Source organism: Alligator mississippiensis, chromosome 1 (assembly GCF_030867095.1).
Source record: "Alligator mississippiensis isolate rAllMis1 chromosome 1, rAllMis1, whole genome shotgun sequence".
NCBI lineage: Eukaryota > Metazoa > Chordata > Crocodylia > Alligatoridae > Alligator > Alligator mississippiensis.
Window position 1 is genome coordinate 96,364,695 of NC_081824.1, and position 50,531 is coordinate 96,415,225.

Below are 50,531 nucleotides of genomic sequence, written 5' to 3' on the forward strand. Positions count from 1 at the left end.
ACCTCTTCATGAGGAGAGAACAAAAGAATAACCTTTTAAACAGTCATTTTATTTTGCAAACATCTAATAATTATAAAATTATATTAGAGTCACTTGATAGAACTTAGAATACCATGTCAAAAAATTTAGGCAGTATTCCTAGTTTGGAAGGAATGCTTTTCTTTTTTGCAGTATTGAATGGGGGAGACAGTCTTTGTCTCCTGGGAATTTTTTGCCTGAAGACAAATGTCCCTTTTAATACTTAAGGACAGTCTCTGCAAACCTTTCCAGAATATAATCTTTGATCTTTTGCTTGAAATTTCTAGGAATGACAAATCTGTTTCTTCCACCCTGATAAAATACCTTTGCATTCCACTTTGTGAGAATTTCCACTGGGACCAGCCAGGCAGTATAACCACAACTACTTGTAATAAGTTTAATAATTACAGCACTATGTCCATATCTCTTACTCAGGACCTGCAGACCCATCAATTATCATCTCCCTCCTCTTTGTCCTTGGGTTTATAGGAAACCTCATGCAACTTATCATGACTGACTACAGCTGTACACTTTTCTCAAGGCAAGTTGTCTGGAGAGAAGTCTGACCTGGATGCTATCCAAAAGATCTTTATGGGTGCATCCAGACGAGCGTACACGTGCCTTTGGTGGGGCAAGATGCATGTGTGGGAATGAAAAAATGTTCCGTGCCCTGCAAGTTTGCAGCCCGGGGAGAAAATTAGACCCCTGAATATCCAGGGGTCTAACAAAACCACTCCACAGAAGAGTGGGAGCGAGGCACGGTCCCAGACTGTGCCACGGAGTAAGTCCTCCAAAAGAGATGCTCTGGTGTTGGCCAGAGCGTCTCTTTGGTTCTCCTGCTGCCTCCGGCCCCCCGGCACTGTCCAAGGGAAGGTGAGGGGGGTTCATGGGTATGGGTGGGTGAGGGGAGTGGTGGTGGTGGGGGGGATGTCCCCGGGGCTGCAGGAGGTGAGGACCCAACCCAGCCCCATGCAGCTCACTGGTCCAGCTTTGCACTGGAGCAGGTTGCAGGGCTCTGGGAGGCACACACAGGACCCGTGCCACCTAGAGCCACGTGACCCACACTGGCGCAAAGCCGGACTAGCGAGTCACATGGGGCTGGCCCAGGTCCCGCCGCATGGCACCGCCATTCAGGCACAGCGGGGCAGAGGCGGGACCTGGCGCAGCGCATGGGGACCTCATGCCGCACCCAGCCGGGTCCTGCTGGCCCTGGGGCCCCTCTGCCACCTAGCTGGGCCAGGCCCTTGGTGGCAGGACCTGGCACAGCATGTAGGGACCGCATGCCAGTCCCAGCCGGGTCCTGGGGCCTCTCTGCTGCCCAGCTGGGCTGGGCCATGGTGATAGGACCCAGCGCGGCATGTGGGGACAATGTGCTGGGCCCTGCTGGGTCCTGCCACCCTTGGGGCCCCTCAGCCGCCTGGCCGGGCCATTCCCATGGTGGTAGGACCCAGCTGGGCGCGGTGCATGGTCCCCACATGCTGCACTGGGTCCTGCCACCATGGCCCAGCCCAGCTGGGTGGCAGAGAGGCCCCAGGACCCGGCTCCAGGGTGCCTGGGACCCTGGGCAGGGCAGGGCTGTGGCCTACCAGGGTACCTGTGGGGGATAGGGGCTGTGGCCCTCCAGGGGGAGCTGGGGCCCTGTGGGGGGCGGGGGGCATTCTATGTGCTGTAGGGGGGCTGCACCCTGTGGGGGCCAGGGGACCCACCCCTTCTGATCAGCCCCCCCACAAGGTCCCCCACACCCAGTCCCCTAAGTAATTACCCCACACCTACCCACACACCAACCCACATCCTTCTACACACACACACACACACACACACACACACACACACACACCCTGCCTTCCCCCACACCCCTTCCCACCCCCTTCCTGCAAACACCACATCCCCCTATCATGTGCGAAGAAAACCAAAAGCACACATCAACACATATAGGTATTTAGAATTTATTTTATCATGATGATACAGACACTGGTAGGCTTCCATATTGCTTTAACATTGTAAATATACCAATAAAGCATTGCCAAACTGATCGCTGTCTCTCTCTCTCTAGATATATATGTGTGTGTGTGTGTGTGTGTGTGTGTGTGTGTGTGTGTGTGTGTGTGTGTGTGTGTGTGTAGAGTGGTCTTTTGTTTTAATTGTGGAAAAACATGGATTTTGGGGTATTTTTAAAAATGGATTTGGGATGCTGCTGCAGCAGTCCAGCTGGCACAAGGGGTAGTGATCCCAGGTACCAAGTGGCCGGGCCCCAGAAGCTCCTGAGAGTGAGTAGCCCTGAGCTGCTTGCCAGGGCAGCTTTTTGTACGGATGGGGCCAGGACAGGGCAGCGTTTTATACTGCTGGGGATAACACAGGTGCTGGCTCCAGGCTCTAGTTTTCCCTGGCTACAGATCTGGGAGGAGCCAGGCTCCTCCAGGAAGAGCACACACCAACTGCTGAAACTTCCTCAGTCTGATGAAGGGTTTTTGAACCCAAAAGCTTACTTAAAAAATTGTTTTCCAGCTATTTAAGTTGGTCTAATAAAAGATATCAGATTCACCCAAAGAACCCTGTCTGCCTACGTCCTTAGGCCAACACGGCCACAACCTACATCCCTGTAGCATGAACTAAGGAACTCAGAGAGACCATAGCTCATAGGAAGGCACGCTACTTTCTGTCTCTCAAACAAGAAGTCCTAGAATTTCAATAAAGAAATATCATTCCATGTAAATCCTAGATAGTGGCTGTGTCAGAAAAACTCTGGGAAAGCCAGATTTCAATTTTTTTTTAACTTTTAACTTATACTTTAAAAAAAGTTAAAGTTAACCTTTTTTAACTAGTTAAAGTTAAAAGTTAGCCATTTCTTTAACTTTTTAACTAGTTAATTAACTAGTTAATTCCCATGACTGGTTCAGGACAACATGAAGTGGTGCAAAGAGCACAGGGATTCCTACTTACAGTGTGTTGTGGCTGCTGTAAACAGCCTTGTACAGTGAGGACATGTGGCACTAGCTTAATTGGCAAAATATGTGCACTGTGATGATATAGCAACATCAGTCATTGTAAGCTGACAAAACTTGTAAAAGACATTACTTTATAATGAAGACATGGACTTAAATCAGTGATTCTCAACTTTTTTAGACTCCAGGCACAGATCCAGAAATAATCTGAATTTAGCAACATCCCAGTTGAGTATCACTACACTAGGATCCAACTGGTACCAAATGTGGGTGCTGGGGGCAGGACCTCAGCCTGTCATGCCTCACTTTTTCCACACTATCTGCCTGCTCCCCACTCCTGGTCTGTACCTGATGGGGCACCTATAGCCCCCATCATTAAAGGTGCTCCTCCATGGTCTTACATGCCAGTGACTGAAGCCATCTGTCATCGTAGCCCCTCCTGCCATCATGAGGAGCCTGTGGGGAGCAATAAGCCGGTCTGAAAAGCACTGCTTTGCAGTACCATGTCTGCCCATCTGCCTGCCCCCATGCAGGTGAGCGTGTGGGGGTGACCAGCACAGGGGCTGCCAAGGAGCAAAAGGGGCAGCAGAAAGAAGCCTCCAGGAACAGCTGCAAGTCACAGGATTGGAGGGAGGAGAGTGCTTATCTCTTTACACAGAAGCCAGGTGCTGCAAAAAAGAACTGTTATTTCCCTTGGCTCTCGCCATAGTAAATGAGCATTCAGAACACTTGGTGTCTAGTAGGAAAGAGTCTATAATGTTGTCAAATCAATGTTTAGTAAGAATGTTTATTGCTATTCTTGAATATAATCAATTGTTAAAACAACATATATTCATGTTTTATTTTTACTAAATTTTTGATCCATACCAATTCCCAAAAAAGAAATGTATAGTTAGCAGTTTTTGTGCAGCTGTTTCACACAGAGTCCTATTCATGCAAAGCTTTTGGCAATTTTATATTAAAATAATATTGTTTGTTTTCATCACATGAAACCATGGATGTGTGTGTAAAAAAATTGAGACAAATGTTTCTGCCTCAAGAGGGAAAAAAGACTAAGAGTTAAAGCTAATAAGAGCAAACAGGAAGATTTAAATACCTTAGGAGATTAGGCATTTTTCATAGAATACTTCCACTAAATGTTAGAAATACTTATTTTATACTGCCTTCAAAACAAGGAGACTCTTCTGGGTGTGTTTACATGAGGTTTACTGCTGAGTAAATTAATTAGCTCCCCAGTAAGCCTCTCACATCTACAGGTGTGACCCTAATGCTATTTAGAAAACTAAATAACTCCGCAGCAGGGTAGTACTTGTAAATACAAATACTACCCTGCTGTGGAGTTTTTTCACTCTGGAGCATGGCAGGTGTAGATGCTGACATGGCTGGCTGGGGCACGAGGGTGAAACAGAAATAGTTCTATTAAGATTTAAGTTTGTATATCATGTTGGCAAAGTCATGGCCTGTCCCTGTCAATAGAAGGGACAGGCACAACTACAATCTATTTTTCCTATATTATTCTCTTTCCCAACGAATCGCAACAAAATTTAACCTGGACTGAGTCTCAGACAGCTCATTTTCATCAAGTCTTGGATACTGTTTTATGAAGACTGACATACTTAAAATGTTTTTATATTTTATTGTAGACTAGTAAAAAGACTTTCTTTCTCGGGGGGGGGAAGATTAATTGCTGAACTAGCATACCAAAGGAAATGGTAAATTTTGTTATCCTTTGAAATACCCAAATTGAGACTGAACATCATTCTAAAAGAGATGTTCTAGTTCAGTCATAACATTTAGCATTTGATAATATGTACATTTGTAGTAATAATAAACAAATCATTTCACTGCAGTAATTCTGGGTGAAATCATGTGGTTTATGTTATGCAGAAAGTCAGACTAGATAGTCATAGTGGTCCCTTCTGCTCTCAAACTGTATGAATCATTCTGCGCTGATCTACATTGCTGTGTATCTATGGGAATGATCACATCTCAAAATAAGAAACAGGTATTTAAGGTGGTTTTATTTTGACATGGAACAAGTTCTTAAACTCTCTTAGAAATCCTCATAATCTCAAGAGTTTTAGTCTACCACAGTTTATATATGCCTCTTTACTAGCAATCAAGTTTTAAAGAATAGATATGCCTCAAGTCTTTAAATTCCAGCAGTCCAGATGTTCCTCTGCAACAACCATTGTTCAGGAGATGAGAAAAAATTAATTATACAATATAGTTGTAAGTTGATTGTAAAACATACCTGTTTTAAAAGGGTCAACCCATGAGGAAATTTAAAAAAAAAATCAATACTCTGACCACATGGAAAAAGCTGCATAATTTTTCACCCTAAAATGCAGAAAATGTATCTAGCAAGAATGCTGAGAAAATGAAAGAAGTAGAAAGCATTATGCAAAGCAGCAAATAATTTACAAAGATTGGACAAGCTACAAATCTTGAAAATAAGAGGCGTAACCGTTAGAGAAGGCATCAAAATAACAACATTTGGCAACAATATCCAAAAAAGGTTAAGGTGTACAAAAATGCAATCAAGGCAGTACAAATTAATAAAAAGGGCTACTGCTGAATGAACAATAAATGCAAAGGGGTGCTGAAAGAAAGGAAGGAGCATTTTGACAGTGTTAAACCTTGGTCCATCCAGATGCAAGCATTTTAGGCATGTTAGATGAAAATGCAGCTTGCAAGGCATAATGGGTATCAGCAGTGAACCACCATCAGAAGAAGTAAAAGAGCAGTGAGTGAAGCAGTTAAAATGGGAAAACTGCAGGAGTAGACAGCATAACAACTGAGCTATTAAAGCTGGTGGGACAAATGCCAACAAAGCATTAGAAAAAATGTATAAGAAAGCTTGGTAACTAGAGAAGGTACCAGAGGATTGACTGAAGGCAGTAAATTATACCAGTTTCAAAGAAAGGAGATCCTGCCAATCCAGATAATGATAGAGGAATAAGCTTATTGTCATTACTAGGAAAAAACAGGATGAAAGTTAATTGTCAACAGATTAAGGCCAGTTGTAAAGGACATATTGGGAGAAGAAAAGTACAGCTTTAGACAAGGCTGAAGTTACATAGATCAAATATTTATTCACACTTCAACAGTTGATAGAAAGGAAGTAAGAATGGGGTTAAAGATATTTGCTGTCTTCATTGATTTTGTTTGATTCAGTTTAGAGGGAAGCATTGTGGAAAGTAGTAAAATCATATGGCAAGCCAAGTAAGATAATTGCAATAGTAAAAGACTTGCAGTTGTAAGAACTGGTGCAAAATTAAGCATCTGGTTCAAGTCAAATCACTTGAACCAGATGCTGAAATCACTGTTGCTTTTATCATGTCCTTCAACTGAACATAAAGAAGATTAGATGATCTAAAGATTAGATGAGATACTGGATGATCTAAAGCAGGGCTATTCAACTTTTTGACAACTAGGAGTCAGAATGTATCCTAGCATTTTATTTGGGAGCTACATGGCAAATACACCTTAAAATATTATATCATGCATCATGTAGTAAAAATAATAAACAATACTTTCATTAATTAATTAAATTATAACAGTTTGTGCTCCTAGAGCACTTTTCACTTGAGTCTCTCAAAGGGCTTTGCAGGCATTACTGCCTTTCAGTGGCAGGGATTATCTCATACTGCAGAGGAGGAACCTGTGGTGCAGAAAAGGAAAGGGCTCCTCTGCATTACACAGTGGGATAAGATAAGAACTCTTTACAACAGGGTCTAAGGCCAGCTATATGCAGATTTGCAGTGCTAATTGAACAGGCTGGTTGTTAAATTCACCCACTTCACCTCATCCCCACCACAAAAAGTCAGGCTGATCCAAAGGTACAGCTACTAGATAAGGGGGAAGATGCTCCCCTAGTTGCTTTGCAACACTGGCCCCATTCAGGGTCAAGGCTAAAAACACCCCTGTCCCCCACTGTAGAGCCAGGGCACTGCTCACTTGTCTGATGTTGCACCATAAGCCAGAGCCAAGCCCATCACCTTCCCTAACCCAATTCTCAATACGGGAGCTGCACCTTCCTCCTCCCCTTAGATCCAAGCACTGCTAGCCTCTGTGAGGCAGGCCTCCACTCCCTCTCACCCAACCCAATTCTCAATATGGGAGCTGCACCTTCCTCCTCCCCTTAGACCCAAGTACTGCTAGCCTCTACGAGGCAGGCCTCCATTCCCTCTCACCCTGGCTCTGCTTACCTCATTGCCTATGGAAGCCAAAGCTGAAATCAGGTATGTCTACATGGTGCCAGTTAGCTCCCATGTTAGCTCTTCCCCCTTCCAGCTCTGGGACCAGAGGCAGTATAGCTGTTTGCGAGAGTCTGCACTAGGGTTAATTAACTCTGCTTCACAGGAGTGTCCCTGGGGTAGCCCAGGCACCTGTGACAGCACTGTCTTTTGTTGTGGAGACACCATTTGTGGAACTCAGTAATGTGCTTAGTAAAATCACATTAGGCACATCCAGATGAGTGTTTTCCCTGGGGGCAAGTAGCAGCAGCACACAATGTGTCACTACTACTCGTCCCCCAGGAACACCTATGCCACACATGCTCTGGTGCATGGCAGGTTGCCTGGGATAGGGTAGGGGAGGCTGCCCCAGTGCTGGCCCCAGCAACCTTACCTGGGATCCTGGGGGCTAGGGAAGCTGCAGCTGCAGTGTTCCTGCAGCAGGACGTCTGGCCAGCAGCTGGAGCATGGCTCCAGCAGGCCAGGCTCTGGTTTTGGGTGGCATGTGCTGCTGCCATATGCACTGCCCCACTTTTTTTTGACATGGTTTTTTTTACCCTGGGATCTTCTGGGGTCAAAACCCCACCCACACTGCAAAGTAGCAGTGTAGGGAACGCCTACATGTGCACAGTGTGGCACCACAGATAGGTCTGCAGCCCCACACACTGCATGTCTGTGCTCGTCTGGACCTGCCCATTGTGGACAAAGCTGACAGTTGAAAAGCTCTGATCTAGAGTCAAGTTCTTTATATAGATGTTATTATCCAACTGGTAGACATGTTTGAATTAATTGTGATGTTATTTACTATCATGGGAAATTAGCATTGTTGACTACCAATAAATGACAAGAAGATTAAGTAGCCGGATCTTGGAAAAGATACAACAGATGAAGAGTTAAAATCCAACAGGAGTGAAGTAGTAGGGCAAATAGGTCCAAAGCTTTAACACTGCAGTTAAGTATAAAGTTAAAAGGAGATGTGCTGTAACTACAAGTGCTGGACAAAAACTGATAAAACTGGAATGAAAGAAACATTACCTTCAGTAGCGAAGTGCAAACATATCAAGCCAAGTGTACCAACAATACCACTCTATCAGCTGCCTTATGTGAAACAGATGTCAGAAGACTGTGAGTAGTAAAGAGTTCTTCAAAAGATGGCATATGTAAAATGTAATGACTTTAAGGCAAATGAAGAAATTAAAAGGAGAGTAGAATGTAAAAATCAAGGTACAAGATTGGCTGCAATCATGAATATTTTGATGGGTAGGATACTACAGGATAATGGAATGCCAAAGCAAATTCTGCAAACACACCTGAAGTCAGTTTGATTTGAGAGACAACCATCAGTTATATGGCTGGACATCATTTTTAGGGACTTGACCAAGTTGGGCTATTGGAGGGGCAAGCCCTGGGCAAGAATGAACACTGATGCTGCACTGTTCCATATACCTGTAGAAATGTTCTGGAATTAAAAGAGGAAAAAAATGAATCTATGAATCTGTGAAAATGTGCAGTGTGCCCGCCTTTGCTCTGTTAGGCGCTCTCGAGCTGCCTTTGCCCGGGTGGTTGATCTGGTTTGTCCTGGGCCTGTGAGCCAAAGTCACATGAAGGGGAGATAGGAGCCTTGAAGCCAGGTCCTAGTGGGTGGACTTAGGCAAAAGGCCCTAACTACAAAAAGAGGGGCAAAGCCAGAGGGGGCTGAGGCCCCAACAGCCTGGAGCCACAGGGGCACAGGGTAGAAGGGCCAGTAGGCCTGCTGTCGTGGAGAGTATGGAACGGAGGGTCTTGTGCCTGAGCGAGTTAGAGAGCTAGAGCCTTGGAGTCAAGCCCTGATTAGTGGGTCTTGGACTGAGAGGCCTAGCTAGAGAGAGAGGGAGTAAGCACACAGCAGCTGAGACCCCAACATAAAGAGAAATTTATAAAACATCTGTGAGGCATGGTGCACATCAAGGGGAGGTAGAAGCCTGCATTTTTGCCCTTAAGGCAATACCTCATTATCCTAGGGAGGTGAGCCTGTCGCCTGTCTGGGAACTTGTGGGTCAACCTCCTTCTTTCTTTAGAACCAAGTAACATCAAGTCATGGCAGGTAAGTAAACGGGGCAGGGGGAGCTGATCCCCAGAGAAGGAAAATCCAGCAAGACTTGACGGGGGCACACTTACCAGCATATTTTTTAAAAAAATGCAGCTGAAGATGGCCCCCTGTCACAGCATCAAACAGAAGATAGCTCTTGACTTACAGGATAGTGGCTGAGAGTTCCTATCCATAAGTACTTACTGGCCCTTCTCACAAGAGAGTAGCTAGGTTGTCATGCTTGAACACTTACGTTAACAGACGATTGTGCCACCATCAGTTTACTCCTAAGTAAAGCTATAGATATTATTTTAACAAGAGAGTTAAGATACAGAATTGATGTTATTAGCAGTTAAGGCACCTATTACTATTAAAAGAACTATATTTCCATAGGGGCAACAAATTAAGTTTGATTTAAAAGAACAATATTTCTACAGGGGCAAGAAAGTAAGTCCAGTCTCCTACCATCATTCCTCTGTGTGTCTCTTGTTATAAAGGGCAAAAGGTTTTATTTACTGGGAGAAGCTTGGATAGCGAGTGTTCAGACCCGAAAAATAGTTCAGATGAATCTCAAATGTTTAGGGCACCCTGCCATATTCACTAGTAAAATAAAGAGTAACTGTGTTTTTGGCCTTTCAGGTGTAATCATCTTAGGTGTTGGTTGTAGGAATTGCTACATTTAAACCAATTAAATTAGTATACTTAAATTGACTGTTACTTTTACTTACTTTTCCCCAGAATAGGAATTATATTTTCTGTGATTTGCCATACAGAAGGAGTTCCGCATTAAAAGAGACTCCCTTGGTAGATTAAAAGTCAAGAAAACCTTCAGTTAGTGAAAGCATAATCAAAAACATGTTTTGTGCCATTCTCTACACATGGGCTAGCTTGGGCTCAAACTCAAAGCCACAAATGGAGACTTGGTATCATAGATAAAACCCTAAGTAGTAATTTGGAAACCTAAAGGAAAGAGTAGCTATACAACTACAGAAATATTTACCAAGTTCAAGGTCATAAAGTGCAATGAACATAAATGGAAAGCTACTGAAACATGGTTAAAGAGAAGTATGTAGAATTAGCAAGAACAAAAATACTTTCCCGTGCATGTTTTGTAGGTCAATTATTAGCTCTGTGTCCAAATCTAGGAAAAAAGTTTTGCTTTTCTGTTCCCCAAAAGGATAAATTAAGTTTTATTGTTCAAAAATATGCCCTCTATCAAAATTAATTCCAGAGCAATTTTCAGGGCTGAGTCATGACCTTTATTTAAAAGGTTGCATTTGGGAAATGCTGACACAAGCTTAGCTACAGCATTGCCAGCAGTGGGTGCTGTGATAGTAAGACTTAAATCACACTGTCACTAAAGGTAGAATAGATTATTTCCACTGTAAACTGGCTAATTATGTGTGCATTTTAGTATTCTAGGCCACATACATTCTACTTCTCTTTTGGATAAGGAAAGTTTATGGCAATTTCTAGGCAAAGTACAATACAATATATAAAATTGTGACAGACTGAATCATTTAAAATATTGCATCATTACAGTATTACTAATCTCATGATTTTATTGATGATCTTTTGACACTTGGCCTTTTTTTCTTTAAAATATAGCTACTGAATTAATGTGTATATGTAAGACTTCCTTCTGCTTTTTTCCTAACCCTCACTATTTCAGAGAAGCTTGAAAATGTAAACCCTTAGCATTCAAATATTAAATCCCAATTTAGTAATTTTTTGAATCTTATGACTCTTGAGCCAATATAATGAATTTGAGATCTGACTTGTTATTTTTAGTGCTTACAGTTATTGAAACTAATGAGAGTATGGTTACTGTAATCCTCTGGTTCCCATTTTAATAACTCATTTTACATTTTTGTGATGGGTGGGTTAAATTATCTCTGCATAAAGATGGTTAAAAGCCAATCACAAATATCCAGATTTATTGACACAAGCTACCAATCTAGCAGAGAATGGAGCCTGGCTTCCTCCAGTCAACTCCATATAAAGGAATTGAGATTGCTCTACCTTCTTAAAGAAAGTATGTAATCCAATACAGGAATAAGGAATCTATCTGGAGTTGAACTTTATGTTTCCTTCTCTTTTGTGCCCTTTGGTTGAAGCAAGCAAAGCTTATAGTTTATTCTCTGCTGCACCTGTCTGAAAAATGTTTATATTTTAGACCGGTGATTCTTAACTAGAGTGCTGTGGCAGCCAGGGATGCCTTGAAATCCTTTCAAGGGTGCTGTGGGGTGCCATTCAATACTAGCAATAGGTGTATAAATTCTATTTATAAGATAAACCCAGAGGAATTAAAATAGGAATAAGCATTAAAAACATTCTGACTTGTGATCTTTCTGAATTCTTTGCAACCAAAGACTTGCTCTATTAATTCTCCATAGTCAAAAAAGTAAGTGAAAACTGGCATTTTCTGAGGGGTGCCTTGAGTCTAACAAAGGGGTGCTTTGAAAGTAAAAAAAGATTGAGAACCACTGCATTAGACACTTTAGTCAGTGGGTTTATCCTTTGTAAATAAGAGTTCCCTAGTCTAGGGCAGATTGATTCCTTCAGTTCATTTTTGCTGTTACCCAACTGCTTGATATACACAGAAAAAACAATCTGCTAAGGATCTTTAAGAACTGGGTTTGTGTCCTTTCTTTAAGCTTTGGCATCTGCTCTTGCAGGTGTTTATTAAGCATTAAACGTAAGAATTTGTTAATTCAAACAAAAGTTTTGTACAGACTGACTAAAAACTCTTCTTTCAATTGCTTAGATTTCAGTTTCTTGTTTATCCATTTCTCATGCTCTCACATCACCAGTCTTTCAGAGTAGACGTAATATGAATTCCTAGTGTAAAAAATACACACGATAAATCTTGTTTTCTAAAAAATCTGTATAGGCTCTTTTTCAAAATTCTTTATGGTAATTTCCCCTCCTGTAAAGTCACTGGTAACTAACTTGTATCTTGTAGGAATGTGGTTTTAAGGGAGAGGGAAATTATAGTTTTCTCCTTTCACAACCCACCTCCCCTACAAACGGGTACGCTAGAGAGAAGTCACCCTTCCAAATTTTCGGTCTGTTATTCATCCAAATCCTTCTGCATATGAATATTTTTTTTTTTTTTACACGTCAATACTCCAATTGAATTTAAATGAGTTAACTCATGTGCATGAGATTAAATGTGCCAGTGTTCGCAGAAACAAGGCCTTTGTTTGCCTATTGACTTCCTTTTTATTGAAATCAAATGACCTATATGGGGGTTAAGGGCACCGGCATTGACTTTTATTTTTGCCAGGGGGAGAAGGGAGCTAAGATAATGGACATGTGGAAAGTTTTATGCATTTCAGGTGATAACCCTTTTCCCAAGTGGAACCATGGCCCTTGGACCCCATGTACTCAGCACCTCTGGTTAAGGGGTATATGAACATACTGGGTATTATGATTATACCAATATGTTATGGGAAATTCACATTTAAATCACTAAACACTTTTTTCAAATACCGTTTAGAAGAGTAGACTTACAAGGCAAGTTGTGTGTTTAAACTTTATACCATTTAATCTATCAACTTAGGCATTTCCAGGGGCCTAAATTGTAATTTTCCTGTTCGGTATTAGTTACTGAAAATCAGCACCACTTCCAAGATACCACTAATGCCCTATTTAAGTTTGAGAAAGGTTTAAAATAAATGTTTTATTTTCAAATAATCATTTGGGTTATTGGTTGCAGTTTGACACACTTATAAGTATTCAACTGTATGGGTTAAATGACATGAGAAGTTTCTAGAATACAGAGTAATTGTGTACATATGTAACAAGTGGGCGTCCCAGGGATGGTCTGATCGTTGACCCACCCACTTGTCTGAGGGCTAACAGCCCACCTTCCTTGTCTGCCATGCCTTGATGTTAATGATTATACAATGTTAATCAAGTGGGAGGTTGCCCATTTGCTTGCCCTGGTGACAAGGGCCTATGTACATGGCTCTGACCATCCCTTACTGTGTCCCATGCCTCGCACATGTTCCTCCAGTGCCATACACTGGGACCTGAGCTCCAGAGTCTCACACGGGACTTTTACTCCCCTCTGGAGCTTGTAGTCCCAGTACCTCACAGATGTTCCATAGCCTGACACCCATCCTACTTATCTGGTCTACCACCCGGCAACTCATTCACTTGGGCTCCAAGCCCAGTTCCCTTCAGGGCTCCCATCCCCTACCAATACAGGCTCCAAGCCCCATCCAATCTCAGGGCTCCAACCTCCTCTCAATTCAGGCCCCAGCCCCACTTTGGGCCCCAGGCCCGTACTACTGGGATCAGGGCTTCAAGCCCCATCCCCTTGTCCTCCCTGGGCTATAACCCCTTATCTCCTTGCCTCAGGAGCTCTACCCATAGCTCCCCAAGGCTCAGAGCCCCACCCTCTTAGATCCTCACTCCTGCCTCCGATGTGCAGCCTCAGAACTCATCTGTGAGTCTGGGCGCTGCCTCAGGTCCCTCCACCTGACCTAGGTACTGCCTCAGCACTCACAGTGAGCCTGGGCTCCCCCTGCTTGATCTTACTAACCACCAGGGATGTGGGGATGGGGTTAGAAGGCACCCCATACTTGCCTTTCACTGAGGAAGCAACTGGCCTGGCATTTCTGGGGGGCTGCCCTGCCATAGGTAGCCCCAGCAGGCCATCCTTCCCCAGCAGGGTGCAGTTTTCTGTCATACCCAGGACAAGGAGCCTCCTGCCATCCCCATAGTTCCTCCCTTACCTCCAAGGTGTTCTGAGCAGCAGCTCAGCCGGTGTTGTTTCTCTGGCTGCTGGCAGCAAAGTGCTCCCGGCTTTGCAGTTCAGAGCCCCTGTTCTCATAGGGCACAGCTGGGCCCTGTTCCCCAATCAGACAGTTTGTGCCCGCTTGGGATTGCAGCCAGCTGCAGGCTGCCTTGCTGCTGCTCAGGCCCCTCCAAGTAACAGAGCACACCCTGTGCTCTGTTACAACATACCATAAGAAAATGGTACACTCACTGTAATAGTAAAAAAAAATGCCATCTTCAACTGTATGTTTACTACTATGTAGTACAAATAAACTAAACTAGAACATGTTGTAATTATGTGTTCCAAGAGTATTTCTGAGTAGTCATTTTTACAAGTAAAGGAAAAAAGTACATTTTTAAAATTTTAATCAAGTAATACTAATCAAAATATATGAAAATACAGAAGTTTTCATAATAGTGTCTAAGTAAGAAGAGCTGACAATGAAGCGACAGACTGAAAAGCAGTAAGAAGGTCTAGCTTGCATAAGGCAGAGTCTGTCTGAGTCAAAATCTCTCTGGTGCAGGTTGATAAAAGAGATCCTACTAGCATACTGCTGCACTGGACCCCAGGGTTGGATCTGAATATGGATAAATATCTCCACAGTATTGTTAATGAGTCAAATGTGACCAGGAATTATGTTTTCATTTGGGAGATACTGACTTTCCAGACATGTATTTGAGAACAAATGCTATTAAGAACAGCAGGTTCCAGTTATTCCTGGCTGTGATCTGGGCCAGATTAACCCTTTAGTGGGCCCTAGGCCGGTTGAGACCCCCCCCTCCTCACCCTGGTTTTGCCCATGGGGAACAGAGCTTGGAGCTGCTGCTTGGAAGCAGCTGCTGCTGTGGTGCAGCCAGCAGAGGGGAGGGGAAGGGAGGTGGATGGGGCCATTCATGCTGCTGCTGCAGAGGGACAGACCGAGGCCTCCTGCAGCTCACAGCCCTAGGTATGTGCCTAGTTTGCCTATTCGTTAATCTGGCCCTGGATGTGAGAGCTAACAGATTTCCTCACAAAATCTTCACTGAACTAATAAAAGGTGCTGCTGTTTTAGACTTGGTAGTAGTAGGTAATAAGGACATTAGAGAAGAACTCATTGTAGGAAACAGCCTTGGCTTGAGTGAACATTATATAACTGGGGGGAGTGGGGGTGGGGGGCAGGAAGCCTTTGGCTTCCTCCACTGATGCTTTAAACCCAACACCCAGCAACACTGTCCTGGCAACCCTGTATGGGGGAACAGAAGCTTCCTTTGGCCAGGGCCTTTAAATCCTGTGCTGGGAAGCTCTGGCTGATTCGGTCCATGACTGCACTGAGGCCAGGAACCAGTCCTCATGTGGTCCTTGCTGGGCTGACAATCAGCGGGTTCCAGACCTCCCTCTTTCTTCACCCCTCCCCAAGCTGACAATCAGCTGATTGTCAAGATACTCAGCTTTCAACTTGTGGGTGCAGGTGGAACCCAGGATCATGATCCCAGGCTTCCCCTGCATGGGGAAGCATGGTGCAGTTGAAATCTGATCCCGAGTCTCTAAATCGCTATCCAGCCATGCATGCATTTTAACTGAGTATCCATCAGTGGCCTTAGTCACAGATCTACTTTTGTTTTTCATTTAATATATTCAAAATCAATTAATGGTTACTCAAGACAAAAGTAGAATAAAACTACCTAACAGTGGTGTTTGTTTCTTCCACCACTGTAACAATTGGGCATCTATGACCATAATAAGTTAAACTATAATATCATTAAGATGAAAATTGAAATTTGTGTCCTTTTAAGTATCATTTGACTTTAAAAAAATGATCAAATAATATTGTATGAATTTGTAATTTTGGCTACTGAATAGTTTAAATTAATTGGATGAAGTTTGCAGTAACTTCATATTTCTTAAGTGAAGACACCATGTTTCACAATATTGTCCAAGTATTACAAGTGGATTTATTTCTTTTTGCTATTCAGCATATATAAAATGTCGCAAGGCTTATTTAAACATTACATCTCTGTGTGTTCACCATTGAAATGTTTGTTCATCATTGAAACATATCAAAAGATAAACTGCACTGTGCTATTGTACTTCTGAGTACTAATTAAATCTGAACTTGCTGCAGAGGGGTCCAATGGAAGGACAGTACTTTGTATTTATTAATAGCCAATTTGCTACATCAGAATAGCAGCCAGTTGTATACAAAAACCTATTATTCATCCAGTATATATGAAACATAAAACGGATTGCTATTTTGAACTTAAAATGCATGTAACTAAAAGGATCAATGTTACTTGTTAACGACCATACAGTATAAACAGACAGGAATCTCTCTAATGTAAATGAACAACTCCTGTTTGCAGAGAAGATTTGACCCCTAACTTTTGACTCACTGAAGCATGAAGTTCACTGTGGTTGCTGCTCTCTGTGAAAGCAGTAATCAGAGAACCAAGCCTGCTAAATCAACAGGGAGTGGGAGGGTAGGTCTGGACTGGGAGTACTATGCTGCAGATGAAAAACACTAATGAACACTTTTGCATACCGATTGGACAAATGTGTCTTGAAAGTAGTTAATTCCCTGTGCACATGCTAGGTCAGCAGCAATCCGTTTTGTTTTTCTATCTGTCATCAATCAACAGTATGGTGGAACTGTACTTAGTTGAGGAAACCTGCCCTACAACACACTTCTATTTTTGCTTCTTTACACACAGAAAGATTTGTAGTCTCTCACATACACATGCTGTGTCAGAGAGTAAAAAGAAAGACACTGTTCTTGTCTTGCAGCAATATTCATGATGCTGTCATTCACAAATATTCTTTGTTGCACATCAGGTGGGAAGTGAGTAGATGTGTATTTATTTCCCCTTTGCACCTTTTATATTTTTGGGCAGGCCTCTGATGTAAGTTGACTCTTCTAAATTATTCTTTTACAAAAGCTACCTAAGGATGACTGCAGCAGTTCAAAATAGCCTTTTAAAGTGAACCTCTCTATACAGGAGATATTTTCCAGGGGGTTCCAAATGCTATATTGCTCATTTATATTAATGGGTTAATGTAAAGGGGCTGAAGCAGAATAAAACAAAATTGTGCATTGTCTTTTCTTCCCATTAAACATTCTTTTAGTGTTAGCACACTGGGCAACTGACCAGTCAAATAGTGTCAATTAACTGGTCAACTTAGTGCATATTTTTGATCAGTCAAAGATTATAGCAATTTTACCAAAAGAAACCCCATTTTTGTAGTTTTCTTGACAGAAATGTATGTATTACACATTTATTAATGGGAAATTTGCATTTTTTCTGTGTATTATTTGGACCTATTGGCAATTTTTTACAATTTTTGACCGATATGTGACCAGTCAATTGACCAAACTTTATTTGACAGGTCAAATATCTAACCCTATATTCTTTTACCTCTTTCTCTCTGGACCTAATGATTTGTTCTAATCAGCCTGTGCTTGGCACCCAACTAGAAATGGTAACAACAAAGGTGGTTTGTGCTGCATATGTGCAACCGTGCAATGCTGGGGCTGCTTTGGCCCTAAGCAAAATGTAGAGGAGCCTCAGAGCTATTCTAGCTTTCATATAGTTGACTCTTATCCCAAGATACTACTTTGGCATGGAGGAACCCTTTTCCCTTGGACATATCTCTTGAATGGGAAAGATACAAAACAGGGATTAGCATAGAGCCACAATAGCTAAATACCAACTGGAGTTTCCTCTGACACAGGAGTTGTTCCTTGTTGGCCGGATACAGAGACCTTGCAGCCTGTTGTACCTGCAGAGCAGGGAACAGGTGGCATATTACAAGCCATCGTCTGAGTAGTACTGTGCCTCACTATCCCTCTGGTCCTGATTGTGTGCTAAAGTTGGTTTATCACCATGTATCAACATTTTAAAATCTGATTTTTGTTTTTCATCCTCAGCTTTACACCCTGTGTAACTTCCATACAAATTAAACTCTCTTATCTATTCTGATGCCTCACAAATCTACTTTTCTACTATAGATCAGTTACTGTCCAAAGGACAAATGCTTGTCCTTTTTAAATTTTTTGGAGGATGTCTAGCTATATATTGAGCTCAACATAAGTAAAAGAGAGCTCCTTAATTTTTTTCTCCCTACCCCTTCCTTCTATTTTCTTTTTTGATCATTGTGGATAACACCATCATCTTGCCTGTCACTCAGGCCCATAGTTTGGGCATTATCTTCAACATGGACCTTACTCTATGTCCTCATATCCGGGCTATGCCTAAATCTTATTCTTTCAGCATAACCTCTCCCAGATACGGCCTTTCCCTTATATTCACACAGCTGACATTCTTCTTCAGGGTTTTTTTATTGTGTGTCTGAACTAGAAAATGATGCGCTAAGAGATGCCTTGGCCACATCACCCTTCCACTTTCCATCCCCCCTTGCCTCAATAAGCTACTTGTCTTCACTTTCAAGGCTTTTTGTGGCTTATCTGTACTATATTTGTCTTCTCTCATTCAGTGCTGAGGTCAACTCCACCCTCCTATCAGCCAGTTAATGGTGGCCTGTACTACGACTTATTACATTTCCTAACATGCATGCTGCCCACATGGGAAGACCTCCCAGAAATGCCTGCAAAACTGAATCCTCCTCCTCCTTTGCTGTGATGCCTACAGAAAACTTGTCCCCAAAGTAAGCGGTGTGTTGATGGGCTGAGACAGCTGTCTGTCAAACTGACCAGGTTTGGATCATTGTTTTTTGTGTTACTCGGTCCTGTATTCATCTGTTTATTGTTTTATACTTTGGGCCACAAGCTCACTGGAAAGAGACTGTATGTTTGTTCCTGAGCACAGCGTTGTCCTAGGAACCCTGCTGTGCCTAGGAATTTTAATCAGGATTCCTATGCTTTTGGCATTGTATGGTAATACAAATAGTATTGAAAAAAATGAGTTAAGACTGCCTGAAGTCCATTTACCATGACTTGATTTCTTGCAGATTAAAAAAAATAATTTATTCAAACTGGTACAAGTTTAATATGTAAACAAGGCCTTACCCGCCCCTGCCACATCCCCCCTACTTCCCTTAAAGTCCTTTCCCCTATACCAGTGATCAGAGCCAAACCTAGGGGTGTGTGGGGCCCAGGGCATATCAGCCTGTGCAGGGCCTATGCTGGGGGGGGGGGGAGGGGTGGCAAGCGGCTGGAGTGAGGGAGGGGTGGAGGTGGCGAGCAGCCAGAGCATGGAGCGGGGGAGGAGGGTGGCAAGCGGCTGGAGCACAAAGTGGTGGTGCCCTCAGCAAATGCTAAAAGCACTGTCTGCAGGGGCCCCCAAAGCGTGGGGCCTGCGGCAGTTGCCCTGCTTCGCGCCCCCCCAAGGAACGACTCTGCCAGCGATGGTCAACCAAGGTGCCATGGCATTGTGGGGTGCTCTGAGATCCTCTGAAGGAACACAAAGTTAGCACCATTAGGTGTGCAAACACAAATCACAAGATTAACCCAGACATTTCAAATAGGAACCCATGGTGTTAAACACTTTCTGCCCTGTTGTGGTCTTCCCGAGTTCTTTGTAACAGAGACATTCCTCCACTATGTATTTGTATTAAAAAAAATGAGTGAAAAACTAAGACCTGGCATTATCCAACACAGGTGCCTCCATCTAAACAGACACGGCTCTCTGGGTAAATCTGGCATCTTTTATTAGATCAACTAAAATATTTTATTATATTTTATTATTTTGGTTGGTTTAATAAAAGTTATCAGATTTTCCCAAATAACCTTGTCTGCCTATGCCCTTAGGCCAACACAGCTACAACCTATACTTCAGACTAAAAAGACTGAGAACCACTGCCCTACACAGTAGCTCTTGCACTCACTTTCTCTCTCTCTCTCACTCAGTTTTTTATTCTCTGGGCATTTTGGCATGACTTCAAGTGAAATGTGGAGTCAGTTAAGCTGGGCCATACCCTGCTGGGGTCAAAGGTAAAGACTTTTGCAACTTGCTAGTATTGATTTACTTGCGCTTGCAGGATAGTGCCAGATAAAAAACAGTAAATGGTAGGGAGTCTGGTGGGATGTGGGGTACAAGGGAGGTCTCACATACACATGCATGTATGTGCTCACAGACACACTCACAGACACATGGACATGCTCAGACACACAGACCAAATGTTCATGTTCACAGGCACACTCACAGATGCTCACAGGCACACGTACACACTCAGACACACACTCACAAACACACATGCCCACAGACACACTTTCACACAGATACACATGCTCATGCTCACACACACATACACACTGAGACACACACAAACACGTTCACAGGCACATGATTTTACACAGGCACATGCTCACGCTCATACATGCTCACAGGCACACGCTTTCACACATGCTCAGAGGCACACATAGGCATGCGCATGCACATGCACGCAGGCTTTTACCCACACACACGCTTAGGCGCGCCCGCCCCGCCCGCGCCCCGCCCGCGCGCGCGCCCCACGTCCCAGGCCCCGGTTGGCGCGGTAGCTGGCTGGCTGGCGGGCAGGCAGGAGCTCGCTGGCGCGAGCTGACAGACAGCTTCAGCGGCCAATGGGCGGCGAGGGAGCTGGAAGGGGGCCCGGGGCGGCTGCGTGCGCCCAATGGCAGCGCGGGGAGGGGCGGGACTCCTCGGCGATATAAATGGAAGCTGCGTGGCTAATTCTGGTCGCTCACAGTATGGCCGGCGATATTAGCTAGCGCTCGCTCAATACTCTTCTCTGTAACGGGGGAAACACACGGACTACAAGGACCCGCACCGCACCGCACCCCCGCCCGGACTGTAACCCCACGGCCCGCGCCCCGCGTCCCGCGCCGCCGCCGCACGGAGGAGGAGGAGGAGGCGCCGGCCCGGGCCGGCTCCCGGTGCGAATCCCCTTCTTCCCCCGCCGCCTCCTCGACCCATCTCCCCACAGCGCCGAGGAGCCGCGGCGGCCGGGCCCGCGCGGGGCGGGCGGTTGCGGCGGTTCCTTTCTGCCGCTGTCGGTTGCCGCCTTGTCGCACCATGAAGGAGAGCGGCGCACACTTCTTCGAGGGCACCGAGAAGCTGCTGGAGGTCTGGTTCGCGCGGCAGGAGCCGCACCAGGGCAAGGGCTCCGGCGACCTCCGCACCATCCCCAGGTCCGGCCGCACCGCGCGGGGCCAGGGGGTAATGGGGGGGGGGAGGCGGGGCGTGACCGGCCTCCTCTCATCCTGCCCCGAGCTTGGGGGAGGCCGCGACCTTCCGCCGCCCTCCAGGGCCCCGCGGACAGCGCCACAGCCCGTCTCTGCCGGCAACATGTGGCCGCGCCGGGGCGGTGAGGCGCTGCGGGGCTGGCTCGGCTGCGCCGGGCGGTGGTGGCTGCTGAGGGCGGGTGTCGCACATGGCGGGCGGCGCGGGGACTGTCACGTGCGGCTTGCCCGGCCCCGCCGCTCCCCGGGGAGGAGTGGAGGCCGCTGGGGGGGGAGGGGCAGCCTCGGGGCTGTCACCAAAAGGGTATTTCAGGAATGCGCTAGCGCCGCTCCCGCACCGCCCAGGTCCGGGGGGGGGGGTGGTGCAGGGCCCACGGAGCCTCCCGAGCACACGTGCTCCGGCCTGAGAGCTTAGCTAGGGGGCGGCTACTCCCTCCCTCGGTGCAGTGTGAGCAGCGACCTGCTGGGGCACCGCTCGCCCTCCTCCAGCCGCGTGGGGGGGGGGGGAGGCTGCTGCTGGTTTCCCTCGAGCTTGTCATAGGGCGGCAGCGTCTTGTGAGAGGGGAGCCTCTGCCCAAAGCCTCGTGCCTGTGCCTTGCCCCAGGCTTCATGGAGCTGAGGGGAAGCTGGGAGGGTGTGGGAAACTGCAGGTCGCTGGGGATTTTGTGGAGTAACATGGAAGAAAGCTTGCCCCGTTCTGGTTACTGCTTTACCTTGAAAGGCAGACAAGTAGGGACTTGGAGGAGGAGATGCTGTTTGATCATCTCTGAATAGACAAATGCTGTAAATGTCTGTAGCAGTGCAGAGTATCCTCAGTGCTGTGAAGAAGCCTTGTCTCTTTCCTTTTTAGGTGGTAAATGCTACAAAGAGTTGGAAGTTAGGGTGGTCGGGGAGGGGAGGTGCATGTTACTTCTGCTATCCTGTTTCCTTTCAGTTTAAGTTCATTGCTTTTTTTGCAAATATTTTTGTGTCCCAAGTGATTGGGGGGGGGGGGGGGTCTTAAAGAACTTGACTAGCAGCAGGGCTAGCAGAACTTGACTTGTATCAGCTCAGGAAAAAGCTATGTTCAGTGTGGCATGGTGGGGAAGAGTGCAGATGGTCCCCAGGAGAATCGAATTAATGCTGGCTGGCTCAGGAGTGGTGGTGGGAGCTTCTGATCTGGAAAACTAACCACTTAGAGGTCCTTAGTTCACTGGCTTTGAAGTCTTCCCAAAAAAATACGGAGCGAGGAAACTAAGCTGCTAAAGGCTGTCTGAATTACTAGTAGGATTTTGCAGTCTTTCTCTTAACCTTCATGGTGTATTTGAGTGACATCTTTCAGACTTGGTAGACATCCTATGTGGTGTGACAAATGCATCAAGTGAGCAACAGTCTTTCAAGGTAGTTCTTTGCCTTCTGTATCGTGGAAAAGTCCATACACCATTCTCTTTTAGTGACTTGGAACTATGTACAGTTTTCAGATGTGCCTAATGACTCATGGACTCTCGGTTGTAGGTAATTTAGCATTTCTGAAAGCTGAACCTGTTTGCTAGTGAAGTCACAGTGAATGTTTAAAAGTAGATTCTGAAACTTTCTTCATTTAATAAATCAAGTTTCAAGTAGTTTATTTTTAGTGTGTGTGTACATGCAATTGGAGTACATAATTTAATTCTGTGCAGGATTTTAAAATTCAAACTAAACTTTGCTACTAAAACTTAGTAGGGGGTAGCTGGAAACTGAAGTTCCTCTTGCTTTGTACTGAGATATACTGGGTCTTCCTGATCAATACTAGTAGACCAAGCTAACATGCACAGATGAAAATTCCTATGACATGTACTCTGTAGAAGTTCAGTTTCTAAATACCTGTTAAATAAAATCTCAATGATAATTGAAGTAGCTTTTAAATAACTTTCACGGGACCAAGTGCACATGTAACAATAAAGGTTTATATTGCAGTTAAATTGTCTTGTACATATTTTTTTTCTCTTCATAACTAGTACTGGAAAATAACTTTCACTATATCCTAGAAATACTTCTAGGTACTACATGTGCACAAGCTTGTTTCCAGATCTAAATGAAGTCAGTCTTTGGTTTGGATGTTGACAATTTCTCTGAGGGATAGCTTGGCACCAGATTTTCTTTACTTTTACTTTAGCCTCTTGATTTTGGAGTCAGACTAAAGTACTGTAAAAATACAATTTGAGGTAATTAAAAGTGTTTTTTATATTGAAAGAACAACTTGGATATTAAACTAAAGCAATCTAAACTTCCTTACATGAACTAAGAATTGCTGACATATGAAGCATCACAACAGTGCATGTATAGATAGATACTGGCTTTGTTTAAATAGCATCAGAGGTCCCACTCGTTTAGGCCATGTATATTTTGATACTGTGTGGTAGATCCATGAGTGCATAACTGTTCTAAAATCTAAGCTTTAAGTTTTTGGGTTTAAGTTGATGTGCCACATTATTGTGAAACATTAACTGAGGTAGTATTTCCTTCCTAAGGCTACAGATATAGCTTTAACTTGAGTTGCGAAATAACGAATTCTATATCAGTTTTGTTTTAACTCCAAATATAAAGACATGCTATATCATGAACATTTAACTACTGCAGATCACTTCATCAAATGTTCATGGATCCCAGACCTCACAAAGAATAGTTCCCAAATTAAGTCTTCATTTCTCATCCAAATACTTCCTGGTGTAGGTAATAAATGCTGCTGCAAGCCCCTACCTTCTGTAGCTACCTGATCTCTTACATTATAAGCAGCTGAAACCATAATCTTTAGTCTTAATCCATTTAAACTGAAATTTCTATGTCTTTGTCAGCACAATTCATTTTGGAATGTCATTAACTGAAGTGATTCCATGGCTAAGACTAAGCAGAATATATTTTGAAAAGTGATCTTTTCTTTCCAAAGCTCTCCTGCCCCTGTGGTGTGTAATGGGGACTTCTGGGTTACAGGTTTGCCATTTGCTATCTTAAAAAAAAAAAAAAAAGGAAAAAAAGGCAAGAAAGGCTGCTTCATACCTGTACAATAAGGTTTACTGATATGTCTGTCCATGTCATATTGGCACTGGTAAAAGGAAAATAGACATTATTGGCAATCGGCCTTTTTTTGGCTGATGTGGCCGATAACGTCACTGATAAATTCCACCTGGACGTGTGCAACTGCAGCATGCACACAGCCCAGCAGCTTGGAGAGCAGTAACTGGCTGTTAAGTCTATGGAGGAGGGGGTGGAAAGGGGCATAGGGGCACAGATTGAGGTCCCCATGGTGAGGGAGGGAGTGGGGCTGGGGCAGGTACTGCCCACTCGGGGGCATATCCCCTGTGTGCCCCAGAATCTGTGTGGGGCAAGGGTGGGCTGCATGCTCAGTGCTGGGGCTGCACTCGGTGGGTGGGGGTGTGGCAGCACTGTTGGCAGGGGGAGCTATGAGGGCCTGCAGTGAATTTTGGGGTGGCTATAGCCCAACCCATAGACCCCTGCCTGCCCCAAATACAGCCCTGGCCCGGCCCTACTGGGAAGAATCCATTGCAGCCCCTGGCCCGGAGTGGGCAGCTCTCCCTCACCCCATGCACAGATTTAGGGGGCACATGTTTCTCCCCAGGGTGCATGCAGTGGCAGGAGCTGTCCTTTAACCCCTGCTTTCCCTGTCTCATCCCCACCCCTGATGAACCACCCAGGCTCTGTCCTGTGCCCTGTCCTGCCCTAGCTGGGCAGCCTGTGGCCAGCCACACTCCCTCACTGTGGGAACCCTCAATCTGCTTCCACCCCCCCCCCCCCCAACAGACTTACTAACCTGATGCTGCTCTCCCAAGTTGCTGGGCTGTGTATCAGCAATCTAGTCGGTATTGGCTGACATGGCTGGTCAGTAATCCACCATTGTTATTGACCCAAAAAATCCTTATCGGTGTACCCCTAACATGCTCATAAATTTGCTATAGTGTAACAGCTAAAATATCTGGAGAGTCGATCCTGGCTGATTGTGCTGTAGGATATTGGAGCTCAAGAGTGCTGACCGTACTTCATATTCGCACCATTCCTCACAGTGAATGTGTTCACCCTAGCCCAGGAGTAGCTTCCCAGTAATAGCAGCTTACCCAGCTTTGAGCATGGGTAAGGCTGGGAAGACAGCTCCTCCGCTTTGATTTCATGCACTGATTCTGAAATATTTTTAAAGTTACTTAGTTTCGGGCAACTTTTCTGCTGCAGTGCATGTTTTACTGTAGTCAATAGATGGCATAGGGCTGTGAGGACACAGAGACCCTGCTGTAAGTAGAGTTGCATGAATTTCTTTTAAGTAAAACAGGGTTGGAGGGTGGCGCACACATCCACGTGAAGGATGGAAAGGTGAAGGGCCTTTGTATGCATTGGTTCAGATACAATGATATAGATCCCTAGACCTATGTTTTAATGCCAGCTTTGCATGAAGCTGCCATTACAAGAGTGCAGTGCCATCTAGGACCTGGCTGCTGAACTCAAATGCAGCTTGCCATGGAACGTATAGCCTCTCAAAACAGTAAAATGACCTCTATCTTCTTAGCAGGGGTTCAAACCTCAGAGCCTTCTCCCTACTTGGCCATGCCCATCTTGTTGAACTATACTTCCTCTTGTTGATGTCCTCTGGCTCCACATGGCTGCTCAGTGGGCAGGCTTCAACAGAAGGGATGGGGGGCGGTGCTCTTAAACTGCAAGCCTCTGGCTTGCTGGTTAGGATCCTTGGCCAAGTGGAAGATGTAGGTCCAAACCATCTCTTGATAAAGAAGGAAGACTGTTCCCTGAGTCTCCTACTCCCTGGACAAGCAGCCCTAATTGGTAATCTCTTGGGCTAAAAGGCATGAAATGGTAGGAAGTTACATATTTGCAGCTAATATTTTGGGGGCTTACATGGTGGGGGGATATAGAATCGTAGGAAAGCAGGGCTGGTGGGGAGCTCAGGGTGAGGTCCAGACTATGAGGGCACACAATGCAGTGGGGGTGTCTACATGCTATTTGGCCCTCAGCCCTATAAGCTGGACAGTCCTGCTTTAAAGCACTTTTGGTGTCTTAACACTGTAGTTTTCAACCTTGTTTCACTTGTGGACCCCTAAAAAGAAAATGAATTGAGATGCAGATCCCTTTGAATTGTAAGTGTGGATATTCACACACTTTTGACTTTTTTATAATAATTTTTTGCAGACTAAGAAATAATCTGGGGACCCCCAGAGGTCTACAGACCACAAGTTGAAAACCATTGCCGTAACCTGCCACAAGTAAAGCAGTAGGATGAGGACACCTATTGTGTCCTCCTGCTGTGATGTTTGTTAAAATACGCTTGAGATCCAAGTTAGTAAAATATTGAAGCTTTATGAGTGGCCCAAAATGCCGCTTAATGGGCTAAATTTAGCCATATACAATTGGAATCAGATTCTAGTTTCTAACTGAAAGCAAACAAGTAAAAATGTTCCTCATAATATGCTTAAATGAAACAACCAGTAACTAGCCCATTTGTGGTATGATGGACACTAAATGCAAAACCAATCAAATTGCTCATATCTTTACTGAAAAACAGCAATAGGTAGAAGTAAAACCAAGGACCTTCAGCATAGTTGTCTTAAGATCATCCTAAGAAATGGGAACACCAGTGGGGAGAGTTTTAGGAAATTCAAGTGTGTGAAGATCAAAGATGCAAAACTTTTGCCTGTTCATTAGGGTAATTAGCATTTTCCAAGCAAATCTGTATTAAGCACAGGCATTTAAGCACTACTTTGTAAAGATTTTGAAATTTATCATGGGGGAAGGCTTAGGAAGCTCATTCTGGCTTTTCTCGTTACTTATACTGTTGGCATTCTGTCTCAATGGAAGTGTCATTGAGGACCATCCTTAGTGATTTATGGACTGACTTTTCTCCTGTCAAAACCAATATTACATCCCTGTGGCTATTGCGATACCTGCTTATGTAGGTATGCTTTCTAGTGTTTGAGAGCAATTCAGTACATGAAATCTAGTACTGTGCAACTAGTGACAGTGACTTGGAGTAATTCCTTTATCCTATGTAAAAACCAAGTAGAGGAAATAAATTATGTAGTTTTAGCGTTGACAGTTTTTATGCTACTTTAAAATATCATTTGTACTTTGCTGCATTGCACGTTGATTATAAATCTCTTAATCTGACTATTTAACATTCTGTTTTTTGGGTGGACTTCCGTTTCAGAAATGGAATCTCTGGATTTTTGGCTATATAGAATACTCTTGAACACTGCAGATTGGACTAAATTTGAGCTCTTTATATTTTAAATTGTGATAAAGAATAAGTTTCCATTGAAATGTCAAGCAAATGACTGATAGCAACTTTAAATTACTTCAGTAATGAGATGCTCAAGTGATAAATTAGTATGTAAAACAGTTAAGATCTTAAATGTTTTAATAACACAGGTCAATGGGACAACCACAGGGTCCATCAGAAGTTTGTTACCTTCAGGATAAATGGCTTGTATTTTAAAAGCTATCACTTAGGTTTTATTTGGTAAGAATTTTTGCTCATGTCAACAGGCAGAATCTATTAAGTACAGTTCAGATAATGCTTTTGTAGTTGATTGAAAGATTGGTCTGTAATATTTACTGTACAAGTAACTGTGAACACAGCGTGGTTTTGAAATGGCACTTATTCAGATTGTGCTTTAAAGCAAAATGCCTCGTTTCTTTGAAATCGGTTCTTTAAGAACTGATCTAGTTTAAAAACTCAGTCTGAATAATATCTGGATTCTTACTATAAAATCATTCTGTTTTCAGAAGTTAGTCAAACAAATGTCTGAATACCAAAGGGAATTGGAAATTCGGTTTCAACTTCACACTACTGTGATGGTGTATCAAACCAGAAGACTTGGTCTTCAGAAGAACATACTTACAAGTTGAATTTCAAACATTGGGTAAAGTATACAATTTTATACAAAGGCATGCAACTCAATCTAGTTAGGTTAAAATAATTGAGTGGATTCTCATGCTATAGCTTTTAAGCCTCCAGTCAACTTCTTTAAATTTAGCCTCTCTTTCCTGTTTCTGTGTAAAATACTTTCACAAATTGAAGAGCCAGCTGAAAGTAAAATAGAATTTTTCTTTATGCATTACTCCTAACTACAGTAGGAAAAGATTTGTACGGAAGTAGTAGTTTCAAGCTGATGGTGAGTTAGTGTTTGTTTGTTTGTTTGTTTGTTTGTTTATGAAAGTGTTTTAAATATCCCCCTCAAAGCCAGTGAATGGTCTTTAGTTACAAAAATATTTTTGTATCTATTAAGCAGTTGGTGTTTAACTTAACACTTCACAGCTTTTGAAATGAATAGTAGTTCATCTTGTTTCTTAATTTTATAATTGAGCATAATTAGCTGATAGGCAAGGAAATAACAAGGACTACATATTGGTCAACTACTGTTATAGCTATATGAATTAATTCCTTGAGCCATGCATAAACAACTATTGAAGAAGTTGAAATAGATTAGCCTGTAACAATGTGGTTCTGGAGATAAGACTATTTTGAAGAGATAAGGGAAACTTTTTCCTCCAAAGACCACGTGGTAAGAAGTAGTTCCATACTTGTATGAAAATCTTCTGGTATTCGATGAAATAGATTGAAATAGATTTTACTCCACTGCCTTGGATCAGTAAAAAAATATTGCTTGATCTGATAGTCAAATTGTACTGAACATGGAGCCACATAAAGAGTTTGTTGCCTTTTGAAAAGATTTTATAGATTTATTTTTTCCCCACACTAGAAACTTTTGCAGCAGTGTAAAATGACCTATACCAGTACAACTTATCTTAAACTTGAGTAAGCTGTATTAATGCAAATTTTTATTGTTGTACAGCATGATCTTTTGTGCAGAAAAGTCCTCAGTTTAATAGTTCTAAGTGTTTTTTGTGTTTTTGTTTTTTTTTTTTTTGTTTTTTTTTTCCCCTGTAGTTGGGAGCCCTTCCCACTACTGATATAGAAAAGAGTGGATTGCAACTATGTGAAACCTTGTTTATACATTAAGCAGTATCCTGTACTGCGGGCAAATGTAGAACAAATCAAGATTTTGCTGATCGTGATTTTCAAGGGCATAGCTCCATTTGGCAAGGAAAATCCTCACCTACTTAGCTCAAACACAAAATTGAATGCTTGGCTGGAGGTAGGGTGGATTGCCACTGTTGATGAACTAATTCTTATCGAATAATAGAGACACTCACCTTTTTAATAAAACTGTAAAACTTGTAAACTTTACCTTTTTCAATTCCCTGGACTTTGCTGCTGAAGCTTTATAATGAATTGAATGAACCCAAAAGGCTCAGCATCAGACAATTCAAGTTTCAAGGCTACTGTGTTAGGCACTCATTGCAAATGCCAGACTATCATGCACTGACATACATGAGTTGGTTGTTAAAAAAAAATCCTTCTTCCCCTTCATTTGACATTCACTGTTAGTGACTATAAAACAGAAAGCCTTTACATAGTGGAATCTTCCAGTTCATGCTTGACAAATGCTAAAGTTAGATAGTAAAGTAGAGGATCATAGCGTATTTTAGTAGTGCCTACCTTTTTAGCTTTCTATACAGCATTTCCCAAACATCTTTCTGGCATGTATTCAGGAACTTGCTGCATTCTTGGAGAAATAAAATGACTTGGCTGTCAGTAGCAGATGTCATTAATCTTAACACGTGAAAAATGCAGTCACTGTCTCTCAGTTGAGGATTTTCTTAATTAGTTGCAGTTATAATATTGCTTTAGACAGTAAACCACCCACTACAGAACTGTATTGACTGGGACAAATGAGGAAAGATCACACTTATCAGAGCTGTAGCACTATGCAGCAATATGTTCTTGAATAAATATCTGAACAACCTAGAGGCTAGAAATAAATGAAGATTAAGGTTTTTGGGGGTTTTTTTTACCACCTTTGTCATCACTACGTATTGAACTCCTGTTTTCCCTAGCACAAAATGTGGATGTGCAGGTATTCAAGCAGTGTTGTGGGGCTCTTTTTGAGGAGGGTAACTAGCAATTCTGCTACAAACTGGTTTTAAACATCGGTTTTGTTGTTTTTCTAGCACCATGTGTAATCCCTGTTCAGTTCTTATGTACCAAAATGAGAGAGTCCCGAAGACTCCTCCTTTCTCCCTCCCCTGTCCAAATATCCCATAGTCTTCTTTTTCTTGCTCGCTTGCCTGCCTTATGGCAGGTTGTCAGGGAGCCATTCCCTCGCCCTAGTCCTCTGGGGTTGGGGAACTTACCGAAACTGCAGGGGCTCTGGCAGTGACTACTGGAACTGTCAGGTGTGAGGAAAGCAGTTCTCAAGCCTGCTACCACTATGAATGGAGGGCTGTCCTTGGTGGTTGGTGCCTTTTCAGCTGCTGTTGATGGCATGTTCCCTGCTCCCAGCAGGGGAGAAGACAGGCTGAGCCCAGAAACAGGCTGCTATCGCCCATGGCTAGAGAGAGCTCTCCTTTGTGGCTTTGTAGTTTTCCTTCCTTGGGGCTACAATGGTTGTATGCTTCCCTTGTCACACTTGTCCTGCTGCAGATAAACACCTGTCCATATCCAGAATGTGTGCTTTTCTTTCCTTGCATCCATTATTGGCCTGCTATTCAGCAGTAGTTAAAAATCAGTTGCAAGTAATAAAATAGAAGGTACGGCAGACTGGCATTTTAGAGTGTTAGCAGCACGGATAAGTTATTTGTAAATACCTAGGCAGAGACTAGAATTCCATTTTTTTTTCTAGGTGCTTTAGAAAAAGTGCAACACAGTTCTTGTCCTATTAATTCCTCAGTTTGAGGCAAATTACACATGAGTAGAGCCAGGACACTGGTCAGCACCCCCTTCTCTTTGCTTCTGGCCATGCTGAGAAGCAATGCTGTCTTCCTTCAGAATCAAGCCTGTGGGGTGCCTTAGGTTTCAGCATCACTTTCCACCAAAGGCTACTGCATTATCTCTGTGCTAAATGAATAGTGGAAATCAGGCCTTTACTGGCTTCCACTCCATTCTGACTTCTCTGCCCCTCATTCTGTCTCCCAAATTGGCAGCAGTATACTACTGCTTCACTTGGCCAACCAGTAAATAATGTGTGTAGAACATCAGCAGAAACCATTTATCTCAATGTAGGCACTGATCACTAGTCATTAGATTAGTAGAAAAATAATTAATCAAACTTGCCTATTAACATCCCACTCAGGTGTCAAGGCAAATCATTCTTTAATTGGCAAAATGAATAAACACTTCAATTCACCAGATTGCAGTTCACTTGCTCTTGCATTTTCATTCCCTTCAGTGTACCCCATAATCCACATTTTACAAAACATCAAATATTTTATTTCTAGTTGACTATATATAAACTTTGACACTGCTTTCGTTTTTGAGCTGCAGATTGGTTAAATAAATTGTACTGAAATCAAATTCAACATTAGTGACTTTCCTCCTAGATTTTTGCTGATAATTCTGTTTCCCTTCATGTATGCTCATAACCTTTGTGCTGTCAGACTTGTTTTATAATGCAATCCTTCTTCTTACTTTAAGGCCATGTACAAGTATTCATTGAATTTCTCCCAGTGAAACATGCCCCTTCTCGTGAGAGTGAATGGTTCTATGCTCCCCTCCCTTGTCTGGATTGGATGGCAGGTTTTCTCCTCATGAATCTTGGTTTTTAACCTTTAAACTCTATTGTCTTTACTTGCACATTAAGAAAATTGCATAAAATATAATGCAGTGCATTGAACTTGGATCAAAAACCAAGTAATCGCCAGTAGTTGGGGGGGGGGGGGGGGAATAGCTAATGCTTATTCATAGTTTTTACCCAAGCTAACTTTTTTTTTTTAAGGCCATCAAAGTTGGACCGTTTTATAATAGTCTGTTTTTCTGTGTTTTTGTTTTGAAAATGCGCTCACGCGTTTTCTTTTTCTGTGAAAGAATATGCTGTAATATTCAGGCTTACTTAGATGCTCAGTCTCAGGCTCGTTCACAGCTTGGGTCTTATGTTGACTTCCAGTTACAGCCCAGTTGTGATGGGGCCACAAGTGAGCAGCTAAGAGTTGGCTCAGGCCTGGGGCTTTGAGATGGGGACTATATTTACTCCCACCCCTGTTGTCTGGGCTACAGCTTTGTGGATAGGGCTGAAAGTGGATTAAAACCTAGTCTCTGGAGGGATGGACAGATATTGTACTTTCCTGGAGTTGTATTCTGAATACCCACCCTCTTACTTTCTTCTCCTTTCCTCTTTGGAGGGGCTGGGGGTGTGATAGAGCAGTGCTGGATGCTGAGGGGGCTGATATGCTGGTGCAGTGGCGTTACACGTGGTGCTACAAAACCTACCATGACAGAAGTTTGCTTCATCCAGGAACACTTGTAGCACTACAGGATCTGTGTACCTATTTCCCCTTGGTGTGTTTGCTGCAAATGTAACAGCTGTCTATGGCTTTGCACTAGGGAAACTTTTGTCTTGTTCTAGTGGTTTTCCACCTTTTTTAACTAAAAGCACCCCTCCAAAGAGGAGTTGGGTGGAGCGGGGCTAGATTGGGAAGTGCTGCAGCAAGAGAGTACTCCTGCCTACATTAGGCTTGTCAAATAAACATAATTTGAACAAAAGGAACACTTTCTCCTCCTCTGCAGCTGCTTTATGATCTGGCTCTGCAGAAGTGGCCTGGGACAGTTTCACCTGGTTGGTGGTAACACCCATGCTGGTTGTAATTGCACAGTGGCACTCAAAGTCTCATAAAACTAAAGTTGAGAACCATTATCCCAGCGTCTAGAAGCTTTAGTTTCCAGTGCTGTCATAGAGCTGCCAATCACTGTGATTTAAAAAACGAGCATTTTGATTTGTATCCTAGTATTAAGATGGGGACTACATTCACTCCCTGCTCTGTACAATGCCTGTATTCTATATTCATTAAACTAAAAATTCAAATAACCTAAATTAAAAATTTATAAGACAAAACATGAGCCTAAAGAATTGGAAAAATACACAGGCAAACAGAGGATGTGCGGTGCAGCCAGCTTGCAGCTCCTCAGGACAAAGGCAGCAGAGCGGCAGCCCACATATGCCTTCCCCAGGGGTGTGCACAGCAGCAGGGAGCTGCACCGCTCAACACCTCTGGATGAGCCTCCTGCAGCTCCATCCCATGATTTGCCCTGGCCCTGGGGCTCCATTTGCCCTACCCCACTCCCTTTCTGGGGGGGGGGCCTCAATTTTTTTTCTCCCTCCTCTCCCCAGCCCCTTCCCTCTCTACAGACTTACCTGCTGGGTGCTGCTCTGCATGCCACAGGATTGCATCCCTGTAGGGTTAACATATTTCCTGCTTCAAAAGAGAACATCTGTGGCAGGGGGAGGCTAATATGATGTGGGGGTCGCAGTGATATGCCTGTGCCTTACCACTGCCCCTCACTCCCAAGCCATAGTTCCCCGCATCCCGCCAGGGTAAGCAGGGACACCCCCTCCCTAGGCTCCAAACCCTACGCACTCCCACCCCCCAACCATACAAAGTACCCACATAATTTTGAGTTTAGCTGTGTGATTAAAATTGGGATTCATTGTGATTTAACTTTTTAATCTTGATCAAATCTTTAAATAACTTTATAGTCCTAATATGCATGGACTTGAAATTGCTGACTTACAAATACTGTATGTTGACCTGGTTGATTACTGTATGAATATACTGGTCTTGTCTAATAAGGGGTTGAAAAGTAGGACGGTGTGAAGGTATTCCAGGGCAGAAAGTTCTGTACCCCATGGAGACTAGCTTAGTAGGCTTGAAAGGACTGTTTCATGGAGAAAGAAACGAAGAAGTCTTGAAAACCTGAAGATTCAGACATCCTACCAAGTGCCTACAGAAATCTGTCACTCCAGCAGTAGGAGATGGAAAGTTTAGATGTATATAAAACTCTTGGGTTTTTCCAATGTGATGCCCTACTTTGAGTGGGAGAACTACAGAATTTTGTTCTGGAGTGGGTAAAGGCAAATGCCTGACCCTGAGGTGATGCAGTTAGAAGAGGAACAAGTGCAGCTAACCTTCTCATAGTGGAAGGGACTGTTACTGACTTTTTAAATGTATCCAGCTGAGGAGCAAAAACTTAATTTTATGTCAGATAATATCTACCCTTCTGGCACAGTTTGGCTTCTTTTGTGGCTCATTTTATGATCACTAATAAATAATCAACTGTAGTATGGGTTACTTTAAAAATTCTTCTAGTATTAGGCTTAATTTTAAAGTAACTAGTTTGTGGCTTACCTATCTGTCATTCCTTAAGAAATTAGCTTTATTGACTGCAGTAGTGCAAGATTGGGGCAGGGGGCACTTCTGAATATGTTCATATATTAAAAATGCATAGTTTATCTACTGCAACTTGTTATGGAATGTACAATAAATGCAAAAAGTGCAACTTAAGTGATCTGAAAACATTTGACAGTTGCACTAAATGAATTTAGGAGACGTTTTGAGAGGCTGTAATCAATCACACTCTTGACACAGACAAGGAGGGTTGTACCAGTCTTCTGAGAACATGTGAAAATACTCCCTATTCTCCAGAATATTTGTCAGACATGCTGTGCCTTAGATATTTTTGGTCTTGACAAATTTTGTCCACTCCTGCTTGTTTGGTTGGGACTAGCTATCTAAATAGTTGAACTTTGGTGATTTAAGGGGTAGCATTTATAATACTACTAGGACAACACATTGTTTAACCTTGAAGGTAGATAAAGCAGTTCAGTTACTGTCTGTCAAAAAGCTGCTGCTTGAAGTGGCACAAGACAAATCTCAAACTCTATATATACTGTGATAAGCTAAAGGAAAAATCTGTTTTAGCTTACAAAAGCAAATTATTTCTTGTATTAAGTGGGTAATATCCCACCACACTGGCGTGTAAAATGACAGCTTATGACTCCCTGCTATTCCACTTGTGACTCATCAGTGGAATTAGATGTTTATTTCTGTTAATGTAATGGAGCTCTGGTCTCTGCTTAACACTGTCTAGAAATAGTCTAGGATGCTCCAAAATACCTGTCAAGACAGATGAGGGAGGGAGTATTCCCATTTTATAACAGGACAGAAATCAACAGTTATGCCCAAAGTCACAAGGCTACTTTATTTAACCACATAATGCAGGTGATTTCTATTCAAGACCATGTTTATTAATAACCCATGATTTTGCAACTTATATGGAGAATAGTGGCTTAGGTGCACTGTAACTAAAATGTCTAGTGGCTTGAATTCAGATTTTACTATCTGCAGAATATGAGCCAGGCTTTACCAACTAGTTGCTGACTTGCTCATTTGGTTTTGTGATGATATATAACAAATATGGGTGTTTGGGGGGGCCCAAATGCCAAAGAAAGAGCTAACTTGTTCATATTCCTGTCTCTCAGTGCAGTTGACTGAAAGGATTAGTACTGTCTTACCATGTTCAATTAAATTGATACTTTGCATTCTTCATCTGCAAGTATTATTAAAATGTAAATACAGAATAAATTGGTTCGTGGAAAAAGTCTCAACTTGGTCTTATGGAGTTAAGTTAATCAGTGTGGAAACATGCATTGCCTGAAAAAGGGAATAGTTGGCTATAAGTTTAAAAAAAAATTTGGTTAAGCTCAGGGCAACTTGAAAAAGGTATAAACAGCTATGTAAAACCAGTTCTGCTAATCTGAGCTGGGCAGGAAACCATTATTTAACAATATAGTTTAAAATTCTGGTTGTGAGACTTATTTTGGCTTTGCCACTCTAAATATTTAGTGTTTTATTTCACATGGCATCCTTCTACCTTAATATATGGAATGAAAAAGTCTTTGGCAAAACATCCTCTCAATATTGTGTATTTAACTTACTGACTTTTTTTCTTTTGCAGGTTTGAGTGGGACAAACTTTTGGAGAATGTGCATTGTTTGATCATAAGTGTGACAAAAACTGACAAGCAGGAAGCTTATGTACTCAGGTAAGCTTGTATTTACAGGAGATGCTTTGTTTTTTCCAGAAGCATACCTAATGATATCTCTTTTAAGGAAGTTCTGGTTTCTTTCCAATTTTACTGGATGACTCTGCATCTTGCAGGATCTGTTAATGACGGATAAATCCAAATCAATCCGACTTTGTTTGCATTTTTCAATAATTGTACTGTTACTTGTTTTTCAGCATCTCAAAGGATTAAAGAACTAGCTTAATGCCCATCTCCATCTTTGGCAGGGGCTGGACCAGATGATCTCATGAGGTCCCTTCCAGCCCTAATGTCTGTGAAATCTCTTGTTTCCATCCTATCTACTGATCTAGTAGATCAGTAGGAGTCCCAAATTAAGAGCTTATGGAAAAATGTACTTGGACTATGTTCAATAGCAAGATGCATTTCAGAATAGCAATTGCAAGAAGAATGGCTAATTTTTTAAATTTCAAAGCTTGTGTCTATGTGGAATGGTACAAATCTGGCTTAACCATTTTAAAATGTAAACAGAACTATTAAACTGTGAGGACACTTTATAAGACTCCACAGCTTTTCTGACAATTTAGGGATTCTTCCTTCTGGTCCATGTAGCACAGTTGGAGATCTTGGCCAGCTTACACCAAGAAAATATACCAGTTGTTGTTTTTTCTCTGCTTCCAAGATTAAGGCAAAAGAAGCTTGGGGTAGGAGACTGGCAAATAAGTTGCACTGGGGAAACCTCCAACCTCTCCACAGACTTAATTGCATCATTTATTACAAATCAGCTGCAAATCATCAGTCTGCAAATCATGACTAACTTATACAATTGTACCTTTCAACTTTTTAAACCATATTCTGTGCAGGGTTGCTCTTTCCTGGCCTTAACTTTATTTATATTTTAGTCCTTTCCCCTCTCCCTTTCCCTCCTCCTGCCCAGCTGAGAAACTTGTAGACCAGGGGTTCCCAACCCCCAGGCCACAGTCTGGTACTGGGCTGCAGAGGGTTGGCTGCCAGTCCACAAGAGGGTAGGTTGCCGGATTGGAAGTCTGGAAGTGTCCACAGTATAATGGTCTGGCAGACAACCCTTTTTTATACTAAGTATATTTAAAAAAAAAAAAAGGGGGGGTTGGCTGCCTGCCTGCAGTATGGTGGCCACTTCTGGCCTGTGGCATAAAAAGTTTGGGAACCCCTGTTATAGACAGTGGCATAAGCAGAGTTAATGCCCAGGGACAACCCTGTTGGAGTGTGTGGGGGGAACAGCAGCCTTACCCATACTGGGAATTCCTAAACAATCCTAGCTGAGCTGTTGCTGCTCCACATAATTGGCCTGCCCCTGTTGTTGCTCTTAAAGCAGCAGTAACTAGGAACTTTTTAAGGGTTCCTGGCATGGACAAACTGACAAAATTAAGACTCTGCAGTGGTAGGGGAAACTTTGGTGCCCTTCCTAACATGGCACCTGGGGCAGGTGCCCTTCTTGCTCACCCCTAGTTACGCTATTGTTTATGGGACCTACACTCATATTTATACAAAGGCCCCTTAAACTTGCTGTAGAGTTAAGGGACCATGAAATAGAAGTAATGAGACCTATGCCCAGTTTTCTCTATAGCACACAAGGATCAACATATATGAATCTGCAACTAAAAATTTGGGTCAGGATTTGAGTAGTAGTATACAGTGTATCTTATATATAGTGTCTTTTCTTTTCTGTGTGTGGCTGTATAATGCCCAGATTCTTTACAGACATACCTATTCTATATACAACTATCTTCAGTTCATTTTTTTTTCATTAAAAAAAAGTATGATTTGTTTTCCAGCAGACTTCATATCTTCACTTCCTGTTGTTTTATAAAGTTCACTGATCTAAATCTCATTTTAGGAAAGGTGTTTTGATAACCAAAGTGATGTCGTAGCTTGACTGTGGCCAACCTGCAGCAGGCAGTCCACACATGGTTCAGGTGGTCTGTGTATAGCATGCAGTAAACAAGGCAGGGAGTAGAAAGAAGCAGACTAGGCAAGGAAGGGTGTTTTCAAGGAGGGGTTTACCTGCCAAAATGCTTTCCCTGCCCTGTACCTCATGCTTTCCTAATAGGAAGAGAAGTTTGTGCTGCTTGCCTTGCTATCTTTAAAAGTGATTTTTAATTTGTTACCATAGTGAAGATCTGAGGAAAGAAGATGCCTTAGTGTTTTGTTTAGTCACTTTATATATTGGATACAGTGGTCCAACTAATCTAATCTGAAACAATGCTGTGAAAATGTGCATCACATCAGATTATTCAGTTTAGTCTCTGATTTTTACCAGTAAATATCCATCTTGGAAGAATGCTAGGCTTAAGCTTTCTATAGACGGTATTTACTAATCAGAATTTTTTTATGTTAAATAAAAAAAGCTCTGTCTTCATAGAGCTGCTCATGCTGACTTGTATGTGAATGTTTGTCTGTTTCATTCGTTTGAAGTCCATCTCTGTGAGGGCAGTAAATGTTAGGCCTAAGCTTGTTCAGCTGCTGCTTTATTCAGGAAAGGGTATAATAATTCTTCAGTTTAGAACTAATCTCATGCTGGACTAAAGGTTCTTGCCTAGTTATCTGTGGTGCATTATTGAAATCTGAAGTGTAGATTTTTTTCAAAGGTGACTTTGCCTTATCTGACACCTTGAAGTAATCTGTTTAAGGTCACATATGCTCATAGCATTAAGTATCCATCATCTGAAAATAAAGGTAGGGATGATGCAGAATGTTTAGTTGGACACCTGAAAATTTGAAAGTCTTGGGTGAAGTCTGTTTGGCACAAGGCATACTACTAAAATTTACAAATATTAGTATCTCTATTGGTTAGTCTTAATACCGTTGGCTCTGAGTTGCTGTCTAGCAATGGCTCATAATTTGTCTCTGCTTGCTTTTTTCATACGTAGGAAATACACTGTGTTAATGTGATAAGTGTCTCTAGGTTGCACAGTGAATTAAACTTTTTAAATCTAACTTTGTTTCCCCCTGTCAGTGAGAGTAGCATGTTTGTCTCCAAGAGACGTTTCATTTTGAAGACATGTGGTACCACCCTCTTACTGCAAGCACTGGTTCCCCTTTTGGAGCTTGCCAGAAAGCACAGTGGGTTTGACTCCATTCAGGTAAGATGTGAAAAATATACTACCATAAATCCTTAAACTCCCATTTAGCATGCATTCTTCTATAGTTTATTTAATGCAACTCCTCTTCTATAACAAATCTCTTTTTTTTCCAAGCTCATATCCTACAAGCACTTGCATTTTATAGATATAGCTTTCTACTTTTTTTAAATGTTATCAAGTCAGTCTTTTCTTTCAACTAATGCATGTCTGTTTTGAAACCAAGATTTGCTCAGTGTGGATAGGGAATAAGTACTAGTTGCTGTAAAGCTGTCAGTGAGTGATGGGTTGCAGTGTACAAGTCCTAGATGGATAAGATACTAAGGTACTAATGTGTGAATATTCACTTCAGCCTGGATATACAAGACTTAGAAAACTGTTACTTTTTTTTTTTGATTCCCTTAATAAGGGTGAGCGGAGAGCCATATGCAAGTTTAAACTTGAACCTATATCTAGGATACCTAATAATACAATATGCTGTATGTCTTTACATTTTTTTTTTTTGTTTTGCTTTTTTGCCTTTTTATTTTTTCAGAGCTTCTTTTATTCACGTAAGAATTTTATGAAGCCTTCCCACCAGGAGTACCCACATAGGAATTTCCAGGAAGAAGTAGAGTTCCTTAATGAAATTTTCCCAAGTGAGTAATTGTCATTTTCTTTTCACATAGAATTAATGTCTAGTGTTTGTCCTTAATAACATGATGCTAATGTGTGGCAGTCATGGTACCCTACGTGCTAAATTGCTGCAAGAGCTGTTGAGAACTGCACTGCAGGATTTTGCAGCCAGTGCAGGCTCATCCAACATCAACTACCTCTACTAAAGACTGTTCCTTCTAACTGCTTGACCAGTGTGTCCATGTGGGAGAGGTTACATGTTGCAAAATAAAATTCCTAATAGGATTTATTTTCGGGACTGAAACTTTGTCATACTTATTGCTGGCTAAGAAGCCCCTTTTAAAAAAAGAGAAAGTCAAGAAGTTCCTTTAAACTAAAACTAGAATATTTTAAAAGGTGGAGTCTGTTTTATACATCTGACCACTTGATATCTAGCAGGGAAGTTCACTATAGTACTTTCATGGTCACAGTAACATTTCCCTCTAATAGTTTCAAGGAGAACAGTCCTCTGAAGAGACTAAACCTGGTGGTTCTTGGGTCTTTTGCTATGTAGGGGAACTTAGCATTAAATGTACTTAGTTAGAAGAGGCCTGTTGATAACTGCTAGCTTGACAAATCTGCTTGGGATCTGAAATTTGAGGCCTCCCCTCCTTTTTCATATGATCACTGGCAAGCTCCTGCAGATCAAATGAGAAAATTAGAAACCTGGAATATTTTGTTTTAAGGTGAAATTTCAGAACTTGTCTGGAAAGTAGAACCAACAGCATTCTTTCCTAGACATGAGAATCCAGGTCATGTTCAGAAACTTGGGCTATAGATTTCAGAAATTTATAGTAGAATACTATCATTAGCAGGAATTTGGGTTTTCTGTGCGGAATGGGAAAATGTGGTAAAACCCGGATTTCTTTAAAAGAGAAAAGTCTGACAAACAGTTGGTTTTGGGTTTGTTGTTTTTTTTGTGTTTTGTTTTTTTCCCTAGTAGGCTGACAGTTTCAGCCTGCAAGGGCGTGATGAAGCGGGAGGAGGGTGGTCAGGCAGGGGACACAATGTGCATATACAAATGCTCATGGCAGCCTGGAGAGCAGCTCCCGCAGGTAAGTCAGGGGGAGGGGGGAGCTGCCCAGATGATGCTTGGGGGGCCTGGGGCTGGAATACATGGCTGTAGGACCCAGGGGGGGAGTGGTATGCAGCACACTTCTGGGGGGGAGGGGCAAGTGCCCTCCCAGATTTGGCTGGGTGCAGGCTTGGGCTCCCCACCCTCCTGGGGCCTCTGCAGCCTAGTGGGCAGGACCCAAAGCGACAGGGCTGGGAAAGGAAGTTCAGTGCTGCTGCTGCAAGCCCATGCTACCATGGGAAGGGCCCCCTGCCTCCTGGCAGCAACGGGGTTGGTGGCATGGAGTTGTGCCTGCCCTTTGTTTTGAAGCCTTGCGCCATCATCGTTATAATTCAAGGTATAAAAATAAAAAATATAATCTAAAATTCAAGGTATTTTGAAACTAACTTGATGTTTCCAATTAGATGGAAACCTAATATGGCAGAAAAATCACATTTTACCCATATTAACCAGATGCACACTCAGCCAGGGTCCCTGGTAGGCCTCTTTAAATGAGCCATTGCTATTGGAGTCTTTTATCATGCTCAAGTGACTGACAGCTATAAATATTCTAATGGGTCACAACCCTAACTTCCATTACCCTTATCAGTATAAGGATTACGTCTCTAATATGAGTGAGAAGTATAGCAGTCTCAATGCAAAAGCAACAACAGCTCTGTAAAGCCAGGCTTTTGAACATCTCTAAGCTTGAAGAAGAGGTAAGGACAGTACCTAACAAGTAGAGAACAGACCAGTTAGTGAGTCATGTATGACTATTGCTACATTTACCTTGTTAAGAACACAGTTTAGTCACCTTGCCTAGAAAGGGATCCACTGGGTTGCATTAACTGGTGACTTTTCTGTCCCCAAATAGATGGAGCAGCTTATTGCATGGGGCGTATGAATTCTGATTGCTGGTAGGTGTTTTATGACTTTGAGATCTATCTTTGTGAAAGAAAGTTCAATTTGAAAAGGTGCTGCTAGTACATATTACAGGAATGCGATTTGTCTTTTTTTAAACAGGTACTTGTACACTCTGGACTTCCCAGAGAATCGGGTAATCAATCAGCCAGATCAGACACTGGAAATTCTGATGAGTGAGCTTGATCCAGTAGTTATGGACCAGTTCTACATGAAAGATGGTGTTACTGCAAATGATGTCACTCGTGTATGTCTGCTTAGAATTTTAAATTTGATACGAGAGGAAGCTGGGGATCTGTAGTTTCACTTTTCTTATACCACAAGATGTAAAATTGTCTGAATAGTTTGCAAGGGCTTCTTCTGAGCCAAAATGGGTTTACTTTGGAGATGACGAAGCTCCTTTTTTGCAGGGGAGAACACCCTGTATGTATAGAATCTCCTGCGGTGATCTAGTTATAGTATTAAAGCTTCCGGAGGGAGCAACTTCTAGCACTTTGTTTTCAAAAGGGAGAAACAAAAATCAGCTTTTTTGTGGCAGGCAATCAAAATCCAAATTTTAAACCATCTCCCTTAACACTATGGAGTCGTTTAAAAGGAAATTAGTGTGTGGGTGGGGAGGAAGTTCTCCAATCTTAACAATAACATTTGGGCATAAACTTGCCCGTAATACTCTTCCAAAAAATAGTAGCTCCAGGAAGAGGTTGACTTGATGTAATCTGTTTTGATGCATTTCCCCCTCTTCCCTCCCCCCCCCCTCCTTTCTAACATCTATTCTAATTTACTATAATTCATTTTAAGCATATGACTGGTGCAGGCTTTGTCTTGGGAAGCTAGGGACATGATGTAGCAGCCCTGTTCATAGAGCACAAATGGAAAAATGTTCAGAGTCTAAAATGTAGCCTATTAGTTCTTGTTTTCAGGTACTAGTTCAACTGAAACTATTTTCCTCTGCCCCAGCCATAGATGAAAGTAATTGCATCCCTTAGATTTTAAACTTACTCAACTGGTGCTCACAATTTTTATTTGTCCCTAGCATTAATGTGAAGATGATTTAATGGCTTTAGGAAAAGTGGCTAGACTAACTGGCTTGGTGTGTTAGACAGTTTGTTTAGGTATGGGTTGGGCTGCATACAAGTCCTGTACTATAGCATACTTGATTTGTTATCTGTGTAAGGAAGAATTCTGCAAATACCTTTTTGGCACTAATTTAGGAAACCAAGCTTTCTTTTGGAGCTAGACTAGAATTTCAGGAGCTTAAGTAAGTGATTGTAACAAATCTCTCTCTCTTCAGATGAGTGGAATTCGTGACCTGATACCAGGTTCTGTCATTGATGCTACAATGTTCAATCCTTGTGGGTATTCAATGAATGGGATGAAATCAGATGTAAGCATTACTTTTTGCTTTCACTTGTTGACTGTTTTGAATTTGAAATAAATGTATAGTAACCAATTGCAATTAAACTATTTTCCAGGGAACTTATTGGACTATTCACATCACTCCAGAACCAGAGTTTTCTTACGTTAGTTTCGAAACCAACATAAGTCAGACATCCTATGATGATCTAATTAGAAAAGTTGTGGATGTATTCAAGCCGGGGAAATTTGTGACCACCCTCTTTGTTAATCAGGTACAAGTATTTTTTGTGTCCCTCTCTTTCCCCCTCCCAGGAACAAGAACACACAAAATAAGGGAACTTAAGGTGCAGAAGTTGAGTAAGTGTCATTGCTTTGAAGTTGTTTTTGCACTTGTGCAATGTTTTCTCGTTTTTTCAAATTAATGAAATATGAACTTTGCTAAAGCAAATTTGAAGAAATATTCACAGTATTTGGCATACAAGCTTGACAAGTACTAAACTTAAAGCTTAGTAAGCCCGAGCATCAGAGAACAGGGCATGGGCTCCAGCTTTTTCAGAAAATTCTGAAGGGACAGATACTCGAGCCTTAATATTTTCTTGTCACCTTCTAAAATGGGCACCATAAATGCCCAAACAGACACTTGTGGAACACCTGGCCATAACAGCAGTGCATCTATACTCAGCAGCTATACTAGTTATCTGATTTTTATCTGCTGTAGAAGCATTATAAATTAAAAAAAAAAAAAATCTGCAGAGGAATTAAATCATGTTCATGTCTAGACAAAATTTGAATCTTACAGCACAGAACCAGGCACTTGGTTTTTATAGACACATCTCAAGAACTTATCAAAAACTACACATCAGGAGCTAGCTTTTGCTTCCCCTTGTAAAGGGGAAAGAATCTTAACAATTTTTCTGTTTGTTTGTTTTTTTTTCTAGAGCTCTAAATGTCGTACTGTGTCGTCTTCTGCCCAGAAGATTGACGGGTTTAAAATTCTTGACCGCCAGATTGCTCAGTTCAGTGATTATAATTTTGTTTTTACAAGTTTTGCCAAAAATCGGCAGCAACAGCATAGCTGATTAAGAATGAAGAAAAAACGCAAAAAGAGATCCCGTATAGAAGGTGGTGGCTGCTTTCTAGATAATGATTCAGGGGGCCATGCTTTCCATTCCCACCATCTTGTAGTTGCGGAAAGCCCTAGATGTAATCATAGTATAATCATTTTGAATTGTATGCATTATTATATCAAGAAATTAGATAACTTGCATGAATGCTCTCTTCTGTGTTTAGGTATTCTATGCCACTCTTGCTGTGAAATTGAAGTGCATGTAGAGAAATCTTACTATATGAGACATTACAACACTTGGAAAAATGATTCAAATAGGATTATGCGCAATACAGTTTTCCTCCAGGTATCACCAAAAATTCCCCACAGACAAGGCTTTCGTCCTCATTAGACTTTGGCCTCAGCCTACTCAGTGGGACAGTTCTTTGTTAATTTGCCACCAGGTACTCTTCATCTGTGCTCTAATACCAGTTTCTAGGCCACGCTTCTTGATTTTTATTTTTTTTATTATTTATTTATTTTTTAACCAGTATGCTCTCTAATGGAGCTGACTTCTAGTTCACACTTCAGTGTTTGAAGCAAAGTTCCTTCACCTGATACAGTTAAGAAAGACAGAACACAGAGTACTACAGGTGGTGGTGGATTTTCTTTTGAGGCATAAAATTGCTTATACTTTTAGTCCTCAAACTCATGGGATTTTGTTCAGAATGACTAACGGACAATATATAGCAACACTGGATTAATGAACTAGCTGTTCATTTCTAGAAACCTGAGTTGACATTAAATTCAGGTCATGAATTGACAACCTCCTTTGTCCAATTTTTTTTTTTTTATGCCAAAGTTGACACTTCTCCATGTTTCCAAACCACCACACTTCTACATATGGCAACCTATACTCCCAAAGAGGTCAGAGTTAGAATACAGGTGCTTTGGTAGAGTTGTAACAGTTTTGTACAAAGTACTAGTTCAGTCATGATTCATTGCTTATTTTCACTTCTGTAATTGTCAATTTTAAGCCATCTTTAAGAGTGACTTCCTAAGAAGCTGATGCTGTTAAATCTACCCATAGGTAGAACCTAGCAAAAAGATAGTGAAATTTACCAGGCTGGGTATGTTGCTCAGTTTGGATTTATTAATAATTACTATATTAATTGCCATTTCTAACTGTAAAGAATGCTTCTAAACTGGTCCAAATGTCCCTTCACTTTGTTCCAAGCAAAATCAATGCCTCTCGTGACTGAAAGTCCTGTAACATTGTTGTGCATGTGACTTATGCTGTATTGATGGTGTTGTGACTTCATCTGTTCCTCCTAATTAATGAGGTGATTTCTTTTACTATGACTTGAGGGCATTAAGTAAATTACTGCATAGAACAAGAGCTGTCTGGGACACCTGCACAGACAGTGAGGTAGAATGCTATTCATAGAATATAAATAATTCTAGAAGTCACTTAATGGGTATTGACTAAAATGTAGGCTTTAAACAGTTGGCAAATTTGCAGCTGTGTTTGCAGATACTGTGGGATTTTTGCAGCTGCAAGACTAGCAAGTCGACTACAAATTTGACACTTTCCTCTGTCCTTGAAATATTGTTTTGACTCTGGATTGATGCAATGGTGGGGTTTATTTTGTTCCTTCTGTATTTAAAAATGAAGCACTTTCTCCCTTTTTTTTTTTTCTTTAGTGTTTCTATACTAAAATCCACTTGGTGGGAAATCAGGTGGTTGGAACACAGTTTTGATTTTATATTTTAAGCATATTGGTGATTTAAAGATCTCTACCAATACTATCAGTTATACTGTAAATGGCACCTAATGATTGCTGGTGCCTTACTGAGGACCAATTTTTTTCAGTGTTTCTTGTTGAACAGTGTCCCAACTGATCTTGACAATTTGTTGGCTTGAGGTCCTAGAATGCAAGTAAACAGAAAATCCCATTTTTCTGAGAAGTTGGAAAAAATACACACATTTTCTAAAAACAAAGCCTTGGCTAGAAAAAAATTAAAGCTGTTTGAATGAATTTATTGAACTATATAGGGTGATCAGGAGAGGGGAAAGCAAGGTGTTATAATTTCTCTCTCTGTGGTGTTAGGCTTTTATCATTTAAAAATATCTGTACCACAACTTAATGCTTCAATAAAAGTTTGCTTAATAAATTGTTTCTAGTGATGATACAACATCTTGCACCATTTTTGTACTGCTTATATTAACCTACTTCAGCTAGAAATCATCCCGTGTTTTTTAACTTCTGCAGTTTAAACTTACTTTGCCTTTAGAAAGGATAAAGTCTGTTCAGCATAAGATGCATACTGGTAGTCTAAAGTGAATTGGCATGTGAAAGCACAAAACAAATGAGATGTTAACCTGCTCTGAAGTGGGTTAAACCCATTCATTCTAAATAAATACGTATCCCGTTACAATATCTCCTATATTCTTTTCCTCCAGTCCATGTGTCTATAGGTGTGTGTATATGTGTATGTATATGTATATATACACACACTTTTTTTTTTTTTTTTTTTTTTTTTTATGGCTTAAGCATTTTAACACAACTTGTGGAATTAAACACCTTCCTGCAGGCATTACCTATTTACAATCGTCATGCATTATAGCATTCACTAGGCTCTCCAAAATGAAATGTCAATTATGATGACACAAGCTGACAAACTTACCTGAGGGTTTGATTGATCCTGTTTCAATATTGCATTTGCAAAACTAAATTAAAAACCTACTTTTCTGGGGACTAAATCTGGCATGGAATTTGTGAAGCTGCATTTTGTCACTGAATCCTGAAATTGTTTGGTTGCCTCAAGTCTGTGGCATTCTTACTGTAGCACCAACTTGGCACAACTTGTTGGTTCTCGTGTGTGTTATGCCTATAACAAAAAGGATGGGGGAGTGGGAAATAATTGAGGTTGGGTAAAACTGCTATAACATTGTTAGAACTAGATCTCCACTTACTGCTACCTAGAACTTGGTAACAGTCACCAAGTTTAGCTGTCTATGATGTCCAAGAGCTCTTTGTCACAGATGGAATAGTAAACTTAGAAGTGAGGATGTCCATAAGTACAAAATACTTGTAAGACTACTCATTCTATTTCATTTCATAGAAATAAAAAGGGGCTGACTAACCAAAACTAGTTAAGCCTTAAGTTAAAGCAACACACCCTAGACAAAGAAATTACTTGATACATACTCCCTTACAGGGCCATATTAGTCTTTTGTCCACACACACTTGTGATGGACCTTGTCAGCTAAGAAATGCATACTTTGGGCATTGTTTTTTCTGTTTTTGTTTTAGGGGTGAGGGGGAGTGAGCTTGGCCACAAGTAAGATAAACTACTATGGAGTAGTTGCTTCCAGGGGTGGGGAAAGCAGTATTTAAAAAAAATAAATCGTATGATAACCAGTTACTGTGACTGGCCTGGTATGGGATTCAGACTAAACTATGAGGTGGGACAGAATTGTATTTTTGGTTTAACTCATTCAGAAAGGTGTAAGTTTTGTTTTTTTTTTGGGTTTTTTTTTTTAGCCAATAGCCTTCATCAGTTAGCAACTGTAGCCTATAAAAGCTTATGCCTTTCTGAACAAGTTTAGTCCTTTAAGGTGCCACCCTGCTCTGCCTTCTGCCTGACTTGATGCTAATAGTTAGCTGCCTCTCAAGCAAAACAACTTCAAACTAAGCTTGGGAGTGCTTTCCAATGGTCCATCAGCTTCAGTCTAACTATAAAGGATTCTACAGTCCTTGGTATCTTCAAGACCCAGCTGTATTTCTGGTATAACTTTTAAAAAAGGTTCTGGACTGAAAAGAGTGAGTTGATAAAATTTATTTGACTTAAACTAACAGGGCATTAGACTACATAGCATCCCTTGCTTTCAGGAATAGGCAAAAATAGGGGAAAAAAGTTGGATACTTTAAAACTCTTAGTATTTTATTACTGCACTTATTTAAATCTAGCACATTTTAAGGAGATAGTGGGGACAGATGCATTTTAGCACATGGACAGATGTTCAGGTTTCCCAAATTCTTATAGCCATTTAAAATCCCTGTTTCAATGCTACACTGCTGCCTTCTGAGGCCTTACTAAGCTAGTCTTGTGCTTCTTAGAAATGCTACAGCTATCCAAAAAGGACTCTTCTCTTACAGCGCAGCTATAGAGAAATTAAAATGAAGACCATATCAAGGACATTTAAAACATGGTGTCAGCACATTAAAGCTTATCAAGTGCCCTCTGAGAGTCTCAAGATTACAACCATTTCAGGCAACAGTCAACTTTGAGCTATGCTACCTAGCTCATTTTAGGATAACTTCAGTCTGTTCCACAGATAAAATGAGCAATTTGCAGTCCCACAGCATCCCAGAATGCATTGCTCCCAGCCTCCATGCATCACTTCCCCCTTCCCTCTTGGCTTCTGGGTAAGGCCTGCTTGCCAGACCTCTACTGCTAGAGCTATACAGGCAAGAAACTGTTAACCTTTAACATGTTAGACTATTCACAGTAGGTTTAGACTTTTACTACAACTTAACCTTATACATATTTAGTATGGTCTAAGTATGATATGACTGCTGTTACAAGTTGACCCTACCCCACAAAACCCCATAAAATTTATATATGGGGTTAGCCTCTACCCAGAACAATATGGCATTGATGCATGGAGCATATGATCATATGCAATGCTTTCAGGGATAGTTAGTATGGTCTATAAGGGTGCATCCAGATGAGCATGGATGTGCCTCTTATAGAGTCTCAAAGTCCTTCAAGATGGTGCAAGACATGCTGGGAACAAAAAAAAACATTCCCTGTGCTGCAAATTTGGAGATCCAGGTATCAAAGAATACCTTGAGGGGAAAAAAGCAGGGCAGAGCACAGTCCTGGACCATGCCCTGAGGCAACCAGAGGCTTGGTGCTCCACAGACACTCCGGTAGCCAGCCAGAGCATCTCTGGCTGGCCTTTGCACTGGTGCTGACGCATGGTGCCTGCCCACGTGGGGCAAGCAGTGGTGCAAGCTGCAGGGACCTGGACTCAGGTTCCTGACAGGTAAGTAGTGGGTGAGGGGGACTAGAGGAGGAAGGGAAAGGGAACATGGGGTGGGGTCTCGCCCAGCCCCTTGCTTGCTTCTCCAGCTCCCCCATCACTCTCCCAGGTCCCCACTGGCTTCCCCAGCTCCCTGATCACTTCCTGCCACTCTGACCCCCCCACCCCCTGCACAACCTGCACTCATTGACTGTAGCAGCAGTGGTCAAGGCCCTTGGGGCCAGGGGCAGGCTGAGTGGCTGTGCTGGCTGGTGTAGCGCACTTGGTCCCTTCAGGTGCTGGTGGTCTAGGCTTGGGGGTAAGGCCTTTGCCCTTCCCACCCCCAGCTTTGGAGGAAGCTGAAGAGGAGCCCTTCCCACTGCCCTTGGTCCCTGATTATGGGAAGGGGGCTTGGGAACTCCTCGGGGGGGGGGGGGGGGGCCTGGCCCTGTTGGCTCCCTACTGGAGTCCTGTGTGCCCCTGCAGCAGAGGTTGCAGGCTTCTCTTCCCCCCCCTCTCTCCCTCCCCCCCCCCCCAAAAAAAAAAAAAGTTTCCTGCCCTGCTATTGTTTAACATGAGGGCAGGGAAGGCAATAAAGAAAAAATATTCAGCAGGGCTGGTGAATCTAGTAGGGGCAGGTTGGGGGAGAAGGGGGGTAGGGAGGAAGAGGGCTGAAGCTCACTGAGCTACAGCCTCACAGGAAAGCAACCAAGAGGGCTATGCTTTGAGAATGTGGGGGAGGGGGAATGCATGTGCGCGCACGCACACACACACACACTCACTCTCTGGGGAAACTCGAGCTGGTTTACTCAGCCACACAACAAACACCATCACATTTGTGGGGGACCAGCAGGTAAAATAATGTTAAGGGGCAATCAGTATGGGTTCACAGCAGGCAGATCCTGCCCGACTAACCTGGTTTCATTTTATGACTGGGTCACAAAATGCTAGGATGAAGGAATAGAAGTAGATGTTGAAGGTAGAGGATGAAGGAATAGAGGTAGAGGAGAAAATGAGGGTGGGGGAAGCCGTGGACCACCAAACCATGTGGCACCCACAAGGACAGCCCAGCCTGAAGAAGGAGAACATTGGGAACCTGCAATCCGTGGGGCGGACAGCAATACAGCACAAGTAAGCAATAAACTGGTAAGCAATAAGGGGCCCTTTGGGAATTGGAGCTGGGGGGCAAAAAAGGCACCAGTCACAGGGCTCAAGTGCCTATATACTAATGCTAGGAGCATGGGGAACAAGC

The 50,531-nt window shown here is 42.3% G+C and overlaps 1 protein-coding gene across 2 annotated transcripts; it reads left to right on the forward strand.

The window, feature by feature from the left end:
- The first annotated feature begins 20,695 nt into the window (after positions 1-20,695).
- On the forward strand, positions 20,696-46,443 carry AMD1 (adenosylmethionine decarboxylase 1). 2 transcript variants are annotated; one of them, XM_019499902.2, is made up of 10 exons: positions 21,068-21,157; positions 27,968-28,104; positions 36,033-36,119; positions 39,094-39,220; positions 39,753-39,855; positions 41,800-41,842; positions 41,949-42,093; positions 43,138-43,230; positions 43,319-43,474; positions 44,141-46,443. In XM_019499902.2, the coding sequence occupies exons 4-10, from the start codon at positions 39,104-39,106 to the stop codon at positions 44,279-44,281; spliced, it is 798 nt and encodes a 265-aa protein (XP_019355447.1). In that variant the 5' UTR covers positions 21,068-21,157; positions 27,968-28,104; positions 36,033-36,119; positions 39,094-39,103; the 3' UTR covers positions 44,282-46,443. The 2 variants fall into 2 exon arrangements, with proteins under 2 accessions (XP_006261674.1, XP_019355447.1); XM_006261612.4 differs by lacking the exon at positions 27,968-28,104 and having other exon boundaries at positions 20,696-21,157.
- The last annotated feature ends 4,088 nt before the right edge of the window (positions 46,444-50,531 follow it).

Coding starts and splice junctions, on each gene's coding strand:
- AMD1 (XM_006261612.4), top strand. CDS start 21,042: ATGAAGGAGAGCGGCGCACACTTCTTCGAGGGCACCGAGAAGCTGCTG. Junction 21,158..36,032: donor GACCTCCGCACCATCCCCAG/GTCCGGCCGCAC, acceptor TTTCTTTTGCAG/GTTTGAGTGGGACAAACTTT. Junction 41,843..41,948: donor CGTATGAATTCTGATTGCTG/GTAGGTGTTTTA, acceptor TTTTTTAAACAG/GTACTTGTACACTCTGGACT.